The 71205-nt window shown below is 39.9% G+C and overlaps 7 protein-coding genes across 13 annotated transcripts; 3 read left to right on the plus strand and 4 right to left on the minus strand.

Moving 5' to 3' along the window:
- Window positions 1-7272: 7272 nt before the first annotated feature.
- On the minus strand, window positions 7273-8115 carry LOC108954362. The gene is made up of 2 exons (XM_018860225.2): window positions 7998-8115; window positions 7273-7884 (listed from the first exon to the last, which is right to left on the minus strand). Exons 1-2 carry the CDS (start codon window positions 8040-8042, stop codon window positions 7312-7314), a joined length of 618 nt encoding a protein of 205 aa, XP_018715770.2. The 5' UTR covers window positions 8043-8115; the 3' UTR covers window positions 7273-7311.
- Window positions 8116-11803: 3688 nt separating this feature from the next.
- Window positions 11804-14389, plus strand: LOC104456891 (polygalacturonase At1g48100). Its single transcript, XM_010071776.3, has 6 exons — window positions 11804-12586; window positions 12690-12857; window positions 12990-13034; window positions 13128-13335; window positions 13441-13522; window positions 13829-14389. The coding sequence occupies exons 1-6, from the start codon at window positions 12191-12193 to the stop codon at window positions 14328-14330; spliced, it is 1401 nt and encodes a 466-aa protein (XP_010070078.1). The 5' UTR covers window positions 11804-12190; the 3' UTR covers window positions 14331-14389.
- Window positions 14390-18407: 4018 nt separating this feature from the next.
- Window positions 18408-22532, minus strand: LOC104456889 (pyrrolidone-carboxylate peptidase 1). Its single transcript, XM_010071774.3, is given in 6 exon segments — window positions 18408-18912; window positions 20819-20866; window positions 20977-21081; window positions 21274-21362; window positions 21365-21607; window positions 22376-22532. Coding segments are annotated over 5 exon segments (657 nt in total). The 5' UTR covers window positions 21540-21607; window positions 22376-22532; the 3' UTR covers window positions 18408-18672.
- A 3043-nt stretch (window positions 22533-25575) lies between these two features.
- LOC104456888 (inactive glucose-6-phosphate 1-dehydrogenase 4, chloroplastic) lies at window positions 25576-30486 on the plus strand. Its single transcript, XM_010071772.3, is given in 13 exon segments — window positions 25576-25906; window positions 26635-26887; window positions 27053-27259; window positions 27262-27314; window positions 27798-27892; window positions 28323-28437; window positions 28553-28758; window positions 28871-28979; window positions 29068-29105; window positions 29173-29293; window positions 29371-29573; window positions 29751-29951; window positions 30039-30486. Coding segments are annotated over 13 exon segments (1929 nt in total). The 5' UTR covers window positions 25576-25816; the 3' UTR covers window positions 30277-30486.
- A 4202-nt stretch (window positions 30487-34688) lies between these two features.
- Window positions 34689-38500, minus strand: LOC104456887 (pentatricopeptide repeat-containing protein At1g56690, mitochondrial). Of its 7 annotated transcripts, none has more exons than XM_010071769.3 (4): window positions 35802-38500; window positions 35411-35495; window positions 35048-35179; window positions 34689-34965 (listed from the first exon to the last, which is right to left on the minus strand). In XM_010071769.3, exon 1 carries the CDS (start codon window positions 38058-38060, stop codon window positions 35943-35945), a length of 2118 nt encoding a protein of 705 aa, XP_010070071.2. In that variant the 5' UTR covers window positions 38061-38500; the 3' UTR covers window positions 34689-34965; window positions 35048-35179; window positions 35411-35495; window positions 35802-35942. The 7 variants fall into 7 exon arrangements, with proteins under 7 accessions (XP_010070071.2, XP_010070073.2, XP_039170885.1 ...); XM_010071771.3 differs by having other exon boundaries at window positions 35756-38500; XM_039314951.1 differs by having other exon boundaries at window positions 35650-38500.
- An 840-nt stretch (window positions 38501-39340) lies between these two features.
- On the minus strand, window positions 39341-42945 carry LOC104456886 (GDSL esterase/lipase At1g09390). Its single transcript, XM_010071768.3, has 5 exons — window positions 42622-42945; window positions 41072-41260; window positions 40714-40874; window positions 40190-40454; window positions 39341-39997 (listed from the first exon to the last, which is right to left on the minus strand). The coding sequence occupies exons 1-5, from the start codon at window positions 42878-42880 to the stop codon at window positions 39672-39674; spliced, it is 1200 nt and encodes a 399-aa protein (XP_010070070.2). The 5' UTR covers window positions 42881-42945; the 3' UTR covers window positions 39341-39671.
- A 3462-nt stretch (window positions 42946-46407) lies between these two features.
- LOC104416489 (WAT1-related protein At1g09380) lies at window positions 46408-50423 on the plus strand. The gene is made up of 7 exons (XM_018860224.2): window positions 46408-46741; window positions 48718-48780; window positions 49048-49164; window positions 49250-49499; window positions 49641-49799; window positions 49925-50076; window positions 50221-50423. Exons 1-7 carry the CDS (start codon window positions 46563-46565, stop codon window positions 50402-50404), a joined length of 1104 nt encoding a protein of 367 aa, XP_018715769.2. The 5' UTR covers window positions 46408-46562; the 3' UTR covers window positions 50405-50423.
- Window positions 50424-71205: the final 20782 nt, after the last annotated feature.

Below are 71205 nucleotides of genomic sequence, written 5' to 3' on the forward strand. Positions count from 1 at the left end.
TTGCAATTTCCCAAAGATACAATACATATCATTTGCCTCCCGGCGAAAATCCCGGACTGCTGCACGAACCTCTTGGAGAACAATCCGCGCACTAATTCAGCGGATGTTCCTTTGCTTTCGCTCATCTCGATCGAATTGACCATGAGCGAGGCGGATCTCATTTACCAAAATTATGCTCGAGTTCGTGACGGGACCGCGGATCTATCGGTGCGAAAAGGCTGTGAGATCTGCCTTTCCATGTACCAGAAGATCAAGGACGACTTGAACAAGTGCCATCAATATTTCGACAGAGAGAGATTACGAGGAAATAAATCGGGCAAAGCCTAAGGTCGTGGATGTGCTCGAATGCAACGGCGCATTCGATCCCAGCTTCGCCGCAATTTCAGAGGACATGCCTAACACTAGAGTTGTGCAAAACACCCGGGAACCGCCCGGGCCGCCCGGAATCGGACCGGAACAGCCTGGAACCGGCAGTTCTTGAGGGAACCGGTCCGGTTCCTGGTTCTATGGGCAGATCCGCCCACCCGGACCGGATCGAAACCTTTTTAATATTAAAAAAAAAAATTACTAAAAGATACCATAGATTAGATCTCATCTCCTCACTCCCTTTGTCTTCGGTTCTCTCTTTCTTTGTCTCTTCCTCGGTTCCTCATAATCCTATCGCCATTTCGATTCCTCCCCGAGCGTTGATGTTGCCACCGCTGCTCCTCCGCCGCTGCTGTTTGCCCCATCACGTTGGCCGCCACCCACCACAGCCGCAGAAAATTGTTTCGCAACCGTTCTATGTTGAAAATCCAACCATAGACCTCCTCCCCTCATTCCCAACTCATAGACCCGACCGTTCTATGTTGAAAACCAAAATTATTTCGTGTCAAGATTGGTTCCATGGATCCACCCGGGAACCGACTAGTCCGGTTCCCAGGTGGATCTCGTTTCAATTTTTCGGAACCGGTCCTTAGCAGGCGGTTCCCGGTTCTAGATCGGGAACCACCCGCCCGAACCATGCACACCCCTACCTGACACACTCGACATGGTGACCAGGGTTGCTGTTTACGTGCAAAATCATTATGGAGGATGATACATGTAGGGAATTGGTGATTTAGAGCCTTTTGAAGAAATAAATCTCCCTTGCTGATTCGGCTTCCTTTGATTCTTCATTATTTCTTCTTTTATGTGCAAAGCAGATGACTTAGGGAACAACAAGTGGTAGCGCCATGGCGTGGAAGATTTTGATTTACATATATAGAAGATCTGGAAATTAATTAGGTAGGTCTATAATGAGGGGTGTGAAGCTTTATCCTGAAATTACATATGGTGTGCATTAGAAAGGACTAATTTATTTCATTGCTGGATTGAAATTTACTTTTTCAGTAATTAATGAGGTAGTTACATATGTAACGTCACTTGCTTTGTCAACCCTAAGATGCCCTGGTATTCGCTTGTGACTATTCTCTCGTCACCTTTTGTCGTCTTCTTTTTGCCTTCTTCCAATGCGATTTCCCTGGAAACGATCTCCGCTACGATAGGCCCTGAGTTCCGCAAGACCCGCCCGCCTATGGAGCAACCCACGCGGTCGTTGTTGACCCAAGTTGCCTTACCCACGGAGAAAAGAAGCATGATCACTTGATTATCGTGGCAATCAATTCCAGACAAGCACTATTGAAGGCTAATCTAATGCAAGGTTCGATAATTGGGCCATCCAAACTTGTTTGGGACGCAAAGAAAATTGAGTCGAGTTTGATCGGTTGTTGAGGGCCTGTTTGTTAAAAAGTGCTGTTCCTCAAAAAAAAAAAAAAAAATAGAAACGTAATTGGTAAAACTTTTGTTCACGGAAACAGATTTGGAACTGAAACGAGTAGAAAAAAATTAGTTTCTTGTTTCTGGGAACAATTCCGAAAATTATTTTTTCTCTCTCTTCTTTTTTCTTCTCTTTTTTCTCCTTCTCTTTTATTTCCTTCTTCTTCCTTTTGGCTGATTGCCGGCCTCGGCCATGATTGGCGTCCGGCCGACGAGGGCTAGCAACCTCGCCAGAGCATCGCTGGCCCCTGACAAGACCAAGCCTCCCCAGTGGCGGCTGGGTGAGCTTGGCCCCGCCAAATCTAGGCCAGCTCAAGCTCGCCCAACCAAGGTGAGGTTGATCTTGCGCTACTTGTGCGAGGTAGAGCCTCGCCGGTGGTGTAGTGAGGCTTGCCCTCACCTAGATCTAGTGAGGTCAAGCCTCGCGGTGGCCTCGTGAAACTCCGGCGAGCTCATCGGACCTCGCCCAACCGGTTGCTGACTTCCGCTATGGCCAACGACCGATCACAAAGGAGGAAGAAGGAAAAAGAAAAAAAGGAAAAATATAATATATACATATATATTATATATATTGAAAAATTAAAAGAAATGACAAAAGTATACAAGTTTACCAAACACATTTATATTCCTCAAATAATTTTTTTTTGCAGTTTCATGCACGTTCTTATACTCATAAATTATTCCCGGGAACAGAAATAGAAAAAATTATTTATATTCAAAAATTGTTTCTCGGAATAGAATGGTTACTAAACGCACCCGAATGAGTCGAGCTTGAGAACCGATTCTATATTCGAAACCATCACCAGTTATGAGTAGCATATTAAGATGAAGTTGGGCACCTCATCAAAATGGCAAGCTAAGACCAATCTCTCTGCCTATCTATCAAAGACTAACGGTAAACCTCTCCATCAGCTCCTTGAAGGCTATGCATCTAGTATTTCGCAGAGAAAACTCTAATTGAAATACGAGAAATCCAGTCCGGTGACTGTCGGAAGACCGTTAAAAAGGCATGAAATCCGACAATACTATGAATGGCACCAAGGAACGCAAGACAGAGAGAAGTTGCTAAGAAAGAATTTACAACACTTGAGTCCAATGAACTCACGTCTATTTCAATCCATTAAATTATAGGGATAAGTGTTCCAGAAGTCCTACAACTTGTCACGAAAGTGCATTTCAGTCCTAAAACTTGCAAAAAGTGCATTTCAGTCCTACAACTTGTCAAAATGTTTCAAATGAGTCCTAAAATCGACGCCGTCTAATTTCTTAACGGAAAAAGCTGACGTGGCCCCCGCGTGGCTTTTTTTAATCGTTTCTCTCTCCTCCGTTGCGAATAGTTTAAAAAAAAAGCCACGCATGCAGAACGACGTCGTCTCCTCCTTTCTTCTTCACCACGACGCCGTCTCCTCCTTTCTCCTTCCCCACGACACCGTCTCCTCCTTTCTCCTTCGCCACGACGTCTCCTCCTCCCCCCCTCCGTACTTCTTCTTTCTCTATTATGAGTGTCCCCTAAGCCCCAAATCGAATTCGTCCAAACCCTAAGCTCCAAATCGATCTCGTCCGAACCCTAAACCCCAAATCGAATTCGTCCGAACCCTAAGGCCCAAATCGATCTCGTCCGAACCCTAAACCCCAAATCGAATTCGTTCGAACCCTAAGCCCCAAATCGATCTCATCCGAACCCTAAACCCCAAATCGATTTCGTCCTAACCCTAAGCCCCAAATCAAATTTGACAATCTGCAGTTATCTTGGGATTTGGGTCCTCATCGACCTCGAGTTCGACGCTCATCGTGAGTTCGTGTTCTTTCCTTCCTTTGACGATTGTGCGTTCGTGTGAAGATCTCGCTTGCGGGAGTCTCGGCATCTCAGCGGCGAAGCGATTGGCGTCGGGGACGACGACATGTGGTCAACGACGGCGATGGCGACTCCTCCTCACGCAGGTATCGCTCTCTGCATTATAGCATTTTGTTGTTTTCCATTCTCCAATACTAGTGACAAATTAGAACATTGATGCAGAAGTAAGTTATGGTTGTTTATTCATCCAGTGCATATGAAAAAAGAGATGTTTTTTGGAGATTGAAAACATCTCCTAAATCTCTCAAGTAAACACATTGCATTATGCAGAAGTTATTAATATGAAGACGTTATGAAGGAATCATAATATAGCTAATATACTTCTATTAGGTTCCTATAATACGAAGCCCACGAATGAGGGTGGCAACATACGCATCAAGTAGCATAACTCCTAATGAGGTCAACTCGAGCCAACATGTTATTGTGGCCTTCAATCGCCAATTCTTATGTCAAAGACAAAGAAAACGCAGGAAGAAGGTTCCATGGATGTGCTAAGTTTGATAGTCCAAGTTGCTGCAATTTCTTCATGTGGGTGGATCCAAAGATACCAAATCATGTGAGGGACATGATAGTTGACCTCCTTGAAAGAAATCAAACATTGTCTGAATCAAGCCAATCGAGGGGTAACGGAGTCGAGGTGAGCTCATTGCTAGCTGAAATAAAGACTCAAAAGGCGAAAAATAGACGTTTAAAGGAGGAGCTTGCACAAGTAAAGAAAGGAAAGATGCTATATCAATCAGCATTCATTTTATGCATGTGTTATATCGCTATATTGGTTATGTATAATGTGAAAGTTGGTGGGAAATTTCTAAGTCTTCCATAGTACCTTCTATCTGAGTTTGTAATTTTGAACACTAGTTGTGGATAATGGAGATGTGAATGAAATCTGATGTGAGTTTGTAGTTTGCAAGACCGGTTGCTTGCCATGCGAGAAATTACTATCGCATTGCAAATTGTTGCTTGATTTGTGTGCTTGTCAATAGCACTACATGAGCTATTGCCCACCAGAATAAATTTGGAACTTCAAAAAAATGGTGACAACTCCCTTATTATGCAATCGAGATTGTTAATTGGTGATTTTTTCATGATTTTAATAATGAGCTTGCCTCAAATGGAATGTGTAAAAATCAAGTGAAATCAAAGCAGTCGCCTACAATACCTAAGTTACCTAATCAAATCTTCCATGAATCATCCAATGCGGGCCACGAGACCACGTAGAGCAAAACCCCATCATATAAAATGAAAAATTAGCAATAAGAGGTGGTGGTATCGGTTACCATTAATGCCCCTGAGGAACTCGAGAAAAATGTATGGGAAAGAAGATGACAAAAGCATTGGAAGAATGAAAATTCTGCATGGCCAATTTCAGTAATTACCTATTAACAATCCCGAAGAGTAATCACTTTCATGCATTATCCAAACCAAAACCAAGCATCCCACATAACTTGTTGAAACACGATTCATTGACAAAGCAACATGGCTTACATTTTCAGTGCACAAAAGGTTCTGTTCAACAAAATATGCACTTTCAGTGCAGAAAAGGTTCTATGCACAAACGCTACACGTCTCATACAAAAAACCAGCTAATAATTGATATACCTAACAACACCAATTTCAGCAGACATATCAATCCAATATGATGGTCTCCGGTGGTCCAAAGAGGGTTGAGCCTTCACTTGATTCAAAATTCTGGCGCTTTTCCTTATATATGGTCTCGCAAAGCGATAGGCTTTGGAGGAGTTGTTGTAGCCTCGAGATGACCGAGCCTGACGTTGTAATAGTGGCTTTGGCTTCATCGCAACATGCTTTCGAGGAGGTAATGTTGCGCGAGATGATTGAGATTGGGAACTTGCCTTGGGTTGTGATGGTGCCTTTCGCTTTAAACCAAGATGCTTCTGAGCTATTGTAGCCTTAGATGACTGATCTTCGGAATTGGCCTAAGGTTGCGATAGTAGCTTTGGCTTCAGCGCAACATACTTTGGAGGAGGTAATGTTACATGAGATGATTGGGGTTGGGAACTTACCTCCGGGGTTGGGATGGTGCCTTTCGCTTTAAACCAAGATGCTTCTTCTGAGCTATTGTAGCTTGAGATGACTGAGCTTGAGAACTGGCTTGAGGTTGTGATAGTGTCGTTGGTTTCATTGCAACGTGCTTTGGAGGAGGTACTATTGCATGATATGACTGATGTTGTGAAGTGGCCTTGGGTTGTAATAGTGGCTTCGGCGTCACCGCAATTTGTTTTCGAGGAGCTGCTGATATATGATATGACCGAGGTTGTGCACGACTTGGGAATGCACCTTTGCTTTGTTGACGTAGCTCTTGTGACTACCCCTTTCTCCGGTAGGTTTACGATTCTTGCACCAATTGTATTAGGCTACATAAGAATGAGTATCTTTTTAGCTTAAGGAGATAAGTAATTGCTATTATAAAAATTTAAAAATATTACTCACCTTGCGAATATGAAGGTTTGTCATAGGGTTTGCATCAACACCCAACCCTATCATTTTCATCCTCTTGCCTTGTGATTCTCTCTCGTATCATGCAATTTTCAATGGTAGGTCTTTTGAACTGAAATAATAGAAAATTCATTCAACATCATAACATAGTCACAATACATGTATACTTGGGGATTGAGGTATTACTCACCGGAATCTTTTCACGTCTATGCTTAGCCATTATATTGGCCGCTGCACTGCCTTCCCCTTGATCCGAACGAACTTCACCAAAAGCATTGGCCTCACCACTACATCCTCTAACATCAGCACTAGCATGAGCAGAAGCAAAGTGGCACTACATTCTCTTACATTTGCACGAGCACTACATTCTCTTACATTTGCACGAGCACTACATTCTCTTACATCTGCACTAGCCTGAGCAGAAGCATTACCATGCCCATTATTGTCTCCTACTGAATTGGCATTTGCAGAAGCATTGGCATGGCTTTCGAATCCTCCTTCAGCTACGCTTATCGTTGCTTTAGCTTTAGCCTGAATATATATTCAAAGTTACTAAATTGGAATCTTCATATACAAAACTTACAATAATGGTTAGATGACAACTTACTTGTCTTTTTCTGAGCCTTGGACCAGTGGAATTAGCCTGAGATTGAGCATAAGCTTCAGCTGTACTTGCATTGGCATCAACACTGGATGTACATACATTGACCTGAGCATTGGATGTACGTACATTTGCAGAAGTATTGGATGTACGTACATTGGCCCCAGCATTGGCCTGAGAAGCACATATTAAGTATTGATTAACAACATGTTAAAGTGACATGCCCAGCATTAAGATGATCAGTTAGTTAAGGAAATACCTTTTTTAAAGGACATCCCTTGCAGTTATGTCCAATTTGTTTGCAAGCAGAACAAGTCATTTGCTTACCCTCTTTAGTCATTCTATCACCTCTTACAAGCTCAATCGGTTGCTTTCTTCTACTCCTTTTTGGCCTACCAGGCATGTTCTTCATTGGTGGGGGTTGAGGAGCTTCTTTATTGGTTTTATTCCAAAATTTCTGTCCTCTCACCGTAGGCATCATGAATTGATAAGCACTTAGATACTTTTCCTTGTTGAAGCACTCGGCTAGATAGTCGGTCGGATCATTTCTCTTATGATGTATTGCACAAATGACATGGCAACATGGAATTCCACTAAGTTCTCAAGCTCTACAAGAACAAGTTTTTAAATTCAAATCAACAACATATTTGTCACCACCTTCTGTAATCTCATATCCTTCATTTCCATTCCATATCAAATGGCAATACCTACTAGCAGATGTATTCTCATGTAACTTACGCATAATCCTTGGACCGTAATTTCTAGTCCACCTAGCACATCCATCCCTTTGAGTATGCATTCTATTCATAACCATGATTCTAATATCCTCCAGCATACTCACAATGGCCTTGCACCTAGCTTCCACACACCTGCCATTGAACGCTTCACTCAGATTATTATCAACGACATCACATTTAATATCGGTGTCAAAGAAGGCTTTGCACCAATGTTTTGGCTCAATACGGAATAAGTCATCATGACCTTCCCGAGTTAGTTCCTTCAACCTCTGTCTATGCATCTCGAAATCTGACATATTATTGCTCTTGACACATCTCCAAAATTGCTTCAGCAACTGTTTTCCTTTGTATTTTTGACCCCAGTTGGAATAAATGTGCCTTGCACACATCCTATGCTCTGCATTTGGCAACAGTTCAGCTACAGATTGGACAAGACCCTGACAATTACCGGAAAAAAAGAAAATATATATGAAAACAGAAAGAAAAACATTGTAACGTCACAATCAATTTACAAATGAAAACATAAAAAGAAAAGAAAAGAAAAGCATACCTTTTGTTGATCACTTATCAACGCCCATCCGTCACCATTACACATATCAAGGTCTGACTTCAACAATTCGATAAACCAAGTCCATGTGTCCTTATTCTCGATTCTTACCACTGCCCATGCCACTTTGGATACATTTGATTGTTGCCATCCCTTCCGACGGCACATAACAACTCACCCTTGATCAAACCCCTCAAAAACATCCATCTAATCCAATGATCTTCCTACATCCAGCCAAAAAACCTTTCTTGCAAGCATCAAAGCAAATGTAAACCCTATCAAATACCGGTAGAGAATTTGGCCATGGCCTTTCAACTTTCAATTTAAAATTGCTTGATGGGCTTGCAGTGTAAAGCTCTCCCAAGTAGTCGTGCATCTGTGCATATTCCTTCTTGTAATTGCCTTGCAATTCCTTAAATACTTTCAGCTTTGTTCTCCTACACTGACTGAAAGTAACATTTACTCCAAGTTGTTCTCTAACTAATTTCTTTAACTCAGGTGCTTTGATTTTAGGCATTGCAGAAATGAGAATCTTGAAGTGCTTAGCTAAATAAGTGCTAGACACTCTCTTATTCTCGAAAGTGATACTGCATATATGCTGATTTACATACCTTCTCAAATGAAATGACCCAGTTTTTCTATCAAGAGCACCATAGATCATCCAGTTACAATTGTTCTGGCCACACCTGGCTCTTACAACACTTTTTGTGTTCTTAGTGTATTTGATTGCTCTTTGCTCGGCCACAGAATACTTCAAAATTGCATTCTTAAACTCAGTTGCATCATCAAATGTCATGCCAATAATAAATTCTGGATTTGTACCACTTTGATCATATGATGGGAACCTACTTCTCCTCCTTGAAATAACATCAACCTCTTCACCACCCTCATCATTTAAAATTGATTGAAGACTGTCTTCCTCATCTGAATCAGCATACTTTTTTCGTACCCTTAATCATCTAACGATTGAGTCTCATCCACAGTCGGTGGTTGGGAAGTACTAGTTGCCTCTCTATAATTTAAAATTTGGAGCCTATGTCTTGCTGAAAATTCAATTAATTTTTTCCTTGCTTCAACCAGTTCAAAGTCATCATCATCACTCGCCTCTTCCATATCCACCAAATTATGTGCATCATCATCCTCTTCCTCATCTAGATCCCTATTGGCAACTCCAGCCCGATTCTCGTCATCATCAGTATTTCTAATCACATTAGACATACCTCCAGTTTCCATCTCAACACCCCCCATCTCAGCTCCTGCCTTTTCATTATCAACATGCTCAACATATAGTGTAATATTTTCAGAGCACAGATGATGATAAAATAGATCCATCACATCAGCGTTATCCCATAAATACCTAAGAGTTACTCCGTCTACAAGAGTCTTATTTCCAGGAACTCTATAAAAGAGTTTCTCTACTCTACACACACCCAAAGCCTCAATAGCTTCAATTATATTAGACAGCGAAGGCTTACTTAAACTTATTTCAGCAACATCAGCCCTTCCACCTATGTATTCCAATGGTGGGCCACCTTTAAAGTTACCTCCATAGCGAACAGTGACATAAACTTTGTTCTCGGCCATTGGACCTACAAGGGAACAGAAACAAAAAAGCAGAGCACTTTCAATCATCAAATTATTGAAGCAATGTTCAAGTTCTAAATTGAAAATATTTTTATAAAAGACTAACAATCAATATAGAAACAACAAATTAGCATAATCCGTTTTACAACCACAATGCAACTACATGATCAATACTGAGAGCAATGTTCTAATTTGCTGCAATGTTATAATTTATCGCAAGAATTGAAAAATGCAAAACAACTATAACGCAGATAGTAAAATGCCGCTATAATGTAGAGAGTAAAACACCTTTACAAAACAAAACAAAAAAAATGGTAATATTACTATGACATACCCAAATACTATAATGTAGAGAGTGATACCTGCATGAGGAGTCACCATCGCCGTCCCTGATGCCGCTCGCTCCGCCGTTGAGACGCCGAGATGCCCACAAGACATATCTTTGCATGAACTCGCAATCATCAAAGAAGAGAACATAAAGTTGATGTGTGTCAAACTCGAGCTCTCTGAACTCCAAATAATGAAGAACTGAGGATGCTAACTGACATCGTTTTACATAATGCAGAGATTAAAGCACTTTTGCAAAACAAAAAAACTCGTAGCATTATCAGGAGATACCCAAATGTTATAATGCAGAGAGTGATACCTGCGTGAGGAGGACTCGCCATCGTCATCGCTGACCCTGTCGTCATCCCCGACGCTAATCGCTTCACCGCTGAGATTTCCAGACTCCCACAAAGAGGTCTTCACACAACTTACAATCGTCAAATGAAGGAAAGAACACGAACTCACGACGAGTGTCGAACTCGAGGTCGATGAGGACCCAAATTGCAAGAGAACTGCAGATCATCAAATTTGAGGCTTAGGTTCGGACGAATTCGATTTAGGACTTACGGTACGGAGGAATTCGATTTGGGGCTTAGGGTTCGGACGAGTTCGATTTGGGGCTTAGGGTTCGGACGAGTTCGATTTGGGGCTTAGGGGATACTTGGAAAGCGAAAGAATACGTAGAGATGGAGAGGGGAGGGAGAACACGACAGTGAAGAAGACGTACAGACGGAGGGGGAGACGATGTCGTGGTGAAGGAGAAAGGAGGAGACGACGTCGTGGTGAAGGAGACAGGAGGAGACGGCGTCGTGGTGAAGAAGAAAGGAGGCGACGGCGTCGTTCTGCATGCGTGGCTTTTTTTTTTTAAACTATTCGCAACGGAGGAGAGAGAAACGATTAAAAAAAGCCACGCAGGGGCCACGTCAGCTTTTTCCGTTAAAAAATTAGACGGCGTCAATTTTAGGACTCATTTGAAACATTTTGACAAGTTGTAGGACTGAAATGCACTTTTTGCAAGTTTTAGGACTGAAATGCACTTTCGTGACAAGTTGTAGGACTTCTGAAACACTTATCCCTAAATTATAACACATACATTCCAACGCTTGGAGAGTTTGAGGTTCCGCTTTCGGCTTTAATTTTCTAAACATACTATTATGTGGCATTAAGAAAGGCCTGTCACTTTTACGTTGAGAGCACTCGGGCACGAAATGAAAGGCCACATCATATCCTTCGTTTTGTCGGTTATTGTTATTCCTTCTTTAACATACCTAACATAGCTGGTCGCGTGAAATATCCAACCAACGAGATTGCGAAAACTATAATACTGTGAACCTGCCATCTAAGGCCACTCTTGGTTAGGAACTGCCATGGAAGCTTTTTGGGTAGTGGGTGGGTGGATCATGATGGAACTGCCCCAAAAAATTGCGAGTGTCCCTCGGCCCCTCACTTAGAAGTGAAAAAGAACACATCCTCCTTTTTGGGGTGACTGATTTTGGAACCCTCTGCCTCATCTTGAAATGCCTCACCTAATCTTTTGTTCTTATTTTGGCCCAACAGGTGGGAATGAAGCTGAAACTGTCTCTCTGCAAGAAAAGCTTGGCCTTCCCAATGCAATTCTCCCACAACCCACATCTGACAAGCTCTAAATATTCTCCGCCAGGCTTTACTCTCTCTCTTTGTCATGCATGCCCAAGTGCTATGTGCACCCTCCACTATTCCCAGCCACCAACGAAAGCCAATCCTATATTGGAACTGGTCGGTCTTGTGTCATTATTATAATCCTCCCACAAGGACCGACCCTCCCAAAAAGTAACCTCCCACTAACCAACTCTTTTCCTAGTATAAAAACGGCCCGGAACTCCGCCAGCCTCTCACACATCATCCTCCAAACTCTCGAAACTGGCCACTCTGTCTGTGTGTGTTTGAAAGAACAGCCTCGCAACTTGTTCCGGTGCCTCAACGCAAAGTGGTCACCACTTTCGCAGGCTCAGGATAGCTCCACACAACTTGGTTTTCCAGTACTTCCCCAGAACGTGGGTTCATTTTTCTTTTGCCTCTTTGCTCACTTCAGAAAAGAACAGCCCTGTCATAATCTGAGTCAGGTTCCTTGAATCCCAGGAATAATTGAGCGTGAACTCGAATTACGGCTACGCGCCACACCCTAGCGGAGAAAGGAGCCTATCATTCTAGGATAGTGATAGTTTGGGTGACTTCTTTAAATATCTACACATTGCTCCCATCACCTTAGTCACTCATCTTTCCCCAAGTTTGCAAATCTCTTCACCATGACACGCTCGCTACTTTCTCTTGCCGTGCTCACTTTCTTGTCACTCTTCGTGTTGCTTCCTCCAACTGATGGGAGGACTCACAGTCACCACACGAGGAAGAAGGATTTGCCTGCTGTGTCTCATATCTCAGTGCCGCCCTCACCAGCGCCCGAGCCAGCTAATGCTGCTAGCCCCAGTTACAGTGGCGGTGATGCAGAACCCATTTCCCCATTCGATGTGCGAAAATTTGGTGCCAAAGGTGATGGAGTCACCAACGATACAGATGCGTTCAAGATGGCCTGGGATGCAGCTTGCGATGCCGAGTCAGCCACTCTGCTCGTTCCTCGTGGCTATTCCTTTATGATACAATCTACGATTTTCACAGGGCCTTGCAAAGCCAACCTTGTTTTCCAGGTAATTGTTGATGACGTCCTCTATCAAGAAATTGATGCCGCATTTGGCCGCGAGTACTCAAGTTTTTCGACATTGGCCATGAATTTGAATTCACACTTCACAGATTGATGGAACTATAATGCCACCGGACGGGCCTGACTCATGGCCACAGGGAGTAAGCAAGAGGCAGTGGCTGGTCTTTTACAGGATCAATGGAATGTCAATGCAAGGAGGCGGGTTGATAGATGGGAGAGGAGAGAAATGGTGGAATCTTCCTTGTAAGCCACACAAAGTAAGCTAAACCACATACATATAGACAACACTCGGCAGTGCCTTCAGAAGCTAGCAGGATCTCTATTTTTTTCAGTGCTTATAAATTAATTTAATAGTACTTATCACTCTTATTATATGCATATTGGAACAGGGAATAAATGGAACAACCATGCCTGGTCCTTGTGACAGCCCAGTTGTAAGTCAGAAACGCTGCAATTTTTCTGGATAAGATTCATCAAATTGTCAAGGAAAAAATTATTAAGTTATCATCGACCTTTATGTAATGCAGGCCATAAGGTTCTTCATGAGCTCTAACTTGACAGTTCGGGGACTCAGAGTCATGAACAGCCCTCAATTCCATTTCCGATTCGATGGCTGTCGCAACGTCCTCATTGAATCGCTCTCCATCAAGGCGCCATCTCAGAGTCCAAACACGGATGGAATTCATATAGAAAATTCGAATAACGTGGGAATATACAATTCAATGATCTCTAATGGTAACATGCTCGACCATAAGTTTCTGAACAATGGCTTATGCCGTCACAGTATCACTGCTTTGATTTTAATACAAGCAGTTTCATTGATCTGACTGGCCTTTGTAGGTGACGACTGCGTATCCATTGGAGCCAGTACCTATGACGTCGATATAAGAAACATAACTTGCGGTCCTAGTCATGGAATAAGGTACAGCAAGTGATGATAAAACAAAAATTTGCATCTGAATAGTGCTTCAAGCTTTATGAAAAAAGAAAGAATTAACACTTAAAAGGTGTGAGTAATAGACAGACAAAAGGTACTGATTAGTGGTGATTTAAAATCTTGAACCGCCTTTTTCCTTTACAGCATAGTTTTCTGCCTCCATCTAACTCCTAGCCACTATTGTTGAACATAAATCCATATAACATATGACTTGTGGGCTTCAATGTATGTATGTCCCACTGCTTTTTAACTTACTTTCCTCCAATGATCACTTTCCTTCCACTCGTGCAGCATCGGCAGTCTCGGCGTTCGCAACTCCCACGCCTGTGTCTCAAACATCACCGTGACAGATTCCGTGATCAAACACTCGGACAACGGGGTCCGAATCAAGACATGGCAGGGCGGTTCGGGCGCCGTCTCTCACGTGACCTTCAACAACATCCACATGGACACGGTCCGGAACCCAATCATCATCGACCAATACTACTGCCTCGCCAAGAATTGCGCCAATCAAACCTCGGCGGTCTACGTTTCCGACATCTTGTACTCCAACATCAAGGGCACCTATGATGCCCGCAGCCCACCAATGCATTTCGGGTGCAGCGACGCGATCCCATGCACCAACTTGACACTCTCGGACATCGAGCTGCTTCCGGCGCAAGGGCAATTTGTCTTGAACCCATTTTGCTGGAACGCTTATGGAATCATGGAGACACTCACAATCCCACCAGCTATGTGCTTGGTGGAGGGAATGCCAGAGAAGATAATACAGACTGATGTTGATCATTGTTGATCTATGTGGGGTTAATATATATATTATTGTTTAGACTAAATCAGTGTACCCCAGAATATGTAGAGTCTATTGGATATCAAATAAGAAAGATAATAGTTTTTATTGATATTTTGCTCTTGATCAAATTTGTAAATCAATATAGCACGTCAGAAGTTTTGGACTGAAGTATAACTCGCATGCTTATTGCCTAGGTCAATTGCCAAGGCATGGATTGAACGGTGCAATATGGGAGGAATTTTCAGGGATATGTTTCGCATGCGTCCTATAACGAGGTCTAGGGTCAGATACCTATAGGAAAATGACACTGCAACCTTAGCATGCAACTATCCCATGCTGAAAGAGAAATTTCCCATGATCTTGTGGGCAACATTCAGCCTATACCAAATGGCTATAATAGTTGGGTCCTAACAAAAATATAGAGTTTGGTTTGAACTTGACATAATTTACTAACTCGACCGAATTTCATAGATTATCCATGTTAATTCGTAAACCATCACACAATTCGGTCATGTTTCAACATTAAACCGACCGTGGATTGATATATTATAAAACAAGTCTCTAAAGTGACATAATTACATGAAATTCCATAATTTGTAGTCGAATAATTTTGTGTGGTACCTATAACTTGTCCAACATACATGAATTGATGAGAACACCGGTGATACGTCATTTTCAACTTACATATGTCTAATCGATCTTAACCTAAGTACTTGTCCGGGTGATCATATTCATACTTAACTAGAAAGGTGCTTCAGCTTGCAGAAAAAGAGGATAGAGACGTGGATCGACCACTAGAAGAGAATTTGTGCAAGGAGATCAATAACTTGCATGCGGGATTGGCTTTATATGTTGAGGGCGGAAGGTGGGGCATATTTGATTGGGGGGCCAAGTGCGAGAGATAATTGCATACATTGACAAAAACAAAATGAAGAATGGACCAATGTGGACTCTTATTTGGGGAAAAAAAATTGATTTGGGGACCATGAAGATCCACCCTTTTTCGGAATCGAAAAGAAAAGTAAATCGAATCATTCCTAAATAGCAGTTGGCCGTAGAGCCATGCCAGATGATGCCATGACCCTAATTCTAGCTGTTGAGGACTGGTGAATGGCCAATTGGGGAAAGAAAATATCAAATAAACAACTGATTAATTAATTGAAGAGAAAAAAGGTAGCAGGAGAGGTTGTGGGTTCTTGACACTCGGGAGGTGACAAACTTCGGCATGTGAAGTCCACTTTAGTTGGTCTCTAATTGCTACACCAAAAATGATGTGACTAGACCTCTCCTAGCGAGGTAATTCGATCTGTGACTCCCAATCATTCGATATGCCTAACAAACCGATATCGATATCAGTTAGGGGTGTGTAACCGGAACTGCTCAAATCAGGAATTACCCAGACTAGACTGAATCGGCCAGTTGTGGGCGATTCCCAAAGAGGACGGCCCAATTCTCGGTTCCCATTCTTGGAAGCAGTGACCAGGACTAATTGGACAAGACCGATTGATATTAAAAAAAAAAAAAAAAAAAACTGAGAAAATCCCTCTGCCCATTTTGGGTTTTGTTTCCCCTCCTTCCCTTTTTGCTTTCTGCTTTATTTTCCCTTTTTGCTTTCCGCTGTACCTCGAGTCCAATCCCATTCGAGTCGTCCATCGTCCAGATTGTCAGCCGCACCGACCACGCCGTCTTCATTTCTTCACTGCACGATCGTTGCAGTTCAGATTTGTGTCGCCTCTGCAACAAGAAACCTCGACGATGCCACTCGTGTTTTGGGTCGCACTTGGCAGATTGATTTCTTCCATGTGTATGGACTAATGAAGAGATCGGAACTTCCCAAAACGTTCCCAAGGCCCTCAAAGCAGTCAATATGAAAGAGAGCGAGTCGGGGAACAAGAAAATATGAATCATTACCCAAACAACAAATTATTTTTGCCCTCAAATAACAAATTACTGGTTCCACTGGACCAGACTAGACCGGTCGATTAGTCTGGTTCCTAGTCCTAGAATTTGGGAACTGGTCCTCCCGGTCCGGTTCCTAGTTTCACGTCGGAGTCAAATTGGAATGGAACCAATGGTTTCTGGAGAAGGGCAAGGTTGAGCTTGACGAGCCCAAATCCCCCCGCCCCCTCCCCTGGCCATCATCATGTCAATGTGCTGCGTCGCCGGTAGTAATGACGGTCCCAACGCTATAAGTACTATATTATGTCTCAACAGTAACGACAGTCCCCATGCTAATTAATGTAACCGGTTACTTTTTATTTGGTAAGGCGGGGGAGTGTCTGACGGAACTATCATTTGCTCGGTTTCTATGCGAGTCAACTGAATTTTCAGTTTTTCACTTCATCATTGGTAACTCGAGATGCTGTGCAAACCATACAGATGTAACCACAAGAAGCTATGGCCCATAACAGGAGTGGGAATAATCTTTAAAAAAAAAAAAAAAAAAAAAGACGAAAGTTCTGGACTACATATGAAGGTGAAATGAGAGTACGTTAAAAGGTGAGAGAGGTGTCATACACGATCAAAAGAGAGAAACACCACTTAGTCCACCCACGATTTTGAGGCATGGAGGAGCTTAAAGTGCACAGGGACGGCTTGTGCTTTTGTGGGCGTCTAGCAGAACTTGAGGCTCAGATTCTCTCTCTCTCTCTCTCTCTCATGTATACACGCAAAAAGCAAAGCAAAGCCAAAGGCTATAGGCAAGCATGCGCATTCTTGCTATTACGATGGCCTAAGGCCAAGAAAAGGGTCGGTCGGTCGGTGCACGAGAGGGAGCTTAGTTTATGTCAAAACCAACAGCCCACTCACAGCCACAGCCATCCATCCAGAAGACAACTCTTAACTTATTATAACTTCAACTTGGTAATATACTCAGACATTGTTTAAGGTATCGAATCTCATCTCGGTACTAACAGAATCTTTAATAAAAGAAATCAAGAACAAGGAGACAAAGGAGGGAAGGACGGGACCGGACGTCGCCTTCGCCGTAGTTAGTGCCCAGATCTCCAAAAGTGCGCAGCTTTGTCAGAATATTCTTACCACATCAGACACCGCACTAGATGATGATCCCAATCACGCTCCTTTTCATGTCGACCCGAGTGTTTCTTGATTGTACTTCAAGCTTCTACACCGTTGAGTGCCTGGAGAACCACTCGCGTCTGCCGTTTTTATTTAAGCACCCTTGGTTTCTATATTCCATTTTGTACTTGTAAGATTATTTATGCAATTCTCATGTAAGCTACGAGTGAGATTTCGTGTTCCTCTCTGCGTGTTCGACAATTTATTGTTTATTCTGTGTTAAGGCAAGTCGAGCCAACCAATTTTGGCAGGTCTGTGATGGGACCTAACGCTGCGAAAATAACCCAGAGTCAGGGTTAGGGTGGTTTCGGACTTACTTGGCAACTTCTTGTGGTTCAGTCCACCTAACTAGATGCGATGATTACCATTTTCCCCGCAATAGTAATCTCGAAGGCATAGAAGCGCCATTGTTCGGGAAAAAGGGTGTCTGGTTAAATGCTGAACTGTTTTAGACCAGAAAGACGGTGACAGCATCGAAGCAAACCGATGGTTACCACAAACTGCTTCCATTGGGAATGCAGTGAACCCACGGTCATCTCACTACCATTCCCATCACAAGATCGATGCACTTCTCCATCAAAGTTAAACACAAACCTCACAAAATGGCCTTCAATCCTTCATCCTATGCTGGAAACTTGGCACATGATACTGTGACATAGCCTGCAGAACAGCACTTAATTACCTTCAGATGATATTAAGAATGAACTAGAATCTTTCCCAGTTAAACTACTCCGGAACAAGCCGTTACATGAGACCAAGCAGAGTTCCATCACAGATCCCTCAACTATCCAAGAAGGGGAAGCAAATACAGAACGTGGTAATTATGTGCCCTGGCTCTTTCCAGTCAATTCTGTGCCTCAAGTGCAACAATGCCTCATAGTTTAAGCAAGACTGACGATAGCCTGTATGCAAGAACAATTCGGTATATCTAAAGTCTTGACAACACATTCTGCTATGACAATAGTATTGACCTACAATAAAGAAAAATCAGGCAATGATGACTTCAGTTGAACGAATTCGTTCAGATGCAAGCAAATCAGGCCTTTATTGACATCTCCACACAAAGATCACTTACATTTGGAAGTGATCAAAACCCTTCTGACAAACATCAAGGCAAATATACAAGATCAGCGTCCCACAATAACTTTTTTTTTGGTTTTTCCATTCTGCATGAACTTACAATGCATAAACATTCCTTCTTTACACCCATCCACCTTCACATTGACAGCGAACCAAAATAAAATGGGTGGATGTTCCAAAGCAACCGCTAACCAAAAGCAGCAAGGGCCTCCAGCAAGGAGGCAGCAAATTGCATTTGGGTCTCCTCATCTATAGTGAAGAAGAGAGGCACATGGACAAAGAGGGATTTGATCCCATTTTCCTCTGCAAAACGAAGGGAATGATAATAGACATAGTTGCACACAAATCTACCAGCATCATCAGAAACCATGACATCAAAGCCCTTCTTTGACAAGGCCTTTGCTATCTCCTGAATGGGTAGAGAGGTCTGCATGAAGTAGAACAGTACAAAAGCATCCCATGTCAAATACATAATATTAAATGATCCAAGTATTCACACAGCAGGATCAATGAAGCGAAATTTCTCAGCTTTAGAGAGTAGATACTGTAGCAGTGTGAGTAGAAAAATGAAAGAGAATACTAGAAAAGAAACATTGCAAGGTCCAAATGATCCACAATCATTAGCAGTACGTCTGACAAGAAGAATTGCTCTCCATTCAACGGAGAACTGCCATTCAAACTTCAGGGCAAGTTCTGTTGAACGCAGGCAAGTTAAGTATGAATAAGTGCGAACATCTAGTTTATTGTAAACGAGAATGCTTCACTCGATATGCACCACAAGGAAAAAGAAGATAGAACAAGAAATGGGGATAACCAAGAAAAAGTGGGCATTGCACTAGCTAAGGACATTTGTTTTAGTTGGTTGGATACATGAAAAGACGACCTTCAGATGCTCCTAAGAAGAGGCAACTTTATGACAAGGACATGGGTTAGACATAAAGGAAAATTTCAAACACACAAGGCCAAGGAACTTAGGGGAAGATCTTTAGTGTTTGATTCTCATTGAAGACAATCCACCTAAATCAAGAGCAACTATGCAAGAAAATCTATGCAGTGGACCCACTCAGCAGGAAAACACTTGTTACTGTTGTAATTCAATTGAGAATCAACATATGAAAGGGAACTTTCAATTAAACATGAGGGTGTATCCAAGAACACCAACAGCCATTAGTCAATTTACACCATTTGCTAGCATTGTTTGCATTTTTTTTCCATATGAAGAAACTCTTTCCTGAACTTTTTTGTTTATTCATATCTCATAGAGGATTAACCAAACTAAATGTTCACCAAATTGCCTTTTGAATTTTCAGTCAATGTAATATCTTGCTATTGGAACTCAATTTTAGTGATTTTATGTCCATTAACTTCAAATGTCCATACACTTTAAACCTGCCAAAAGTTAACATATACCGAACTTGATTTCTTCAATTACTGACTGCAGAGTAACAGACCCAGAAGAAACAGGAAGAGATATAATATTATCTTCTTAATGGCTAAGCAAAATGATTAGTCTGAGACTTCTTCGAAACCTTAGTCTGAATAAATGTTGAAAAGATACAGTTCAGTTGAGTCACTTCAGTGAACAGCTCACACTATGCTCGGTAAATGACAGCATAAAGAGTTCCCATCTGTGAGAAGCTCGCATAACTCTTGAACAAGAAATAATCTAAAGCAAGAAACATAGGATCGCGAGACCCCTAAAAATTTTCGTTTCTTTTGTATTATTCCTCCATCGTGTGTGAGTGCTATAAAGATATCATGGAAAATCATAACAGTTAGAATTAGGCAAGCTCCCAAGGAAGTACACACCACCCTGCCAAACTTTCTAAAGGTTTCTTCAAGATGAAACTAATATGGATGATTCATAATTAGGAAAACACAGAGGACTACAAAAATCCATTATGGACTCCTTAAGTACAAAATTGACAAGATTAGTTGATTGTCAGAAGAACATTACAACTATGCAGAGATTTGACAACAAATGCAGGTTGTTAGGACTTGGATTGTTAATTCTTTCAAAGAGAACCAAAATGACCCAATGAGGTATTTCAGGTGAATATCATAGATTTGGCAATGAACAGTATGCGAATATATGCTCCATTTGTTTCACTCACAAAAACACATCCTACTACTGAGCCATAAATTACATGCATCTTCTTTATACAGATGGACACTTGTTAACATACATAATAGAAGAACTAAGCACACACATCAACACCAAAAAGCACCAAAATTGCAGCTCACTAATTCCAGTCCAAAATAAACATAAGGAAGAAGGAACCTCCCCATCCCCCCAAAAAAAAGAAAAAGAATAAGCAGAAAATTAGCTCTACCTCGCGTGTTTGAGAAATCGCACCATCTGCATTGATAATGGGGACTTTCTGCAAATTTTAAAGAATTAAAGGGTGTGGGACAAACAATATAACTTATGAAGGATGAGCTGATAAAAAAAATGTAGGTACAAAAGTAGGAAAGTGTGATAAGTATACACCTGAGGCTTCCATCCCATCTCATCCGGACAGCGAAAAGTAGCTTCATTGACAGCTTGATGCTCAATAGCAAATTTGGTGGCACCACTATTGACCCCAAAATGTACCTGAAGTTTGATTACAGAGAATGTATGTTGGTAACACAGAGTCATTTACGTTCTGAAGAATCCACTAATACGACTCAACAAAGGATAACTTTGGGACGGGATGTGTTGTGAAATGGTGTCATTGATATATGATCGGGGAAGACCAAAGAGAAATTAAAACAGACTAGGTACTTCATGGGTGAAGCAACTCACCCAGATAACTCCTCCCGAATTTGTTAATTCGGAATCATTTTCCTCTAAGGCCGATTGTAAAGTCTTATAGAGAGAAGCCACTGCCCCTGTCCGGCTGTCTCGAGAATGCTGCAACTTCCAAGAGTCAATCCTTTTGGCAAACCCCTTTTATTCATATATTCTCTTAGATTGCTCACAATTGTCTCGGTTGGGTTCTCGGGAACTCCATGGAACTTCTTAAAACCGGTTATATGAATTGTCACGGCTGGAGGCCCTTCCGAACCCATTTTCTTGCAACCGAATTATAAATTAACAATTCGTTATCGATTCGAGATGGAAGCTCACCTTCAAGCACCTGTTTTGGATGGTTGAAATAAAAGATACGATTAGTAGGCTATCACTTCAGCATATACAATCTCAGATAGAAAATGAGGCTAAATACATGCTCCATCCTAAACTTTTGCCTGATTTGTTTAGACTACAATGAAGCACCAGTCAAGCACTTCCTTGAAAAGTAGCTGGTCGCAAATTCAAGCCACGCAAAGATCTCGCAATAATCCGGTCTCAAACTCACGCAAGATGAGACTACAGCATAGCTGCAAGACATGACACGCCAACTCTAAGTCGCGCTGCATAATCTATCCATTAACGGGCAAAGTCAATGATGGTGTTCAATCTAGCACCATCACAATAAAGTCAACTAAAAAAGCTGCTGATACACAGATTCAGCAACTGTCATCAGCAGGAAACCCAGAAAATGCACGAGACCAACAAGCCCAACCATCACCACAATACCATAAAAAGAGAAGACCCATTTGGAGCATCAATTGATTAAACCGACGGACCACGTCCGAAACAGAGGACGGACCATCAAAAAAGCAATCTTTCTCTCTCCCACCCAGCATGGACAAACCAAGACCCATCGGCCAAATCAGAGCCCCGACGGATCGAAACCCAATTGAGCGTCGGCCCTTCTCCGACGACCCAGATGATCGGGCGAGCTCAAAACCCGCGAGACCCACCTCAGAAATTTCGAACCTCGAGACGCCTATCCTATCCTACGGATTGGAAAAAGTAAAGAGGCAGCAAAAGGAGGAGGAGGAGAAGAGCAGCGGAGGAGAACCTGCGACCTTCAGGCGGAGGAGAGAGAGAGAGAGAGAGAGAAGGATGACTGAATTGGAAAGGCGGGCCTCTATCTTATCAGAAAGCGAAGTTGGTTTTCAACTCTTAAGAAAACTCGTATAGAGAGAGGAGAGAGAGTGACGATTCAGCGCAAGAAATAAAGGAGGGAGGGAGATGGATGATGGATAATACCTTAATACAAGGAACGTGCTAGTGGCGGGTCGCTGTCAAGGATTAAGAACGAGGGGGTGTCTGGTTTTTTCGAATAAGCAGATTAGAAGTTCTAAAATTATTATATAAATATAATTAAAATTCAAAATTTTCAAAATGTATAATAAAATCTTCAAAATTTTTAAAAATATAGCCATATCCTAAAATTTATCACGAAAGTATAATTAAATTATAAAATTTTAAAAAATATTATGATTAAATTATTTGATTCGATTAATTTGTCAAGTTTTGGAGTTAGATTGCACTTTTTAAAATTTTTGACTAAATTACATTTTCGTGATAAATATTAAGATTTTAAATGCATTTATCCCGTTTTTTGGATATGAAATGGATTCCCCTGTTCACTCACTTTTTTATGAAAAGACAACTCTGTTTATCCGTCAAATTGTTGTTTTATCGCTGTATTCTTCTTCCATTATGTCTCTTTTCACGTGGTGTTTTAAATGCTCCCGTTTGGAAGAATTATTAGATGACTATCAAGAAAATGGTGAGCATAAAGAAGTCGCACTGTAATTTTCAGAGTTGCGTAGCAAATTATGAGCGGGTATTTGAGTGAAATGAATCGTTTTCGAGCGCCCAAAGAGAGTCCGATTCTATCCTAATCGCTTTGACAATCAATTCTTTTAGCAGGCTTGGTTTCTTTATGTTGTCTTAAATTATAGGGGTGTGTAACGACCAGCTATACCTGGGAATCGGACCGGTCCACCCGAAAAATAGAGTCGGGAACCGGTTCCTATTGAAATGGTCGGGGAACCTATTCCCAAAATTTGAAACCGGTTTAAATCAATTTGAGAATCAGTTCTTGGACCGGTTTTGAAACCAGTTTGGGAATTGGTTTTGTAAGTTGAGATCCAAAACCCTATTTTTTTAACCTTGATTTCTATTCTTACTCCCACAATCACATGGCATTACACGCACGGCACTCCTCCTTCATCATTCTTCTTCTTCACTTGCTTCCTTCCCTCACCAGCTCCCTCTCGCATCATCCGACGGACAGACGTTATTTGTCATTGCCAAATTCTTATGTACCATGTGGATTGACTCACATAATTTTTCTTTTGTATAAACAGTTATATTTGCATAAATGAGTAATTTCATGTAGTAATTATGGGAATAAAACTAATATTATACCCATGTTTGTTACTAATTCTTTGCGTTATAATTTTATTTATTATAATTAACCCTGTGGATCATTAATTTTTCGTTTAGTCAAAAAGTTTATGTATTTATTTATTACAAGTTTTTAATGTTTCAATACAAATTAGGAAGATTACATTATTTTCTCGTGTATTAATATAAAATTTGAAATTTAATAGGATATATGGAGATTACAAAATAAGTTTTAGTGGAAACAATGTTGACCTTGGAACCAAATCGAAAAAATAGAGTGGGTTGGGTATACGATCCAATACAAACAGGGTCGGGTACAAAGTCCAATACAAACAGGATCAGGTACAGAATCCAAAAAAAGAGAACCGATTATAATATGGTGGAGTATATGGTCCAAGTCTAAACCCTACCTGATCACCCTTGTTAGATTAGGAAGTTGTGATTTTTAATGTGGCAATTATGGAGATGAGGAGACATTTGTGTGATGCACGGTTGGCGTGCCATCATTTCGATAAAGAAATTTAGCAAACAGGAATTAGAACCGTCTTCAACTTTTCCTCTCCCTTTTTTTTTCCTTTTTCTGGATCGAACAGCCTTTTGATAAGATGCATGAATCCACCTAACGTGATTATTGATGAACCGACTTTTGTTAGGTGAATTTTCAGAGAATCCATTGAGCCCCTTCTTTTAGACTAGTGCACTGTTGCCTTTTTTTTTTTTTAGAGGTTTTTGTTTTCATAAGAATCTTCAAATATGATGTGATTGTTTAGTAGAAAGTCCATTGAAAAAGGTATGAACGCTAACGACATAGCTTAAGAGAACTCAGCACACAATTGCCAAAAAAGGGTGCCTAACGTTGGAATTTCTTGCACCCTGACAGACCCGGCTTTTAGATGTATTTGCTGAAGTTGAAACGAGGTGGCATCCTTATCTCCTGCAGTGAGCTAGATTGCTAAGAACACTGAAAGGAAAATACAAGCCAATTTTTTTAAGATTGGCGAAATTTCTACGATCAATGTTTGCCATCCTGCTATGATTTTGGGATAAATGTGAGGTGATTTTGTTGTATTTATATGTGAACTAAGTTGGGGGTAAAGTGGGATAAAACTCACCTATAGAAGTCGAGTTTGATTCAAGAAAACTTGGGCTTAATAGATTTAGGGAAAAATCTAAATAAGAGCTTGAAATACTTTCATTTTCTTAGAGTTTAAAGTAAATTTTTTTTTTCAAATAAAGACTCGAAGTCTCTTTATTTTTTTAAAGAAAAATTCAAAGTGGAACTTATTTTTAATAATGGTCTAAAATGGCTTATATTAGTCTCAAAAAATTCTTTAAAGTTGAAAAGCATTTTGTTTTTTACATTTTAATTTTTTTTCCTTTTTTTTTAATTTTAAAATTTTTCCTTCTTCCCTCTATCAACCATGGTGTAAGTTCTCTTGGATCGGGTGAGGATTGCCTTCACCCACCCAGCCCAAGTGAGCTAGCTTAGGTAGGGGCGATGGTAACCCTTGTCCAATAACCACCAACCATCAATGAGGCACGGTGATGGCCGAGGAGGAAAGAGGAAAAATAAAAAGAAAAATAAAGAATAAAGAAACTAATAAAATGTACTTTTGATTTTTAAAATACACATTCTCAATGACTGAAATAATCATTGATGGGCCAAAAGTCTTCATTTGAGACAAATTAGCTATATTAAGCTCTTATTTGAAAACAATATCTTAGAGATCTTAATTTAGAAAATAATGGCACTTGATACCCTTATTCGAAATTTTATCCTAGGTTTATGTTTTTTTTTTTTGTTTTTGGTCGTCGAATCCTAGGTTAGGTTTATGTTAATAAACAAACGAGGAATTCAACACCTCCATCCAAAAGCCAGTATCCATTGCGCCACGACCCGCAGGAACACACGCAGTCAGGCCCGACCCACGGGTTCCTGCCTCCACTTCGAGATGCTTTGAGCCAATCTGCGTGCTACGCTACCCGACAGCCAAAAACGGGGTGACGAGGCCTTCGTTTCTTGAAAATAATTCATCGAGTTTCCTTTGTCCGAAAAGCATTCATGACGGGAAGGCTCGAGCTTTAGTCGGACCACCATCTGATGTCGATGTCGATGTCGTTTTCGCTCCGCTCGGAATCTTCGATCCCGGGACCGATCGTTTCACGCCCGACCCTGAGTTCTCTGTCTCGGGTACACGTTTTTCCCGATGTCTACTTTATGCAAACCGTAGCTCCGCGATAAAGATGGGAAATTTTACAAGTTGGGTCGCTTCTTGTCTGTGATGCTCAAATGGGTTTGCTTTGGTATCGATAACAAGTGACTGCAAGGGAGTGAATCTTGATAGAAGAGGGTGGGTTTGTAGTTCGGCTTTTTGGAACTTTGAGCGGGTTCAGAGAAGAACCCACATAAGCAAATCGAATGATGGGCATGAGCTTGCCACTACATGTAGAGATTTTGAGCAATTTGAGATGGGATTTCAGTCTTAAGTAGTGCTAGTGAATGTATTATTTCATATGCGTTGGTCTGCCATAAAAATTCTCCAGTTTTCGAAAAGAGATGGAACTGTGTGTTACTGGGTACTAACAATGGATTAAACCGGACAGGATCAATTGAGTTAATGTTGACATTTAATGGCTTTACTGTGTAGGTGTCATCGTATCTGTATCAAGTAGACAACTAATTTTTTATGTTTGATGGAACTCCAGGCTGTACAAAGCTGATAAACCTAATGAATTTGCTTAGGACAAAGAACATATCGTGTCACTAACTAGGAAGATGCTTCTAAAGAAATGAATTTACACTCGGCTAGCAAGTTTGTACGGTTTTCACTACAAGTTGATTTGTCAAGATATTGGAAAAATATAGCTGAGGAATTTTCTCTAACATGTGAACTGAGTATCTATTCACGGTGCTTTTAGGTTCCAAAAAATTTTCCTGCATGCAATTTTCATCAGCATCATATTATATATGGAGATGCCACAAGTCTCTGCAAAAGATTTTGTGGTCTGAAACTGTGGATACTCCAGAGGTTAAACCTTCAGCCAGGACCTGCAAAAATTGGTACAGTTAACAAATTCGGAGGTATAAAAAATAAAGAAAAATATCGAGGTGCAGATCCTTCTCAATCAGCCTTGACGCCCAAAGAAGCATCAACATTAAAATTGCATGATGGTAAGCCCTAATGCTGCAAATTCCTATTTTTCCATCATATTGATTGATTGGATGAATTATGACTAGAACTATGGTCAGCATTTTTCTCTTTTTGTGATTTGAACTTCTGCATCGTAGTTGAACTTCTTGTGTTACCTTTTAAGATGTTGTGTATGCAACTCACAGATTTCACTGGAGGAGCAGCTCAGTACAGCTTACAGCCCAAGGGAACTTATTTACAATATGTTCAGCCTCCTCCTGATGAGAGCATGGCCGGTTTGGCAAAATCCATTTCATCCCCGCGACAAGTGCCTTCCTGCACTTTCTCTGTAAATGGTGATGGAAAATCATCGCTCTGCATTGCAGTTATAGGAGCTACAGGCGAGTTGGCAAAGAAAAGATTTTCCCAGCTCTGTTTGCTTTATACTATAGTGGCTTCCTTCCTGAGGTAAACCGCTGTTTAAGAGATTGGTGCACTTAAGTCAGTATCTATCATGGGGAAAATCCATATGGCTTTTGTTGGAGATAGTCTGATATGTATCCTGTCAACTCTTCTTAGTGTGAAGAGCTTTGCTTTTGTCCTCTTTGTCTGTTCATTTTGTTTGCATCAGTAACAACTGGAACTTTTTTTTTTGGTAAGGGTAACAACTGGATCTTTGTTCATTCACTAGTTATTCTACTTGTTTCATATCTCTGATTTTGTTTTTCATTTATTCTTCAGCTATTTATTACATATTGGCTGACACACAAAAGATGAATCACAAAGATATTCTTGGTGATGAAATGAAAGTGAGATCCCTCTATCTGTCGAGATAGATTGTTGCCTGCTTTAACTAGGCCACCTCATCGAATAGGAGGGGATCATAAGAATCTTTTGTGAGCAGAGTTGGATGAATTTGTAACTAAAGTTCTTTTGTTTTTGTGCATACAGAACGCCTATATTGTTGGTTATTCAAGAAAGAATTTGACAGATGAAGACCTGAGATTAATGATATCGTCGACTTTGACTTGCCGAATTGATCATCAGTATGGAACTCTAATACATTGCACATCAAATTTTTGCTTCTTCTTCCTGTTAAGAAAGTATGTTTATAGTATGACATTCTTGACAAAAATATAATTAGTAGGCATAAATTTTCTGTGTGCTGATCGCTTGATTAGAGCTTGCTAAGATTATTTAGGAGGCTCATTGTTCACAGGTTTCAAACTGCCTGATAGTTTCTTGAGCCACCATCAGAAATTCAGAATCCTCTGATACTACACAAGAAATTCGACTTTTTTTAAAAGAGATACAGGAAACTTTGTTTTTCTATCTTAATTGAGGCTGCAAATCCATTGATAGCTTAGAAAAGATTAGGTTTCTCTTACCATGGTTGTTACATTTCAGTTTTTCCTTGGAAGCTATCGTGGTCTGAATCATTCACTGACCGGCATTGCATTATGCATACTGTTCTAGGCAAAACTGTACAGAGAAGATGGAAAATTTCCTTAGAAAAACATTTTACCTCTATGGGGGATATGACAACAAAGAAGGGATGTCAAAACTTGATGCCAGGATGGAGCTGCTTGAGGTAAAGTTGGATAATGCAGTAGTTTGGACATCTTCACAATCTTATAGACCACATTCTACTTTGGTTATATAAATTCAGTCTCTTTGACATTTATTTAACAGCTTATGTACCTCAGGGGAAGTCTGAAGCAAACAGGATATTTTATCTATCCGTGCCACAAGAAGCACTTGTAGATGTCACCTCAACCCTTGCTCACTACACCCAAACCCAGAAAGGCTGGAATCGCGTAATAATTGAAAAGCCATTTGGTTTTGATGCACCATCTTCTAATCAGCTGTCACAGTTTCTTCTTTCTAAGTTTGAGGAGAATCAAATATACAGGTACTAGTTACATTCATCTTTATTGCATATATATGTGCATGTATTCCTTAGAGTGAGAATGCAAGGAAAAGGTTTTGCTATTATGAACTTTAATCTGTCTATGTTGCTTTAGGATTGATCATCTCTTAGGAAGGAACTTAATTGAGAATCTTACGGTTTTAAGGTTCTCCAATCTAGTTTTTGAGCCGCTTTGGAGCCGAAAATACATACGTCATGTACAGGTAATGTATAGTTTTTTCTGCCCTTGCTTCAGACATTGAAATTTAACATGCACTAGGAGTAGTCATATGCCATTGAATGACTTTGCAGGTCATCTTATCTGAAGATTCAGTTGAGGCAGCGGGAAAGTATGTAATGGTCGTCGTACATTAGACTGGGATAAGTAGTTCCCTAATAACTATCACCCTTATGCAGGTACTTTGAGGGTTATGGGATCGTCCGCGACATTGTACACAGTCATATCCTTCAGACAATAGCATTGTTTGCCATGGAACCCCCAGTAAGTCTTGATGGTGAGGATATACGAAATGAAAAGGTACATTGACAGATTCACATGCTATCCACCCTATAGGAGGTATCTGTACATGCTGATTTAGGATTTTCTTTGTCCAGGTTAAGGTTCTGCGATCAATAAGGAGCTTGGAGCCTAATGATGTGATTCTTGGTCAATATAAAGCTACTTCTGGGAACAATGTTGATCTATATCTGAATGATTTGACACCAACGTTCTTTGCTGCCGCACTTTTTATTGATAATTCAAGATGGGATGGTGTGCCCTTCATGGTCAGGACTGGCATGGGAATGATCAAGCACAGGTCAGACTAATTCATAATTGCTTTGTAATGATTGACATCTCTTTCTGCGCTGTAAAGTTAGACAAGACCCTTCATTGCTTTAAGGTTTGCGAACTATGCTTCTTTTGTATTTCTGTGATGAAGTCCATCATTCTACACCTCAGTGATGTATTTGCTTCAATGATCCATGTTATGCAGGGTGGAGATACGCATACAGTTCCATAATGTTGCTGGAAACATCTATCGGGAATGTCTGGGGCATAATGTAGACCTTGCTACTAATGAGCTGATTCTACGCGACTTACCTGACGAAGCCATTCTACTCAAAGTGAACAATAAGATGCCTGGGCTGGGATTGCACTTAGATGCATCTGAACTCAACTTATTATACAAGGACAAGTAAGTCCCGGATAAAAGATCCCTCCACATCGATGCCATTCTAATTCACTTCAAGACATGATGGTTTTGGCATGGATTTTGTGTTAGGTATAATGCGGAGGTGCCCGATTCATATGAGCATCTCCTCCTTGACGTCATAGACGGAGACAACCATCTGTTCATGAGGAGCGACGAGCTCGCGGCCGCATGGAACATACTAAATCCCGTTCTACAAGAGATCGACAACAATAATATCGAGCTGGAGGTGTACGAATTGGGCGGCCGAGGTCCTACCGGAGCTTACTATCTTTGGGCCAAACACGGGGTCTGGTGGGCCGACGACTAGCGGGCTTTATCCGTCCCAGAACTGCCCAACAACAGAAGAGGATAGAACGAAGAGAAAACGATGTTCTCTTGTTGATGCATATGAGCAGTAATTGTAAATGTTTGAACGGTGGCGTGTAGAACACGGCAAATGAATTGGAAATTGGAATGGTGGATGAGTCCTGTGGAATTTCGACCATTTAAAAACTCTTTTCTGCCCTCATTTAGTTCATGGTCGACCGTATTTCTAAATTCAACAACCCTGTCAGACCACACCAGTCGACCAAGAAAGAAAACAAGAGAACGAGAACAAACGTGAAACCTGCATTGGATGCTGCTTTTGGTAAAAAAATGAGAAGGCGCCCGCCCACGTTGGCGTAGGTGCGAGGAAATGAGAAGCAGGTTTTACCCGAAGCGGACGGAGGAAAGCGTAAGTGGGGCAGGCCAAAGCGGCCAGCTAAGTCAACGGTACGACTGTGTATGTGTCAGGTGGTGACGTCACGTTATTGCAGGGCTGCGTACGTTATACGGGCACCAACCGAGTGTTCGTTCTTTTCTTGCCTTTGCCATGCGCAGTGCGCATTTACCATGAAGCCCTCGGTTTTTATTAGCCGGCAGCAAACTTTACCGTGGTCATCTTCGTCCTTTCGCAGATCTGGACCCAACCCGCATGGCCTCGTAGCCACTATATTAAGGAGTCAAGCTCTCGCCCTACGCATTTCACAGCTGCATTGCAGTGGGAGAAAGGAGGATCGATGGATGATGGGGAGAGAAAGAGGAGGAAGGTCGGGAGGAGGGAAGAGGGAGGTCGGGACGGGGGCGGTGACGGCGCGGATGAGGAGGTAGAGGAGGAGCAGATCGAGAGGTTCTTCGCCCTGATACGGAGCACGAGGGACGTGCTCCAGAGCGCCACGAGAGAGTCCCGGGAGAGGGCGAGGATGGACGAGGAAGAGCGGGCGAGGAAGGAGGCGGCAGCCTGGACTCCGAGGTTCCGGCCGGAAGATTTCGAGGGGGACGGCAAGTTTCTTCTGAGCGGGAGCGTTCCTGGGGTTCAAGCAGGGCCTTCCAACTCCCAAAAAGAAGGAGAGGAAGAAGAAGATGGGAAAGCAGAACGAGAGAAGCAAAAAAAAGACAATGACTTAGATCTCAAGCTTTCCCTCTAGTCAAATTCAGTGAGACTTGCTTTGAGATCACAGCTTGGTATTTTGAACAAGTTCAAATCTTTGCTTATAAAATCCCGGTATTGTAAGGCTCATTCATTGATCGATTTAATGTAATGTGAACGAATATAGTCAATATCGACTCGATTTTCATATGCTCTGGTTCTTGTTTCTGTGTTCGATTCACTTCTTTTTTATGTAACCCGCGTCAATAATAGTAACAACAATTGAAGATGGTGAAAGTGATATCAATCCTCTACTGAGAATGGCGAAACTGAAACAAGGCCTAAGGCAAGAGGATAGGAAGAGGTATATTTTGATTTGGCCTCTGTATATTAGAGAAATTTTTGGGTCCATTGAGGCATTTCTTAGTTTCTTTGGCTGTATTTGACTTATCAAGCATGTGGGGTCGGATTTGGATGAATTGTACAAGTGCATTCAATTAAATTCCCCAATGTAACTCATATTGATCTATTTTTATATAAAATAATTTTAACGATCCATACCAATCCATGACTCAAATCCAACTCAGCTGGGGCTCCATCAATTTTTCCTCTTAAACACGGAAGATGGCATACTCACAACCAGATATCGTCTGACTAGTTTCCACGTAACAATTTGACTAAAAGAAAAGTTTTCGTCAAGATTAGGAGAATCTGGAAAATTTGTATCCCCCTTCTTGAGGACCATATCTTTATCACTTTATTACTTATCCACCTTTTGCGTTCAGTTTTGATTAAAAATATATATATACAAAAAAACTTTTGCGTTAAGTCAGGTAGTGTTGGCAGTAACTTTCATATGATACATAATTTATTTGTATTACATCCAAACAATATCTTCTTTCTTAAGTTCTCACGATATCAATCTTTTGTGAAAATAAAAGTACATAGACCTTATATATGCAAATCGATGGAATCTTTGGTAGACCCCACATGAGACCTATAAATTTCATCATTTGAGCAAAGATACAGGCATGCTACATTTCTAGCTTGTTTTAGAGCCCTGAAATATAAAGATCACAAAAAGGACTTTACTGCTGTTGCACAAACTTGGAGTTTTATTTTCTTAGGCAGATTGTTACTTTTACTTACGAAAATAGAAAAGAAAACTTTCATGTTAGTAGATTATCTTTTGAAAGCTTTCAGGTGTATTATATTTAACCAAAATTACACCATCAAAGCTGCAAGATTCAAATAATAATAATGATGATGATAATAATCATAATAATAATAATAATAATAATAATAATAATAATAATAATAATAATAATAATAATAAAATAATAATAATAATAATAATAATAATCATAATAATCATAATAATCAAAGTAAAAGACTCCACTGATTAGACTCCACTGCGCCCATATTGCGTCATACTCAATTTAGATGGATTGATTAGGAAAAAAAGTAGAAATTTAGATAATTATAAAGACGAGAAAAGACATGATTTGAAAGCATTAATTTATTCAGATGTTCGAACACTCAGGGAAAAGAAAGGGTAAGAATTCAATCCGACATAAGTACCTTCCAAGATAATGTAAATAGATGCAGTGTAAAGAAATGATATATAAGTGAGGAAGAAGTTGCTAAAGTGATAAATAATCCTTCTATGGAGATTTAAAGTGCCAATGCCTATCAATCTTTTCTGAAAGTAAAAGTACATAGACCTTATATATGCAAATTGATCCAATCTTTGGTAGACCCCACATGAGACCTATAAATTTCATCATTTGAGCAAAGATACAGGCATGCTACATTTCTAGCTTGTTCCTAGAGCCCTGAAATATAAAGGTCACAAAAAGGACTTTATTGCTGTTGCACAAACTTGGAGTTTTTTTTTTCTTAGGCAGATTGTTACTTTTACTTACGAAAATAGAAAAGAAAACTTTCATGTTAGTTGATTATCTTTCGAAAGCTTTCAGGTGTATTATATTTAACCAAAATTACACCATCAAAACTGCAAGATTCAAATAATAATAATAATAATAATAATCATAATAATCATAATAATCAAAGTAAAAGACATTCGGAACAGATTGATTAGACTCCATTGCCCCCACATTGCGTCATACTCAATTTAGATGGAATTGATTAGGAAAAATAAAGTATAAATTTAGATATTATAAGAGACGAGAAAAGACACGATTTGAAAGCATTAATTTATATGGATGTTCGGACAATGGTCAGAGAAAAGAAAGGGTAAGAATTCAATCCGACATAAGTACCTTCCAAGATATTGTAAATAGATGCAGTGTAAAGAAACGGTATATAAGTGAGGAAGAAGTTACTAAAGTGATAAAAAAAAATCCCTCTATGGAGATTTAAAGTTCCAATGCCTCGTTATCTATCATTTTCCCTTTCCAATCATCTCACTCGGTCTGTTCCCCGCCTTCCAAACACGATTGTGCCTTTACAACCCCATTTCTTTCCCCTCCTAATCCCTTACCTAATGCCGATGATTCAAGAAGCCCTGGATGAGTGTACGCCACTGCTTTATCCAAATCACGCACAGTGTCACGCCTCAAAATATCTTCTTAATGATAATGGTAGTAATGGAGAGAGATATTATGTCAAAAGGGGGAGGACAGCATTACCGCCCAAAAGGGGACAGGGAAGGAGAAAAAACACCAACTGAGACCCGATGCAGAAGTAGGACTGTCAGAAATGACGCACGCGTTCATGACATCAGAAGGGCCAACCACCATTGATGCTGCAGTGATAACGCAGAACAGACCCATATTAGTTGTTTCACGTCAACACATTGCCAGGGGACACGGTTTGGACACGACACCCAGAAAGAGGGGTTCCACTTAGATATTTTTTAATCCTGAATGTGGTTGGAGGTGCATTTGGCTTCTGTAGAGGGAGGGCGAAATCATGAGAGGGACTCGTTTTATCGCCGAAGTGTGAATAGAACCAATCGTACTGCACGAAATAGGCAATGCCCGTAACTCGGTTTCTGGAGTCCTGTGGGGATAGGTATTGTCATTATTATTAGCCCAGTCCATGAAATGAGTCCATGCAACGTCATCCCATGTGTTCAGGACTATGCGATAAACTAACCGACGTAAAAGACAAATACCATGCAACAGAAGGCATTATAAACAATGAGATAAGTTTTCACCACAATGTCTGTTTCTCAGATACCCTGAGAAAAAATAGAAGATATAAACACTTCTTTAGCCAGTAGTTCTAGGTTTAACCATCGACATCGCATTAAAAAAAAAAAAATTCCTAAATTAAGGTCGATGATGAAGTTGCACCTACCGAAATTATCTTGAGCATCCAACGTTTTGCATTGCTTTTAAAGTACCATTGTTATAAACAAATAGTGATATAGCAAATGCGGTAGAAGTTCTAGCCAACTAATAGAAAAAACTCAACAACTCTCGACATTAAGAAACGGATATATTGGTAAATTCTTCAGCAATTTGATCACTCCAAAGTGAGACTGAAACAAAGATCTGGAAGGTCAGAGTCCACTCACTGCAGTGGCAGAAGATACGACGGCGTCTTCCAAGAACATCAAGGTCGAATTGGTAGCATCACCTAGAAAAGAAGGAAAGTTAATTTTGGCGAAAAAGGAAAAAGGAATGAAGTTGATCAGTCGCATATGTTAGAACAAACGCACAATGCCAAATGATATGGCATGAACACCGCTTGATCTCCAAGACTCCATAAGGCAAACCAACCAACTTTTGAGCGGCTACTTTCTGATATTTCAAAGATTGTTGCAACTGATACTTCCATGACATCCCGGTGGCTGGTGCATCAGCAAGTGTAATAAGATAAGAGTAGTAAGACTTAAAGACTAGAAAGATGTGGGAGGTGTTGATGTTAGGTTTCTGGAACAAAACCACCAATGCCAAAGTTGCACCAGAGTAGACAGTGCAAACTCTAGCTTTCCCAATTTGAATAACCTTTGCTGGCGATAAAGTTCATTTGCTTAAAGCTTAAACACCAAATAAGAGACCTTGACTCCACAGTTGTTCACCTTTTTTCCTTCTGTTGGTTGAGGCCAGTATAGGTCTCCAATCAATTCATGCATCTAGCCAATTCATCTTCAAATTTTCATGTCACTGCAAGGAAGCAGTTCACAGTGAACAGAGGATATATAGATGGTATAATTTCCACTATATATGTATCATTAAGCATAATTATGCAATGATTCGTGCATTTCTAGGTAAGATGTGAAATAAAAGGATTTGCACACACTAGGCAAGATTCCCCTACCACAAAAACTGCCTCAGAAATCGTGTGAAAAGGGAAGTTGGTACAGGTCCAATTTATATTCCAACTTCTTTTTTAGAGAGTCCATAAAAAAAGTTCAATTTCTTACCCATCCAAGTCATATGATTCTGCCAATAGGGTATAGACACACATACCCAGAATTTGGCACCTCACATGCTCAAATTTTGGAGCAAAGAAGGATTGCCTCATCTCATCTTCAGTTGAATGAGCCAGGATACCTAGAAAACTTTAGATTGGGTATGATTCTCTCCTAGCAGCATCAACATTTAGAGTCATCACCAATAGTCCCTGCAGGAACAGGAGCCATCCTTGAAATGGTGGAATCTGTTAGCATCCCGCAAGATTATCTCTCTTCCGGTGACTTTTGCAATTAATTTGATTGCAGAATGACAGTCACCACAAACCCGAAGATTCTTCATTACTCGGATAGGCATGCCTTCTGGTATCTTTAAAAGCCCAAAAGCTACAGCAAGTTTTTCACTGTGATACCTTAAGCTATGCAATTTTTCTTCCTCATCAATGTCATGAAGCACAAAGCTACCATCTGGAGAATACCCCGCTTGTCTCAACAACACACCCAATTTCTCCAGCATTCTCAAGATACCAACATGTTCGGGATGGCTCCTACTGTCGCCTCCAGTAAACATATGTACTTTCTTTTCTACTTCAATCCAGCTACAGCCAGGGGACTTGCTTACACTCCTTGACCTCATTTTTCTCCTTAAATCCGCAACATCAGTCCACTTACCTTTTGATGCATAAAGATTTGATAACAAGATGTAAGGTCCAGCATTCTCAGGCTCCAATTCTAAAAGTTTCTTTGCTGCAACTTCTGCCAAATCCAAGTTCATATATGTCCTGCATGCCCCTAGCAAAGCACCCCAAACTACAGCATCAGCTTCCACTGGCATCCCCTTTATTAGATCCATGGCCTCATTTAACCTGCCAGCCCGGCCAAGCAAATCAACCATGCAGGCATAATGTTCAGTCTGGGGCTCCACTAGATATTTGCTCTTCATTGAATCAAAAATCTCTCGCCCTTCATTTACCTTCCCAGTGTAGCTACATGCTGAGAGTACTCCGACAAAGGTAACTTCATCTGGTAGAGTCATTGAAGAGCACATCTCTTGAAATACTCTCAAAGCCTCTTCTCCTAAACCATGTTGTGCATAACCTGTAATGATAGAATTCCACATGACCACATCCTTAACACCAAACCGATCAAACACCACTTTTGCTTTTACAAGGTTTCCGCACTTAATATACATTGTGATGAGAACTGAGGTAACATACACATCAAAGTCAAAGTGGGACCTGATCAACTGGGCATGAACCTCTCTGCCTTGATCAAGACATGCCAAGCTGGCACAAACAGATAGGATACTAATTAAGGAAGGAAAGCTGGGTCTGAATCCCTCTCTCTGCATCATAGCAAACAGGTCCAACGCTTCCAGCTCAAAACCTTTCCTCTCATAAACCTTAATCATTGCACTCCATGTTCCATCATCCTTCTCTCTCATCATATCAAATACCTGCCTTGATTTGACTACCTCCCCCCTCTGGCCAAATCCAAGGATCATTGCATTACAGGCAACAACTGACTTCACTGGCATCACATCGAAAATTTCTGAGGCCTCCTCTATCCGCCCACACTGGGTATAGCCCATCAGCATAGCTGTCCAGGACACCTCGTTCTTTTCTGGCATCACTTCGAAAAGCTTCCTAGCAATGTCCACCCGATCATTCTGTGCATACCCTGTGATCATGGCCGTCCAGCAGACTACATTTCTATGCGGCATCTCATCAAAAATTTCCCTCGCTTCATCGAGTCGCCCTTCCTGACAGTACCCTCCCATCATATTAGTCCTAGCAACAACATCCTTGACCGGCATCATATCAAAGAGCCGACGGGCCTCATCAATCCTACCATCTTGAATCAAGCCCCCCAACATCACAGTCCACGACACAACATTCTTCTCAGGCATTTGCCAAAAGAGCACTTCCGCCGCGGATACCATCCCCTCCCGCACATACCCCCTCACCATCGCCGTCCACGAGACGACATTGCGCTCGGGCATTACATCAAATGCTTTTCGGGCTTCCTCGATCATCCCATTCCTAACGTAACCAGAAACCAACCCATTCCACGAAACCGTATTCCTCTCAGGCATTCTGTCAAACATCTCCCGCGCTTCGTGGGGCCTGCTGTTCTGGAAGTACCCGGAAACGACCGCGTTCCAGGACGCGATGGGCTTGTGAAGCATTTGGTCGAACACCCTCCGCGCATTGTCAATCTGTCCTAGGCGGGCGAGGCGGGCGATGTGGGAAGTGCCGGAGATCGCTGCGTGGGTGCAGAAAGCACGACGCGGGACCGCTACGAGCTTCGTCCGCATATGAAATCCACAAGACGAAGTTCCGAGACCGTTAAAAGGTCGGAACTTTTTCTTTTTTTTTTCTCTCTTTCGGCTGATGCGTGGTTTTTTTTCCACTTACCTAAGCATCGATCGCCTTAAATTTCAGGTTTTGGTCCGAAATAATCTTTGAATTCGGGCAATTGCAGAGGTCTGTTCCGTACGAGTGCTTCATGAGATCATCAAGCCCCGTCCAGGCTCCGAAGGAAAGAACAGAACATGGGCCGATCTTTTGATGGAGAGGACTTTTGAGGGTTGATTAGGCACGAAATGGCTTTTTGCTAGATGAACTTTCTTGAATTTGGAACGCTCTCGTAGGGGTGATTAGTTCCGGGATAGACCGGTGCCATCCCCGAACTAGTTGATCCAATTCTCGGGTTGAATTGGTTCGATTTAGGATTTTGGTAATTTCCCTTTCTTTACTCTTTAAAAGAATTTAGAATTGGAAAAACTTGTGCTTTTGGTGTCGTCTACTTCCTATAGAAAAACCTCTACTCTCCGCTAGTGGAAATATTATACTTCCTTATGATGGAGAAAAAGAAAAGTCATAAAGCTCCATTTGATTCGTGGAAAATGATTGCTAATGAATGAAAAATACTTATGCCATCAACTAAAATATCTAGATATAAATTATAGGTAATTATGAAAACATTTTTTTAGTGATTAATAATTTCAAATGATATAAATGATCATTTTTATGAAAATATTTTTTTTTCTTGAAACAAAAATAAACACATTCATTGAGTGCCATAAATTTTTAAAAAAAGTTCACCGCAATGTTGGAAAATTTGATGTGTCATGGGACACTTGTGATGAACATTTTCAATATCACTTAAGTGAACACTCGTGGAAAATGATTGATTGGAAGTTTGGCATTCAAATAAATGATCTTTTAGAATTCATAACATTTAAGTGAACGTTTTAGTTTTATATTCATCGCATGGTCCTCAATTTATCAAACCAAAAAAGGATTGTAGCAATCAAATGAATGTCCTACTAAAGTTACAACACTGTGATATATCTCATCCCCTCACGACGCAAGTCTCCAAAGGATTATGCCAACAGAAATGAACGTGAGACCTCGTATTGTTTAGGGAGCTAAATCGCAAGTCGCTAATCGGATAAGTGAGGAACTGAAATGCATCTTCGACCCGTACATGTGAATGTAATGGCTCTCCTCGATGTTCAGTCAGGCCTGTGAAGCCTGTTGCTCTTGATGTCGAGGTACGCAGCTTCCTCTAAAATTAATGTCATGTGTTCCATTGAACAAACGCGAAGCTGATTCCATAAGAGACATTCGATTCAAAACAGTACAAAATCACAACACCCATTTCTGAGACAGCAAAAACCATGGACAAGCACAACATAAGAACCCTGCAGGACAATAGCAGACTCTCAATGACATTCGTTTGGCCATGAATCTTAATTATCCACACGCTGTCCCATGCTCCGACTCCTTCCAGTTCGCCACTCGACAGATGGTTTGCCACCCGGTTTAGCAGCTTTAGCAAAGGAACTAAATCTGTCTTATCACTGATCAGCCATGTGATCATCTTAATTCCTCCTTTTAATGTTGTTACAGGCGTCGTGAGTTTACCACCTTCTCATAGCTATAAGGTGAAAAAATGCTACAATAAAGCACATGGATGCGTGGTGTGCACTCAAATGCACTTCACCCGAGCATGTCGTCCTCGAAAAAAAAAAATTTAATGGAGTCCGTGGCGTTGAATAAGCTGTGGACAATATTTTTGAGGCTATGATGGAGTTAGCAGCTTCTGTGTAGTGAATGCCATCCCAACTGATGTGTTGAGATCCATTACTGCAGGCCTCACAGCCAGGTGTACCACAGGTGACCCTGATATTGTAGTTATATGGAGGTCCTCCATTACCACAGCATGTCATTAGCGGACTCGAGAAACCTGCAGGGTGATATAAGTGGTCATTGCTTCCTGAAAATGATTGCTAGACTCACATTCAAAATGCCTTGCTAGACTCTAAATATGGTAAGCTTGTCATTGTGCTAATATACTGCTTTTAAAATTTTCAGAAAACTCTCAATAGCTTTTCAAATGATTCAATGGAAAAGAGATGGGCGACACTAACAAGCTTACCATATTTAGAGGCGTTAGCAATAAGATCATATTTGATGGCATAGATGTCAACGTGTGTGATAGTAGCATCAGCCAGCTCAGATCTCATCTCTTGGCATAATTTGAGTAGTCCTTCATTGAAAATTCTGGCAGCAGAATTATAACTTGAAAGACACCCATTTTCATCCAGATCCTTCTTCTCAACTAATGAAAGCTTTTGAGGAAGACAACCCAATGGTCCAGTATTATGTACCCAAAAGTTTCTTGCACCTTGGTCATATAGAGTCTGCATAGATTGTTAAATATAGATACTGATAAAAGCCCTCTGGGCATCATTTAGCAAAAATATGGGAAAGCAAAGCTTTCAATAATTAGAAGTCCATAGATTTATCTTTGGTCCGTTAGAAGTCCATAGATGACATGTGGCCATTTGCTTTGAAAGGAAATGTGCAGGTAGCAAGAACTAAAAATTTGAGAAAAGAAACTTAAGAATATTATTCAAAAAGTTCTTAAGATTATCTGACCACTTAAGAGCATGAACTCACCTTAATAGCAGTCTTAATTTCCCCAATGATAGACGGAACCGTATTTATCACCTCTGAATAGGTAAGATTTTTGGAAAATGAATCTGCGAGGTCATTCTGCCCAATGTCAACCATGTAAAGTGCTTTGGTAAATTCATCAACACTCACAGGAACTTCTGAACCTACAGATGAATTAATCATACACTGTCAGCATTCATTTTGAACAGATATTCTTTAATTTTCTTTTCTGAACTTTTTTTATTGAGGGAGGGAGCAGCAGAGTTACTGATGCTGAAAACAAGTATCACTTTCATCTGCAAAGGTTAGCTAATCTATAGAGGGATCCATTGAATCAATGAGTGAATTCATAAATTCACACCTGCAGATGCCAGTTCAGTGATGCGTCCCTTGAAATGGAGGAACTGCATGACCTGAATGTTCAGCGAAAAAGGAACATATTTAGGGAGTGTCGACGAGCCTACAACTGCAAAGTTTGCTCCATTTGTGAACTTGGACCCCGCCAGAGAGTCAAGGTAAGGAATGAGAAAACTAGTGTTCAAACTTTGGCCTGCAAGATTAGACATATTGGCCAACAAAAAAATTTTCAACCCCAACTTTATTGGCATGAAAGTTATACACAACAAGAATAAAAATAATTCCACATGACTTTGTCCCTTATAACTTTCATCCTTTTAATTAGCTTATGCAACCTATAAAAATATACAAAGTCATTTCTTATCGAGTTATCATCCGACCAAATTTATTACTGCTTCCCTTAAAAACAAACAACTTCAATATTGGGAAAGCTAAAAGTTAAAATGGCGAGCTAGGAACCATGATAAGCAAACTCTCACGATGTCAATCTCTAAACACGCTCTCTTCTCTATTCCCTGACCCCTTTCTGTCAAGACTATCTCCAAACCATTTCTGATGGATATGTGATCTCCATGCTAGGAGAATCCATGACTAAAGCCCCTACATTCATTTCCTTTTAAAAGTGTATCAAAATGAAACCTGAGGAGCACCATTTGTCAAAACTGAGATGATATGGATTGCCTACGCACAGGGTGCTCTGGTTCATCAGCCATCTTGAAGGTGATCGCTTTTCAATACGTCAAAAACAAAAGGAAATTCAAAGCAGTGCCAGCACTTAAAATCTCAAAAAAATAGCTATTTAATGGAAATAAAAACAATGGAAAAAAAAAGAAGAAGACAAAAGATAGAGGTCAGAACAAATTGACAGATGAATCCCTGGTACCATTATTCACATAATAATACCTTTTATAAATAGAATCTTATTCACAAACAACCACGCACCGGCTACCTGTCTTTACAAATTCTCGCTCATAAGAAAGACCCAGAATTTTAGATTTGTTACTTACTAGATTTGAATGCAGCTCATGATGATTTCATCAACTAATTATCCATAATAGCGTCTAACACGCAGCGATTAGAAAGTTTTGCTCATGCCCAAAAGAGGCATCGTCATCAGCAATTGCAATGGTGGGCCCCCCGCTTACCCCTGTCGCCACTGTCTGACTAGTAAAATAGTACAATGCCGACAAAAATCTCCCTCTCAAGATCCCCAATTGAATAAAGAAAAACGACATCTTCCCCGGTCAATATTATACGATATCACCAGATTCCCACGTTAATCATTCACAAGCGTGATCCTTACTCCTTTCGCTCCACCAAAAGAGAACGACAACATCACCAGATTCACGATCCCGGAGGCAAACGCCGGACTCGCTACTTCTAATCCAGAACACGGGCTCGAGCAGCGAGATTTCCGGCGTACCGCACGGCCTCACGAGCTCCTAACCGCTGGAATTCCAGCTAAAGACAATCGAACTACCGAGAGGCAAGGTGACTACCCAGTGATCCCCGCGAAAGGGAGAAAAGGCTTTAAGAGATGCAGGGGGCGCTTACAGAGGAAGTCGATCACCAGCCGCCCGTCGCACAGCCTGCCGGTCGACCGGCCGAAGAAGGAGCGGCCGTTCGGGGGGTTGACCGGGAAGCCGAGGCCGGCGGCGAGCCCGCCGGTGTCGGAGTTGGAGTCGCCGAAGTTGAAGACGACCGGCCGGCGGCCGCCGCCGCCGCAGCCGGAGGCGGCGGAGCGCGGCGGAGCGAGTGAAACGACGGAGAAGAGGAGGAGGAGGCGGAGGAGAGAGAGAAGCGAAGCGGACATAGTGAGAAACGACGAGAACGCGAAGCGATCGAGATGGACTAGCTTTGTAGTTGTGAGTTTTACGGGGGGTGTTTGGGTACGAGCAGGAGTTGGTTCGGGATACGGATAGTGCTATCCCAAGGAGCGGAAACGTGTGTCCCCTCGTTGCAAATGTCGGTGTGACCAGGCGGACAGGACTGACCCCTCCCTCCCTCTCGGTCGATGCAAACGCCGACCAGCGATCAAATGCCAACGTACTAATTTTTAATAATTCTTTTTTGAACTTTTTCGAACTTTTTTTTTTCTTTTCTTCGTTTTTCTTTTCTCCATTCTTTCTCCTCGGTTCGCTTGCGAGCCTCGAGCCTCGAGCCTCCTGTGGCCCTCGCCAGCCACCGAGAGGACAATCTAAGGAGTAAAAAAGGGAGGAAAAAAAAAGGAAAAAATATTAATAAAAGATTCAAAAAATAAAAAAAAATCATTTAAAAATTATTACGTCAGCATTGGGTTACTTGTTGGCATTTACGTTCGGTGCTTTCTTTTTTTTTTTTTTTTTTTTTTGGTTGCACTATGAGGGATAACCGCCCCGGTTGAAAAAGACGAATCTCCGTTTTCCAAAAAGAAAAATACCGAACATATTGATACTGAGTGGTGGGAATCTATCAAAACGCAGCTAACAAGCAACGAGCACCCAAAATGGACAGAGAAGTAAGACCGACCGCAAAAATCTCACTCGGGCATTTCATCGAACGGTTAATATACGTAAACCGAGGGGTGAGCAACGGGGATGACCGAACCCAAGCTCGAGCCAGGATTCGAAGTAATCGACACACAAGAGCACGCACACAAATAAGGCCGCAAACTCGCACGAACCGGACAACACAGCCCGGTCCGGCGAGTCCGAAACAGAGCACCGAAGGCATACGAAGGCAAAAACAGGGGCGGTCGGTGGGTGCTCCCTGCCTGGCTCGCGACGTCGGACTATGGACGACCTCGAAGATCGGGGCGAACCGGAACCCACCGAGGCTTGGCGCGGGGAGAAGGGCGATGCCCGTGGGATGTTGGCCGCGATGCAGGCACGGTGGTCGCCGCATTCCTTCTCTGTTCTCTCTCCCTCGGTCTCTCTCCCTCTCTCACCCGATTTTTCCACACCCCAGGCCTCACTCTCTCCCCGCTATTTTATGGGGTCGGACAACCCATCCGCCCGTACTCGGGGCAGGTGGGCCTGCTGCAGGCTGCTCCCATAAGTCGCCGACCTGCTCCTCTGCTCCGCTCCTGCTCTGCCCTTGCTCCTGCTCCGCTCTGTTGTCCTCGTTTTCGTGAGCTGCAGAGGAAGAAGGATGGCGGAAGGAGGGGCCGGGCCTGGTCGGGGGAAAGAAATAGAGGGGATGGGCCGGCCCGGACAGAAGAGAAGCGTGAAAAGGGAATCCAGCGACCCGAGCCCTCGCGGGATTCCCTTTTCCCAAAAAATTTAATTTTTTAAAATTAATTTTCTATTTATTTGAAATGAAGTAAAATAAAGGAACATGAAATAGAAATGAAATAAAACTTAATTGATGCAAATAGTATTAATACCTACATGATGTGCTATTTAATGAAAATTCTTTTGTAGGCTAAGTTGATTCCTAATTTTTTTATGCGTCGTTGAAATTTAAGTGTTAACAAAGGTTGAGAACTTACAACCTTAAGGGAATGAGAACCAGCTAGGAGTCATATGGGGGAAATGAGAGTGACGGAGTTCGATATAAGTGAGAGGGTGAACGCGAGAGTGAGAGAGGAAAGGGTACCAAGAGTGTGGTGAGGGAGTGAGTGCCAAGTGTGTGCGCGTGTGAGAGAATGAAAAATCGTCAAACTGTTTAGAATAAATTAGTTGAATTGAAACTTTCAGAATGGAATTAACCACCGGAATTAACCGCCGTACAATGAGTTAAGACTTTTTTGACAATTATCCCAACTATATAATGTCATTCCTAACATAACCAGAAACCAACCCATTCCACGAAACCGTGTTCCTCTCAGGCATTCTGTCAAACATCTCCCGCGCTTCGTGGGGCCTGCTGTTCTGGAAGTACCCGGCAACGACCGCGTTCCAGGACGCGATGGGCTTGTGAAGCATTTGGTCGATCACCCTCCGCGCATTGTCGATCTGTCCTAGGCGCGCGAGGCGGGCGATGTGGGAAGTGCCGGAGATCGCTGCGTGGGTGCAGAAAGCACGACGCGGGACCGTTACGAGCTTCGTCCGCATATGAAATCCGCAAGACGAAGTTCCGAGACCGTTCAAAGGTCGGAACTTTTTTTTTCTCTCTTTCGGCTGATGCTTGGTTTTTTTCCACTTAACTAAGCATCGATCGCCTTAAATTTCAGGTCGTCGGTCCGAAATAATCTTTGAATTCGGGCAATTGCAGTGGTCTGTTCAGTACGAGAGCTTCGTGAGATCATCAAGCCCCGTCCAGGCTCCGAAGGAAAGAACAGAACATGGGCCGATCTTTTGATGGAGAGGACTTTTGAGGGTTGATTAGGCACGAAATGGCCTTTTTGCTAGATGAACTTTCTTGAATTTTGAACGCTCTAGTAGGGGTGATTAGTTCCTAAATCAGCATGTACATTTAAGAGAGGAAGGGGTACCGAGAGTGAGGTGAGAGACGAGTGTTGAGTGTGTGTACATGTGAGAATGGAAAATCATCAAATCATTTAGGGCTGAATTGGTTAAATTAAAACTTTTAGAATTAAATTAGCTACCATACAATAGGTGAGGACTTTTTAAAAATTTATTCTAACTATACAATGTCAATCCCTTGATTTTTAGTCATTCCATGTGCCCCTTGAATAATTCTTAAATGTTCAATTCAGTTCATAAACTTTTTAATTTATTCAATCTAATCCCTCAATTTATGAAATTAGTTATTTGGTACTATTCACAAGCTTAATAAGTACACTACTAGTCATTATACAATCGGATTTTGAAAAATCTGTTCACATTTTCCGAAATTTGTCTTGGACAGAAGAGAATCGCTTGGAATCACATCGAAGGCGAAAGTGATCAGGATCCGTGTTTGTTTGAGCGGAGCCATGCCACTCTTAGTTTATAATGGACGCGACACGGGAATCGGTAACTTTGGCATTCATTGGACGCATGCAAAGAAAATGACAGACAAACACCCCCACCGACAAAAAGCAACCTTTTTCTTGAGAACTTTACTATGCTAGCTCTGCTGCCCGGGCTCTGCGTTTCATCTTCCAAGCGACGCATTCATTTCCAATGCAATTAAGGGTCTCACCCCTTTTGCCAAATTAGCAAAGCCGTTTGGTGGCTTGAATGCTTCTGGAAGCAAATGCAAGGCACAGAGAGCAAGATGAAGAAGAAGCCAAAACCAAAGAAAAGCTCATAACTGAAAGCCGTGCTATCACTTAATTTTCAGAATCTGGCAACCTCGTCCCATGCATGCCGACAGGTGTTGCGGTGCATCCCTCTTTCCGTCTCTCTCCGTCTGACAGTCATTTATTGTGGAACCATCACTTTCGTTGTTCATAAACCGCAGGAGCTACGTTTCTGTTGCATTTTGCATATCTGTCCCTCTCTCTCTTCTTCGTGTTGAAGGTCTTTCTCACGTCTCTCTTTCCATCTCTCTCTCGCTGATCTCTGGAATCAGTCCAGGGAAGATCGATAGAGTTCGTGAGAGAGACACAGAGAGATTATATAAAAGAAATGGCGAATTTTGATGTGATGTCATTCTTGGCCATGGTGATTGTGCAAGTGGGATTCACAGGAATGAGCTTCATATCGAAGCTGGCCATGGACGACGGAATAAACCCTTTTGTGCTCATCGCCTATCGCCAGATCATCGCCACCGTCGCCATCACACCTTTCGCTCTTTTCTTGGAGAGGTATGCAGTTAAAATTACCAAGCAACTCCATCCTGATGATCTTCAACGCAAGTAGCATCCCCACGGGGAAGAAAAAAAGCACTCGGGTTTGAGTGAAAAATGATGTTCTTTTTATTCCTTTTGACATGACTGCGTGTTGCACTGCTTTTCGGGTGATGATGGTGAGTCGACTTTGGTTATTACGATTAGTGTTCATTCGTCATTCATGCTTCTTCGTTCGTAAGATCTATCGTGGGATGTGAGACTAGGCATGCTCTCTGGATGGTGTTTTCATTTCTGCTCAAACTAGATCAAAGCATGGATGACAGTTTCGAGTGAGGTCAAAACCCTAAGCAAAGGGAAGTTAGAGGCTATAGTATGAGGCCTTCTTAGGCAGCAGTGAAGAAGTTCCTGACTCAGTTTTTAATTTCGTTTGGCCAAGATTAGTGACTAGTTGAAACGGCTAATTAAGGTGCCATGCATCGGTGCCGCGTCAAATCGCACTTTAGGGGAGAAGTTGGTGTGGACTCGAACCCTAAAAAACGTGGGACAAAAACAATTATGATGCAAAAAAGAAAAAAAGAAAAAGAACTCTCTTTTTTTTATGTCTAATAAAAAAAAGACATATTGATTTCTTATGCTTGAGAACCAATAATCTGAATCAAATGTTCATAGATTTCCTAGATTTGGCAATAATCTGAATCAAATGTTCATAGATTTCCTAGATTTGGCAACTAATATACCAATTGAAGCCATCTAACCTTGTGAAAATTTTGCTTACCACTTATGCATAAGCGGTTTGTCTTGGCCAATTGGACAAACTTACTCAAACCAAATCTCTAACTTTTCGGCTTTCTTCTGGTTTTTTTTTTTTTTTTTTTTTTAAGGAAAATTGCCCACAAAGTCCTAAACCTATTGCAGTTTTATCAATTCAATTATAAATCTTTCAATTTTGCCAATTGAATCCTAAATCGTTTCAATTTTAACAATTGAGTCTATCCGATCAATTTTAATTGAATTTCACCGACGTAAATGCTAGCCGTCCTATATGGTATGATCGATATTGATGTGGACAATTTTTTTTTATTTTTTAAATACTTTCTTGGAATTTTTATAATTTTTTTCTCCTCTCTCCTCTTCCTTTGATGATTGTTTAGTCTCTAGCAACCAGCTAGAAGTTGTGACCGGAGAGGCTTGACCTCATCGGCCTCAAGCAAGTCGGCCTCAAGCAAGTCGCCCTAGGAATTGGCAAGGGTGACCTCACTAGCCTCACGCAAGGTTGCCTTTGCTGAGCTTTGGTGAGGGACAACCTCGTAGACCTTGGCAAGGGCAAGCCTCGATTGCAGTCAGTGAGGCTGACCCTCGTTTGCTTTGAGTGAGGGTGAGGGTGAGCGATGGCCTCGCTGATCTCGAGTGAGGCTTGCCCTCGTTAGATCCTGGTGAGGGCGACCTCACGTGAGGTCGGTGAAGTCGCCCCTTGCTAGTACCCAACAAGAGCGACCTCGCTTGAGGCTAACGAGGCCGACCCTTGCTAGTTGTCGAAGGTTGGGTGACCGACATAGAAAGAAGAGAGAGGAGAAAAAAAGAAAAAAAATATAAAAAGTTTGAAAAAAATATTTAAAAAATAATAAACTTGTCCACATCAGCATTGCCCGTGCCACATAGGACTCCCGATGTCTATGTTAGAGAATTCCAACTAAGATTGATCAGATGGACTCAATTAGCAAAAAGTGAAAATGTTTAGAATTAAGGAATTTCTCGTGAACTAGATGCTTGTGTATATTTTAAGGTTCCATCCTTAAGCAAAAGAGAAATGAAAGTAGCAATATGGCTTTGCCGTAGAATTAGTGCTATCAGGAGAGAACTATTTAGGTTTTTTCAATACGAAGTTTCTCTTCTTTGGCAAATTGAATACATGAGAACCCTTATACTAATTATCATACCATAGTCGAATGTTCTCGAGGCTACTTATTATTCCTGATTATTGTCCATCGCAGGAAGACAAGACCCAAGATTACAGTGCCAATCTTGTTCTATATTTTTTTAAGTTCCATTACTGGGTAAGCAAGCTTCCATCTCTTGATCTTGCATTGATTTGGAATTAATTATGTTATTGCCTTTCTATTCTCAGTCGTGTGCTAGGAGTCACTAGTTGGACCTCATCTGTCCTCATCTGTCAATTCTAATATCATCAGAAACACACATGCAAATCCAAAAAAAGTAATTGTTTTGATGCATATAAAATTATGCTCTTCTCCGCACCTTAAGAGTCAAATGGAAAAAAGGAAAGATTTTCATGGATTTGAAAGTTCAACCAAACTGTGCAGGGCTTCCGTGAACCAAGTTTTCTTTTTTATGGGCCTGAACAATTCGAGTCCCATGATCGCCGGAGCAATGACCAATACCCTCCCAGTCTTGACATTTGTATTCGCCCTGATCTTCAAGTATTGTATACTTTCATCCTTAATCTATTTGTTCGAAACTATTAAGCAAAATGCAACCACATAATCAATGAATGTTTTTGGATAGACAAGAATCGTTCGGTATCAAGACAAAGACAGGACAAGCAAAAGTGATCGGAACAGTGCTATGCGTGGGTGGAGCGATGTTGCTCTCGTTTTACCACGGGCACACCATTGCAGATAGTACCTCTGGCATTCGTTGGAACTATGCAGAGAAAATGACAGATAAACGCTCAACCTACAAAAGCCACTCCATCTTGGGACCTTTTCTTCTCTTTTGTAGCGCTTGCAGCTGTGCACTTTGGTTCATTATCCAAGTAAGTGAAACATTTCCTTCTTTTTTTTTTCCTTTTATAATCATTTTCTATATCTCTCTTATGGGGGGGACAAACTCATATCAAAGAGAAAGTTTGAGAGTTCACTTCAATCTCTTGACGCTTGTTTCGTAACAAATTTAGGCAAAATTGAGTCCCAAATTTCCAGCTCCTTACACAGCCACAATGCTAATGTGTCTCATGGCTAGTGTTGAGTGTTCGATCATTGGTGCCGCTACTAAATGTAATGTTGCTGACTGGTCTTTGAGATCCAAGATCCGGCTCATCGCAGTTTTCTATGTGGTATGCGTCCTAGACATTGAATGAACTTCAACAAATAGTAGAGTGGCCTTATTGTGGCTCTTTATGCATCGATACTATGGAAAATGTTTTGCACAAAGATAATGCTGATGGTTTTTCAATTTTAGGGCATTGTGTGTTCTGCACTTGCGTTCTGCATTATGTCCTGGTGTGTCCATAGAAAAGGCCCGCTCTACACTTCCATCTTCAGCCCTTTGTTACTAGTCATGTCGACCATCCTGAGCTGGGCACTCCTTCGCGAGAAACTATATATCGGAACGTACGTATCCCTTTTACCATAACGTTAGGTTAAGATATATGAAATGTGAAGTTGTACACTTTTTGAAGACTATCTTCAAATTGGTAATGTTGCATTCACTGATTTTTTTTTTTTTTTTTTTTTTTGTTTCCTTTAAAATTTCAGATTGGTAGGGACCGTGCTCATCATTGTCGGGCTCTACTCCGTTCTGTGGGGCAAGGGCAAGGAAGCAGAGCAAGCGAGAATTGCTGACGAGATGGAAGCAGCAGGCAAGTACCGTGAGAAAGAAGACTCGGAGTTGCAGCTTCGTCCTCACGTAAACGACGAAAGTCAGCGAGATACAAACTGATTTTTATGTGTTGCTTAAATAACGATCCAATCCGATTCGACTTCTCGGGTCGGGTGTTCCCCAAATTCCACGCGATTGCACATCTTGACACCTCAGGAATCACAACTCCTGGCACCATTGGAGAGCAGTCCTTCACTGAAAGTCATTCGCTCGAAGGACACCCATTGAGATCTCATCTCTTTGCATAATTATTGGGGCCCGAGCATCATATAAATTTGTATTACGTTTCGTTGGTAACATGAATTGGTCTGACCCAATAAGTCAACAAGCTCGTAACAGGATAGGACCAGGTAAAAGTCTCTAAAAGACCATACAAATAACTTTGAGCCCTAATGATTGCTCTCTGTGAATCTCGATAGCGCCACATTCACTCAGTCAGAGGAAACCATTAAATCAGCGGTCACATGTTGCAACGATAGCCACCATTGTGATCATCTTAATCGTCTCTGAAATTGGGATGATGAATTTTAGGATGAATAAGTTCCGGATTACAAAAATGCAGAGAAACATGCCTTATCGGAGTAAGCTCCCCTACAAATCATCATGGAAACGGATTGGCCGGCTCCTTCAGAATCAACCCTAGATTCGGGCCTAACTTCAAGTAATATTATTGTTAATTTTGAAAGATATGTCATGTTGAACAATTCATAGCAAAATGGTTAAGGCATTGATGAGGTTTCTAGTTTTTCAGATTCGAAAACCATTTCCACCATATATGTCATTTCTTTATATAAAGAGAGAAAAGGGGAAAAAAGAAGAAGAAGCTGAACATCGGTTTTACCGAGAAGGCCAATTATTAGGAAGAACGCTTCACGACTCTACCCAAGATGTTTCTCCATGGATTTTTCTTCCTTCCTAATTGAACAATAATTTTAGTTTTATACTAGTTAAGAAATTAGAAAGATATGCAGAAAAGAGGAATTGCATATATATCAATATATCATAATGAAGATTACATCAATCCATTTATAGATTTTATGAAATGACTAAATAAGATGACATATCAAATTAGGATGCTCATAATTAAATATAGATATTCACACAATCTTGATTTTATGAAATGACTAAATAAGATGACGTATCAAATTAGGATGTGCATAATTAATATAAATATTCACACAATCTTGAAAGATACGAAAATCATCAGAATCATCCTAAATATCTTTAATAATGTTGAGCAATAAATTCAAATGTGTTTGTCCTAGACAGAGAAGCTTAATTAAGTGAATAATATATATAAAAGTATATCTAGATTTTATGAAATGTTGAGCATTTTTTCCTTTTTCGATATTTTTTTTAGTGAAAAAGTAGTAATTTTGCAAAAATATTGGCTGTGTTCTGAGCAGTCACTCCCTCGCCATTTCCTGGGCTAAGTTATACTTTACACGCTTCTTTACTTGCTAAACCAATCCCAATTTAATTGACTATATTTTCTTCATTTTTTTTCCTTTTTCGCTAAGACAAGTATCAATATAACTTCGCACACAAATTCCAACGAATCAACAACCGAAATGGCCTCGCCTTCTTTTCCACCTCCTGTAACTGTTCTTGCATCATCTCTCTTCTTCTTCTTCTTCACTACCTGCTTCCATTACAATTTCTCTGGATGTAACACCTGGAATTTTTAACGAGACAAAAGATTCTGGATTCTGCACGATGCTTTCCTTGAGTGATCCGCACATTAAATCGGCAGACAATCCTTTTCTTTCGCTTATTTCCATTGAATTGACAATGAAAGAGGCCGATGCTGTTTACTGCTCAAATTTACAATGACGCCGAAACCTGCTTTTCCAAGTACCAGCAAATTAAAGACGGTTCGAGCAAGTGCCACCAATTGTCGAAGGATAAAGATTACAAGGAAATAGTATAGGTAATGCTTAATGTCACAGATGTGTATGACTACTACAACGCGCTCAATCCTCACTTCAATTTTGGCAGACATGCCTAACTTCCTCGATATGTTAATGAAAAAAATGCTTATCACAATGATGATTTAGGTGAACAACTCATCATATGAGTTACTTTCCAATGATAATAAGTATTTTTTCGAATCTTACTAACTATTTTAGAGAAATTACATATCACAATTATTAAGAGTGGTTAACTGGTTACCAACATTTCTCTAATTAAAGTACTACATACTTTGTGTTACCAACTCTTATTTGAGTTAGCTACCAATTCTAATTTAGTTTTTTTTCCTCAAATTACCATCTTCTCTTATCTCAAACAAAATCAAACTTATTATGAACCTCCTTTTGTTTATCTCTCTTTTTTTTTTTTTTTATACTAACAGATTAAATCAGCCAACCAATATATGGAATTACGAACTTTTATTTGTGTAACTTATCAACTATTGTACAATTAGGATACCTACTATAGTTTTGGGTGACCAATTCTTATTTGAGTTGCTTACTTATATTTATTTATTTATTAACTCTACTAACATTTCTTTGGAGTTCCTACTTTTATTTGTATTACTTGCCAATTGTTAAATTTACCAACCCTTCTTAGAAAATACCAATCTCAATTAGAGTGGTTATGAACTTTTGTCAGTTAAGTTCCTAAGTACTTTGGAGTTAGGAACTCTCGTTTTAGTTACTTACGGACGTTAATATTTCATTCCTTAAATTATCAGCTTCTTTTATCGCTGACTGAAAAACAATTCTCCTATTTTTTACCAACTTTAATATATCTTCTTATTAACGGCTTAAATAATCGGTTAGTGTCATCAATTGCATATATGCTTGTTAAGTGTGCCTTATTTTATATATATATATATATATATATAATATATATATATATATATATATCTCTTTAACACATCAATACCCTGAGAAGATATCCATCAACTATTTTAATTTCACCTAAAGAAGGAGCATACTGAGTCTTATTCATAGGCAAATATCAAATCGTTAAAAACTGAACTAAGACCAAATTTCTCTGGAAATTTCTAGGATTTCCATTTTTCGCACATTGTCCTCTCAAGACACGGACCAGTAGGTTGTACAAACCACTGGCACTTGTCATAACATCGCTTATCATCTCTTTTCTCCTCATATATATCAAAATTGTGAAATTGACCAGGCCATTGAAAACTGCAAGAGAAGAGGGCAGAACGAGGCCTAAAATGAAATTCCCACATGCCACCAGGAGGAATCTGTTGAGCGCCAAGATCCTGTCCGCGATCCTTGCCCTTTATGGCTTTGCAGTGAACCGTTAGTGTTACTCCTCCGGGTAAGCTGTTGTAGATTTGGACACGGGTTTCTCCGGAGCAAGCGTGTAGAAGGGCAGCAATGATCATGAACACCGCAAAAAGTCTAATGGAGGAATTCATATTTGCAACCTTCTTTTTTCTTTTGAAATATGAATACAGAGATACGGTGGACCACTTTATATAAGGGGGAACACGGTGGCTTTATTTGATAAGATGGCTATAACACGTATGAGGTTAGCTATTCAAGCGCAAAGATGACAATTGTGAAGGTTAGCTATTCGAGCGCTAAGATGAGACTGCCTACCGGTCCGTGTCTTATTCATAGGCAAATATCAAATCATTACAAACTAAAATAAGCATAATGTCTCTGGAAATTTCTAGGAGTTCCATTTTTAACACATTGTCCTCTCAAGACACAAACCAATAGGTAGTACAAACCACTGACACTTGTCAAAACATTGCTCATCATCATATCTCTCTCTCTCTCTCTCTCTCTCTCTCATCTTTAAATGCTGAGATCCTTGCCGCGATCCTTGCCCTTTATGGATTTGCAATGAACCGTCAGCATTACTCCTCCAGGTAAGCTGTTGTAGATTTGGACATTGATTTTCATAACTCTATAATAATAAAGTTATTTTACCTATTTTAGGCAATAAATAATGCAATCTCTCATCTTTAAATGCTGAGATCCTTGCCGCGATCCTTGCCCTTTATGGATTTGCAATGAACCGTTGGCGTTAGGTAAGCCATTGTAGATTTGGACATTGGTTTTCATAACTCTATAATAATAAAGTTATTTTACCTATTTTAGGCAATACATATGGTACTTTATAATGCAATATTTGTTAGAAAATATTTGGATTGCCTTCTATTTACCAAAATCTTTCTTATTTATGTAGACTAATGAGATATGGATAAAATAAAAAAAAAGAACGAAAAAAAAAAAAATTATGTGATTCAGAAATTCAAATCAAAGGATACCAAATAAAAGATTCTACGATTTATTCTCAGATTTTATACGGACAAAAATAAGCAAATCCCCACCTTTAGAATTCTTGGTATCCGAAATGGGAACGATTTAGTTTCAAAAGTGAGTTTTGACTTCCACGCCTTGCAAGGAGGCAGGGTACAATCTAAGAATGAGAGTTAGCGTAGGTAAAAAGTATGATCGACAAAAAAGAATGTATCATATGAATATGATAACATTTTTGTTGGATTGCTATGGCTGTTTCACATGTTCATCGGGTTTCTTCTTTACTATTTTGATTCTTGTCCAATCTTATGCAAAATTTGACTGGGTGAATTTTGGTTTTCCTACAAGTCTAGAAACGTTAAGAGTCTTCAAGTTTAGGGCATGCATGATAAAATTTCTACTTCTCTATATCTCTGTTTTTTCTATTCTCCGAACGGGTACTAACTATTTTAGGAAATTACATATCACAATTATTAAGAGTGGTTACCAACATTTCTCCAATTAAAGTACTACATATTTTGTGTTACCAACTCTTATTTGAGTTAGCTACCAATTCTAATTTAGTTTTTTTTTCCTCAAATTACCATCTTCTCTCATCTCAAACAAAATCAAACTTATTATGAACCTCCTTTGGTTTATCTTTTTTTTTTTTTATTAACAGATTAAATCAGCCAATCAATATATGGAATTACAAACTTTTATTTGTGTAACTTATCAACTATTGTACAATTAGGATACCAACTATAGTTTTGGGTAACCAATTTGCTTACTTATATTCATTTATTTATTAACTCTACTAACATTTCTATGGAGTTCCTACTTTTATTTGTATTACTTGCCAATTGTTAAATTTACCAACCCTTCTCAGAAAATACCAATCTCAATTAGAGTGGTTATGAACTTTTGTCAGTTAAGTTCCTAAGTACTTTGGAGTAAGGAACTCTTGTTTTAGTTACTTACGGATGTTAATATGTCATTCCTTAAATTATCAACTTTTATCTCCGACCAAATAACAATTATCGTATTTTTTACCAACTTTAATCTATCTTCCTATTAACGGCTTAAATAGTCGGTTAGTGTCATCAATTGCATATATGCTTGTTAAGTCTTAACAAGTGAAGGCACAAAAAAACAAAAACAAAAAAAACAAAAAAAATCTTTTTCAATTCATAGACGTGGATCTCGGACCTATGAATGGGGGTATTCCCGAAACTCACAAAGAAAAAAGGAAGTGAGTTAGACAAAAAAAGAAGAAACTTGGACAAAAAGAGAAGTAACTTGGACAAAACGAAACGAAGTGACTTAGACAAATCTTTTTTGTCGATAACCTCAGACCAATCAATCGAATATTGATTAATACGTAATCGATCGAAGATTACTTGAAAACGGCTCTTCTGCTCAGAAACGAAATGTTCCAAATGTTCTTGGAAATTCTTGCTCCCATTGGACCATTTGTATCTATGTGCATTAGGATCCCGATTCATGGATCTCTCGGTTCGAGAAATAAAAATAAGAGGATTGAACCATTTCTTTTGACTCTTTTTCAAATTCGATAAATGTTGGTTGATCGTATATTTCATTATCATTCTATGATTCAACATATCATTTCCTATTTGATCCCTTTGAATTCCATATTCGAAGTTGCGATCGGATCTAACAAATTCTAACTTACTGAAATTACTTTAGTTTTTTATTAGTTGGTCAAATTCAAAAGAAAAGAACGAGTACACATTTTTTTGATTTCTAAATTTGAATTAAACTAGTAGTTAATCAAAGAATACATGATTTTCTAAAAGTTATCTTAGTAATTTCGTCTTTTCTTTTAATTCTATTTCTTCTCCCTGGTATTGAAAGAAAAGTGTGGGATATTCTAGCGTTTCTCCAATATCTTTTTCTTGGTTTGAGAAAAGTGATCCAAGATTCGCTTGATTTTGTGCATCTGATTCAAGATTATCTCAAATTGCGGATTCTTTTTCTTCTTGATTTTGATTCTCTAATTCAATCGATTTTTTTTTTCATTCGAAAATAGAAAAAGATCCATTTTGTTCTTTCTAGTGATGTTTTTATTTTCACTAACATTCTCATAAAAATTGAAAAGAAGTAGTTGGATTGGTATGATCCACGGTTTCATAATATATGTATTATAAAGGATCACAAATTTTGGAAAGAACCAAAGGTTTAGATTTGATATGGGACGACTTAGTATTTCTTCATTCATTGCCATCCAACTCAGTGAGTCCTTTCTTCCATGATTCACTTTTGGCACTAGTCCTACATTTTGTTTATGTGGACCAAGGAGAAAGGGGGCTAAGCGGGAAGAGGATTGTGAGAAGCAAGGAGATCAACCTCTTTCTTTCAAATATAAATATACAAGATGGATTCTGACAATGAGTTGGACTCTCTTGTTGATACGAATGAATCATCCTTTCCGCGGAGGTAAATCTTTGCCTACTAGGCAAGAGGATAGCAAGTTACAAATTCTGTTTCAGTAGGACATGTATTTCTATTACTAAGAAATTCATAAATGAAGTAGTTAATGGGGGTTACCATTATCCCTTTTGTAGTGACGAATATTGTATGTGTTCCTAAGAAAAGAAAAGGAATTTGTCCATTTTTCGGGGTCTCAAAGGCTTGCGGAAACACATAAGAACTCTTGAATGGAAATGGAAAAGAGATGTAACTCCAGTTTCTTCGGAAATGGTAAGACCTTTGGCGCAAGAAGAAGGGGTTGACTCGTATCATTGTGACTTGGTTTTGATTTCTCTATTTTTTTTAAGAATACCGCTTTTCCTACCCGTATTACTCAATTTCAAGTGAGTAAACAGAATTCCATACTTGATCTCATGGATACATATCAAATTTTGTGGAAAGCCGTATTCGATGAAAGTCATATGTATAGCTTGGAGGGAGATCTTTCTTTCATATCTTTCGAGATCCACCCTACACTATGGGGTAAAAAAGCCAAAATAAATGATTTTAGCCCTTATAAAAAGAAAACTGATTCTTGAATCCCTTTGACGCTCATGTCACGTCGAGGTACTGCAGAAGAAAAATAACACATCAATACCCTGAGAAGATATCCATCAACTGTTTTAATTTCACCCAAAGAAGGAGCCTACCGTGTCTTATTCATAGGCAATATCAAATCGTTGCAAACTGAAATAAGCCCAAATTTCTCTGGAAATTTCTAGGAGCTCCATTTTTCGCACATTGTCCTCTCAAGACACGGACCAGTAGGTTGTACAAACCACTGGCACTTGTCATAACATCGTTCATCATCTCTTTTCTCCTCATATATATCAAAATTGTAAAACTGACCAGGCCATTGAAAGCTGCAAGAGAAGAGGGCGGAACGAGGCCTAAAATGAAATTCCCACATGCCGCTAGGAGTAACCTGTTGAGCGCCAAGATCCTGTCCGCGATCCATGCCCTCTATGGCTTTGCAATGAACCGTTAGTGTTACTCCTCCGGGTAAGCTGTTGTAGATTTGGACACGGGTTTCTCCGGAGCAAGAGTGTAGAAGGGCAGCAATGATCATGAACGCCGCAAAAAGTCTAATGGAGGAATTCATATTCGTAACCTTCTTTTTTCTTTTGAAATATGAAAACAGAGATACGGTGGACCACTTTATTTAAGGGGGAACACAGTGGCTTTATTTGGTAAGAAGGCTAAAACAAGAATGAGGATATACTGTAGCTATTCAAGCGCTGAGATGACTAACTGTGAAGGCTACTTAAAATGGCAACACAGAACTACATGGAGAAGAGATATACATCTATACCTTGTATTGGTAGTACAAACCACCAACACTTGTCAAAACATTGCTCGTCATATCTCTCTCTCTCTCTCTCTCTCTCTCTCTCTCTCTCTCTCTATATATATATATATATATATATATATATATATATATATTAATATATCAAAATAATGAAATTGACTAGGTCATTGGAAGCTACAAGAGAAGAGGGCGGAACGAGACTTAAAATGAAATTCCCACATGCACTAGGAATAATCTTTAAACGCCGAGATCCTTGCTGCGATCCTTGCTCTTTATAAATTTGCAATGAACCGTCAGCGTTACTCCTCCTGGTAAGCCGTTGTAGATTTGGACATTGGTTTTCATAACTCTATAATAATAAAGTTTTTTTTTACCTATTTTAAGCAACAAATATGGTATTTTATAATGCAATATTCATTAGAAAATATTTGGATTGCCTTCTATCTACCAGAATCTTTCTTATTTATGCAGAATAATGAGATATGGATAAAATAAGATGGCAAAAAGAACGAAAAGAAAATTATGTGATTCAGAAATTTAAATTAAATGATACCAAATCAAAGATTTTGCAATTTATTCCCAGATTTTATACAGACAAAAATAAGCAATTGCCTTGTGTTAGGATTCTTGAATGTATCCTATGAATGTGATAACATTTTGGTTGGATTGCTATGGCTGTTTAACATGTTCATCGGGTTTCTTCTTTATTGTTTTGATTCTTGTCCAATCTTATGCAAAATTCGATGGGGCGAATTTTGGTTTTCCTATAGGTCTAGAAACGTTAAGAGTCTTCAAACTTAGTTATTTGATTTCTTGCAATTCTCGTTCGGCGCCTATATTTTAACTTTTTCTACATTTTTTAGGGTGACACTATTTCGAAACCCTATATGACTAAATCCACTCAATTTACACTAAAAAAACAACATAGCTCTCAATCATTCAAATGTATAGTGATGGCCCCATTCCTTCTTTTTTCTTTTTCTTATTTCTTTATAGGATCTAGTTGCCATAATTAAGCATTTTACATTTTTTTTATAATGTATTAAAATTTTGGGAAAATTTCAAATAAGGACCCAAAGTGCCATTCTTTTATTAAAAGAGGACCCGAAGTGAAGTTTGTCTCAAATAAGGACCCAAAGTGCCTTCATTTTCTCAAAAGAGGACCTGGAGTGGAGTTTGTCTCAAATAATGACTCAAAGTGATCATTTAGTCTCAAAGAAGGATCTCATTTGCCGGCCGGTGAATAGATACATCTCCGATGCATATTCCGGTAGCCTGGTTAGGGGTATTTTTGTCCAATTTTTTTTTATAAAATTTTCAGTTGTCTTGTTCTTTATTATTATTTTTTTTTTGGGTCAATGGTGGCACTATTTATCATCTTCTTTGTCTCCTATTCATCTTATTTTCAAGAACATCGGACTTAGGAAGGGTTGGTGAGCGCTGGCCGTTGGTGAGGGCCGGCGAGGGTTGGACGCCCATCGCCGGCAGTAGGCGACGGCCACTAAGCCCTCGCCGGCCGTGGGCAAGGGCTTGCAGGCCAGCGAGGGTCGTCGAGCCCTTGTTGGCTATGGGCAAGGGCTTGCAAGCCCTCGCCGGCCCTTATCGTGGCCGGTGAGGTGGGCGAGCCCTCGCCCAAGGCCGACGAGGGGCGACCTCACTGATGGCCGTGAGGGGCGACCTCCCCCACCTCCGTCCATTGCTCCACCGACAACCTCGTCTTCTACTAGGACTATGACTAGGATGCTCGCATCGCTTTATTTATCCCTTCCTCCCACCATCGCTCCTAGATTGACGACTTTTTCAACTACCCCTTTTGCCCTCGAGGACCTTCTTATAGGGCCTCGATTTGGATGGCCCCCCTCCCCCATGGCCAGCGAGGGCTCAATGGCCCTCGCCCGCTGTCAGCGATGGGCGTCGAGCCCTCGCTCACTGTTGGTGATGGGCGTCGAGCCCTCGTCGGCCCTTACTAGCAATCGGTGCTCGCTAGCCTTTCCCCAAGTCCGGTGTTCTTGATTTGGGCAAGAAGAAGTGGGGATGAAGAAGACGATGAACAGGGCAACCAAAAAAGAAAAGAAAAGAAAAGAAGAAGATGAAAATACCATAATCAAGCCACCAGAATATACATCGGAGATGCATCTATTCACCGGCCGACAAGTGAGATCCTTCTTTGAGATTAAATGACTACTTTGGGTCATTCTTTAAGACAAACTTCACTTCAGGTCCTCTTTTGAGAAAATGATGGCACTTTAAGTTCTTATTTGAGACAAACTTTACTTCAAGTTCTATTTTGAGAAAATGGTAGCACTTTGGGTCCTTATTTGAAATTTTCACTAAAATTTTTAAATTTATTCTTATATATTCCTATAACATTTTACATGCTCCATGTATAAGTATCTCATCTACAGTAAGGAAAAAAGACAAACTTTTTAACTATATTAGAAGTCTCTTTTTCATCATTACTATTATAATAGCTTATCTATTCTTTGTCTCTTTGATCTCGAGCTCACTTTCTTAGCGAATTCTTTTTATATTTTAATTTCATTAGTCTAAAATATATATCAAGTCTCTTTATTAATTATGTTAAAGAGTTTATCTTTTTCCTTACTATTGATGAGATATTTTTGTACAAAGTGCATGCAAGATGTTACAGGAATATCTAGTTATAAACTAAAATTATTATGCACAACAAGACATATTGATATCTTTTCATAAACACTTTGTAGATGATATTAATTTTTGTTCATCCAAAATAATGAGATTGCACTAACATTTAAAATTTTTTATCAATCTATTCAATTTATTTATTTGATTAAATTTTATCTTTAAAATTTCATGTTGGAGAATGTAATTGTGATTTTATTTTGTGAACTCTTCTGAGAATTTTTATTTTTTGCTTTATCAAATCATCCCATTATACATACATACATACATACATACATACATACATACATACATACATACATATATATATATATATATATATATATATAAACAAATGATTACACTAAAAAAAACGTCTATATTAAATTACTTCTAGATTTTGCTTTAAAATTTATCCATAAAATTTGATTGACAACATAGAAAAGAACCAAATCAGAAAAACTAAAAAGAAAAAGGGAAAGAAAATAATTTGGAGCCACCAAGTTAAATTGCAATGGAATGATTAAGGGCAATTTTATCCTTTTTTTTGGTAAAAATTGGGGTGGATTTAGTTATATAAGAAGTGGAGATAGCCCTGTCCAATCTTATTAAATGAAGCCACCTTATTACTCCTTAAATTGATTGGTCCACGATGCCTCTATACTCATATTTCAAAAGAAAAATTAGGTTTTTTTTTGTCCGATTTACTTTACTTCTACTCTAACTTTCATCAGACTTTTATATTGTCTCATTGCAAGGTGTAGAAATCAAAACCCATACCTAAAACTAAATTGACCACATCCCAACCCTTGAGAAGGTGAAAATTTGAATCCCCCACCTCTCCTTTTCCATGAGAGAAGAGTGGCCATTGAGGTTGTGATTCAAAAGAAAAACAAAAGTTACAAGTATGAACTCATCGATTGGACTTTTTGTGGTGTTCATGATCATTCCTGCCCTCCAACAACCTTGTTCCGATAAAACCCATCTCCAAATCTTCAGCATCTTACTTGGAGGAGTAACGCTCACCATTTTTAGCAAATACTAGGTGATGATCTCGATGTTCAGCGGATCCCTCCCAATTGCACGTGGGAATTTCATTACCGGCCCAGTTGGTGGGCTACAACCCTTTTCTTTTGCAACATGCAATAACTTAGTCAATTTCACCAATTGAATGATGTAATGATATGTGTCATTGGTTTGTGCAGCCTAATCACATTTATTGTGAAAATGGAACTCCAAAATTTCCTACGGAAATTTGTGCTTATATTTGTCTGTACTGGTATGATATTTGGCTATGAGTAACATTCTGTAAGCTCCTCCTTTGAATGAAATTAATTTAGTTCGTGGATATCTTTTCATGGCATTCATGCGTGAAGATGTCCTTTGCGTCTTCACTTTTTAACACTAGTTAACAACTTAACAAGTATAGTTGACACTTGAATTTTCACCGACAAGTTCAATAAAGGTAGAAACTTGAGACTTGACTTTGATTGCGACGACCCGTTTCTCCGCCAAAAAGAGTCATTTTAGTATCTTTCAAGTTTCATTTTATTGCATGCTTGTGTCTATGTGATAGAAGTCCCTCTTTGCTTCATCAATTGTAAATATATTTCTCTTAGTTTGTAGATTTTTTACAATTTCACTTGAATTTTCATTATGTGCTTTCCTATTGTAATACGTGATAATCAGTTAAAATACCTTCTTTGATCCAGATACAGTGTAACGATCGGACCTTCAAATCATCTACATCCCCAAGAAAGCGCTTTTCATGTGACAAAGGGGGAAATGGGCTTAGGCATGTATTGAAGACACTCATTTGTTCCTAGTAAACAAACAGCTTAACCTGAAGTAACATTGGTTCTATTGGATTTAGATCAAGTCATAGAAAAACTTTATACATCATGTTTCATATTTTTCAAATGTAGTTTGATTATATAGGTTTTTGTTGAGGATAAGTGTTTTGACCATAAAATGATCAAACTTGTTATTAAAGGAATATCGCTTACCTTTTCATGAGTAAAGGTGATTGATTAATTACCATGTATTACCCCTTCGATATTGTTTCCTTTTATGAATGAATTTTGGCAATAGCCTAATTCTACGAGGCTAGGCTCTTAGAAGGATCCCCTTGTCTCTATTTCATTATAAGAGACAATACAATTGTGGGAAAAGCACCAAAAAAGTTATAAACCTATTACATTGATATCAATTCAATTCTAAAATTTTCAATTAAACCAATTCAATCCTAAACTTTTTCATATTGGTATCAGTTGAATTCACCTGACCAATTTATACCAGAAATTATTGACATGGATGTCGATCGTCTTACGTACCATAACTAGTCTGGATGTGGATATTTTTATATAATTTTTAATTATTTTTTCGATTTTTTAATTAATTTATTCCTTTTTTTTTTCTCTTTCTTTTTATTTTTCTTTCTTCCTCATCTTCCTCCACCCACCTTCAGCTAGTGGTGGTTGCTGACTGTTAGTGAGGGCGAGGGCTGGGATGCCCTACTAGCCTTTGGTGGTGGTTAGCGAAGGCTTGGTGAGGTCGCCCCTCACCATATTCCACAAAGAGGACCCTTGCCCAGCCTTCGCCAAAGGTTGGCGAGGGCCTGCCTCACTTGGATGAGGCCCCTCGCCATTCGGGCAAGGTTGCCCATGCCATAGGGTCCCCTTGCCAGCCTCTGGTGCTGGCAAGGGGCCTTGTCTAGGCAAGGCCGGTGAGGGCTTCCCAACACTCGTCGGCCCTCACCAGAGGTTGGTGAGGGCTAGGGGAGGGTCCCCTTGCTGGATTTGGCTAGTGGAGACCTTGTCCAACCCTCGCTTGTCCAATCCGAAGTTCGGCAAGGGCCGTCTCGCATGTGGTGGTAAGGCCATCTCGATCTTTGCCCTTGTTGGTAGCTGGTGACCTCGCCACTGGAGGTGGGTGGAGGAAGATGAGGAAGAAAGGAAAAAGAAAAGGAAAAATAAATGAAAGAAATGAGAAGGAAAAAAAAAAAGAAAACAAAAAAAGAAAAAAATTCAAAAAAATTCAAAAAATAATTACAAATTATATAAAAATATCTACGTCAACACTGTTCGTGCTACGTAGGACGGCCAACGTCTATGTTAGCAATTTTCGGCATAAATTGGCCGGATGACTCAATTGGTACTAATATGAAAATGTTTACGACTAGATTGGTTCAATTGAAAAGTTTAAAATTAAATTGATATTAATGTAATAGGTTTAGGAATTTTTAGTACTTTTCCCATATAATTGAAGGGATGGATTTCTTTCCTTTCATCATGCTAATATTACTTCGTTTTGTTTTTCATTCTCTTCAAAATTGACAGAGTGACCTATGGAGTGATACTTCAAAATGGTAAAATTGTAATCATTCCGATCAGAAGGTCTCTCATTGAAATTAACTTTTTCGTCCATCCTTTTTGTAATCAGGACAAGAAGAGTGAATTTTGGACAATCCCCTGAAGGACATCGACCTATTTTGGAGTTACACCATCTCTGCGGAAATAAAAGGGTGTGTTAATTCCAAGTTAAAGTAACTTAATTATAAACTAAGACGTTCATTCGTCCTTGCATATGGTAACCAAAGGTAGCCATCGCGAAGAAACAAACATGCCTCTATCTAAATGAAAAGGGTGTATCCCGTTTCTACAACTTTTGTATTTCCAGTATCGCTGTCATCTCTTCCAGAAGTCCTGTACATCAATGATGTCAATCTGCATCATTCGAACAGCACAATGACTAAGAGATTGCTATCATGGCATGGCAGCATCTGTGAAGCTTCCCTTTTAGCAAGATTCTGCTCATCATCAGCTCCTCCGATCGTCAAAATATCTGAAGTTGCTGGTTCTTCGTTTTCCAGCAATTCTGAAGATCACGGCAATGGATTGAAGCTAACTGCTCCTCTTCTTTCCTCTGGTTTTGGCCACGAATCTGTATATATTCTTCACTGATTTCTCCGTATCTTCTGTTGAAAACAGCTTCATGACAGCATAAATTATCAATGAAACCTGTTGGATATATTGAACAGTTTGAAGGTCAGTCGAATTTACTTGAACTTCATTAAACTTGCTCAATTTTCGCTTAAGTTTGCCAGATTCATAACTAATGTGTATATGACTTGTCGGAATATGTTAGAACTTGCCGATTGTTGAAATTCCTTACTGGCCGTGAGCTTATGAACACTTGTTGATCAGTAGAAGACATGCTAGGAAGTTCTTCAATTTCGGCATCCTCTAAGTCAAAGAGTTTAATTAGTCAATTAAACGTAGTTAATGACCTAATCTAGAAAAGTGATGAATTAAAAAAAAAATACACCTCACAACCTAAGCTAGGTCATCAGCCAAAATTGAAAATAATTTATTAGGCCAAACTCATTTCGAAATCTAGGACAGAATATGGAAAATTGGAGTCGATTTTTGGAAAATTGTAACTCGATAAGACCTCACAGTGTTCTTCAATTTTTCAAAAAAATCTAAAATGAATATGGAAAACTTGTCTATGTAAGATTTGTATTAGATAATTGGTTGGGCATTCCCAAGGGGCTTTGGGCCCCCAAAGCCCCTTGGGGAAAATTTTTGGTGTTTGGCAAATTTTTTGAAAGCTCCTTTGCCCAAATATGAGTATTCCGAATGCTCAATGCTGAAAGCTGGGGAGGGGCAACATTGAGCATTCGGCATTTAGGAAATGCCACGCCTACTGTTCATCTTTCTTCTTCCCCGTGTCTTCTTCTTCTTCCCGGCCATCGGGCTTCTCCAGCAACCACCGCCGCTACCGCTTGAGGGTCGCGCGTCGCCGATGACCATCGTCTGGGGGTGGCATGACATGCAACCCGCCCAGGCGGCGTCGCCTGGTTCCGAGCGCACCGGGCGATGCCGCCCGGGTCCGCGTGACCTCAGGCCGCCATATTTGGCCTCTACGACCTTAGTCGCTTGAGGTTGCGCCTCTAGGCGGCGATGGCGTCGCCTGAGGTCGCGCCGCCTTGGTTCGCGTGACCTCAAGCCACCGAATCTAGCAGTCCGGAGGCCAAATATGGCCACCGGACGGCCAGATCGGCCTCTGTGCCTCCGGGCGCCGAGGTCGCGACCTCGGGCGGCTGGCTAGCTGGCCGTCCGGCACTGCCGGCCACCGGATTTGATTTTTAGATTTTTCTTTTAAAAAAATTAAAAGCAAAAGCCCATTTGTAATAAGTTTTGCCAAACGGTATTTTTACATATGCCACTTTCCAATGCGTAATTTGTCAAACATTCGAGCATTCCCGAAAACCCCTTTACCCTAAAGATAATGCATTTGGCCAAAGGCATTTCCCCAAAATCAAACTAAACGGGCCCAAAATCTGATAAGACTTATTTGAAATTTGATAAGATCCTCACTAGGGTCGGTGAGGACTCACCGTCCCTAAGAGATAGTCGATGAGGCTTCAATTTAGGTGCCGACCTACATCTAGGTGACACAAGCTAATCACTTGGGGCCGGCGAGGGCCAGCCTTCTTGGCCTAGGGCTGACAAATTCTGTTGTCTCCTTCTGCAATTGGTGGCAGTAGCAATAGCACCCACCAGCGAGGCCTTGCCATGCCTTTAAAAAAACAAAATTTACTTTTTTTAGTGCTATAATCTAATTTAAATAAGATTTGAAAAAGAAAAAAATTAAAAATTCCATGTGAGAAAGAGAAACTAATTAAAAGTTTTTACATTAGCACTTTTCATTAGATAAATTAACAGCATTAATGAAAAACTTAATTACATTAATTTCATAAGTTTAAGGACTTAATCACAATTTTTGCAAGTTTTAAGACTGAATTGTACTTTTATGACATGTTTTTGGATTTCTAGTGAAGTTATCCCTATTATTATTATTATTGTTATGAAATACATGAATATGATAGAATACATGAATGAATATTCATTATATTCATCTTATCCAATGTACTTATTATGGTACATTTGTATCAAATGTTCTAAGTACATCTCCTATACAATGAACGTTCGCCTCCCTTATCCTGTACATGTATCATTCGATACATTGATATTAATGATAAGTACATTCTTGTTCTCCTATAAATAGGAGTTTAGTTTTGATGTACAATACACAATCACATAGAAACACGACAGTGAGATACTAGAAATAAAGCTCTCTTATCTTGCTACTATCTCTAGTATTCACTTGCTTTCTCTTCTTTAATCTCTTCTCTATTATATATTCGCCACGCGATATTTTACAACACGTTATCAAGCACGAGAATCTACCGATTGAGTAAATAACTTTTGCAAGCACGAAGATCTACTGATTGAGTAAGTAAATTTTGCAAGGTGGGTATTATTTTTATTAATCAACTTATACTTCATCTTCTTCTATCAATTCTTCATTTTTATTTTTCTTGACCCGAAGCCAAAATTCAAATCTAAAAGTATCCTTCTGCTCCTGAAGTAGCGGTGGATATTTGGAAATCCTTTTAATTAATTTAAGGATTTATTTTTGCAAGGATTATGGCAAATATTGAAAAGCCCAAATTCCACATCCTGGAAGTGAGTGGAAATAATTATCTATTCTGGCGCCTTGACATGGAAATGCACCTCCAAGGGCAAGATCTCGCTAATACAATTACAGAGGATGGAATCTCAAATGAAAAGGATAAAGCAAATGCGCTGATTTTTATTCGTCGTCATTTGCATGAGAGCCTGTAGACTCAATATTTATCCGTTCGAGACCCGCATATCTTGTGGACGAGGTTGAAGAATAGGTATGATCATACAAAAACCGTTATCCTCCCTCAAGCACAATATGATTGGCAAAATCTCAGACTGCAAGATTTTAAATCAGTGTCTCGACTATAATTCTGCTTTATTTGATATCGTTTCTCGACTTGAGTTATGCGGTATCAAACTCACTGATGCAGAATTGCTTGAGAAAACTTTTTCCACCTTTCATGCTTCGAATATTGTATTGCAACAGCAATACCGGCAACGTCAATTTGCCACATATTATGAATTAATTTCTGTGCTTTTTACTGCCGAGCAAACTAATGAATTGCTGCTCAAAAATCATGATCTTAGACCTGCTGGCTCAAAAGCATTGCCTGAAGCACATGCTAACTTTGAGAAAAATACTAGCCATTTTAAGGACTATAAGCGTAGGCAAGAACATAATCCTAGAAGGGATGGCAAGAAATTTAACCGCCCTAGGAAATCAAACTTTGGCCTGAATCATGGCAAAGAAAAGAAACAAAAGAAGGTGATTAATGAAAGTATTTGTCATCGCTGTGGCATGACCGGGCACGGGTCACGCACTGTCGTACGCCAAAACATTTTGTTGACCTATACCAGGCATCTTTAAAGAATACGGGCAAGCGTAGTGAATCTCATGCCATTGAAATCAATCCTACTGCCATAACCACTGTTGAGGCCAATAATATCTCCGTTGGTGGGACTCCTCTTGCTCCTGAAGTAGCAAATGCATCATTGGATGTCTCTGATTTCTTTGAGGACCTATGATTACTTTGATAAATTAGATTGGTGGATAATAATTTGAACTTTGAAATTTATGTTGTTTTGCTTTAAATGTATTACTCTTTTTTTTATTGTTCTTTATGAAATACTTATGAACCTTACCTTATATTTATCTTTGAAATTTTATTCGACTATATAACTAATATGCAATTTTTATGATACTTGACACCTGAAGTTGTCAATATAAATGCAAATGGAAAATACCGAGAAAAAGGAAGATGTTTGTTTGCTTGATAGTGCAACAACACATACTATATTTTGTAGTAGACACTTTTTCTCGAGTATGACATTGCGTAAGGCACAAATCCATACAATATCAGGTCCTGTTCCGATTATTGATGGTTTTGGGAATGCTGCAATTATTTTGCCAAATGGCACAATCCTGCATATTGAGAATGCGTTTCTAAGCATTCAATCAAAAAGGAATCTGCTCAGTTTCAAATATGTACGCCGTAATGGGTACCATATTGAGACTATTTATGAGCAAGATAAGGAATACATTGGCATTTCCTCTTATAAGATGGGCCTGAAGACCATTCATGAGAAGCTAGAAGCTTCTTCTATGGGTTTGTATTGTGTCATGATCAAAGCTGTTGAAACCTACGCTACCATATCCTGGAGATTGGTAAGCCCTGATCAGTTTGGACTATGGCATGATCGCCTTGGTCATCCTGGCGCTTCAATGATGTGTAGGATAATTCAAAATACAAAATGGTACCCTTTAAAGGATATAAATGTATTGTTGTCCAAAGATTATAATTGTGAAGCTTGCTCACAAAGAAAGCTCATTATCAAACCTTCTATAACAAAAGGTTAATCTTGAATCTCCTTTATTCTTGCAAAGAATTCAGGGTGATATTTGTGGACCAATACAACCACCAAGTGGATCATTTCGATATTTTATGGTATTAGTGGACGCATCCTGTAGATGGTTCCATGTTTGCCTATTATCTACGCGCAATGTCACATTTGCACGTTTACTTGCGCACTTGAAGTGTGGTATACTGATAGGATCAAAAGTTATCATTCCTCGAAAACGAAAGGGAAAGAATCAGGAATCCGCTCCAGAAGAGCCTAGCGTTGTGCTTGCTCCCAAAGAGCTTAATGCCCCTGAAGAGGCGCAAACCCATGAAAGGAGCACTAGCCCCGGGAATACTAAGAATTCCATTACATATTGTAATGAAATTTGGGATCGAAATGAAATCATCATTGATGATGCTTTTGCATTCTCAGTTGCTCATCAAATTATGGATGATGATTGTGAACCACAATCTATTAATGAATGTCGTCAAAGGTAAGATTGGCATAAGTGGGAGGAAGCAATTAAAGCTGAATTAGCTTCCCTAACTAAACGAGAGGTTTTTGGACCTGTAACTCGTATCCCCAATAATGTAAAGCCCGTTGGATATAAATGGGTATTTATCCGAAAACGAAATGAGAAAAACGAGGTTGTCAGGTATAAAGCCCGACTCGTTGCCCAAGGATTCTCCCGAGACATGGGATTGATTATAATGAGACATATTCACCTGTGATGGATATGATTACATTTCGTTTTCTCATTAGCCTAGCAATCTTTGAAAGATTGGAAATGCGTCTTATGGACGTTGTGACGGCATATCTATATGGCTCATTAGACTCTGATATTTATATGAAAATTCTTGAGGGATTCAAAATGCTGAAGCATGCACTCCCGCAATTTATTCTCAATAAAATTGCAAAGATCCTTGTACGGGTTAAAGCAATCCGGTCGCATGTGGTATCAACGCCTAAGTGAGTACCTAATTAAGGAAAGGTACAAAAATGATCCTATCTGCCCATGCATATTTATTAAGAAATCAGAAACTGGGTTTGCTATTATAGCAGTTTATGTCGACGATATAAATTTAATTGGAACTCTAGAAGAGTTAGCTGAAACTGCTGAATATTTGAAAATGGAGTTTGAAGTTAAAGATTTGGGTAAAACCAAACTTTGTCTTGGTCTAGAGCTTGAGCATAAAGCAAATGGAATAATCGTCCATCAATCAGCATATGTTGAAAGATTGCTTAAACGTTTCAACATGGACAAAGCTCACCCATTGAGCACCCCTATGGTTGTAAGATCTCTAGATCTCCAAAAGGACCCATTTCGTCCTAAAGAATCGATGAAGAGATACTTGGTCTGAAGTACCATATCTCAATGCAATTGGGGTTTTGATGTACTTGGCATAATGTACGAGACCAGATATCGCTTTTGCGGTAAATTTATTGGCACGTTTTAGTTCTGAGCCAACTCGGAGACATTGGAATGGAGTTAAACATATTTTCCATTATCTCCGAGGAACCATAGATTTGGAATTATATTATTCCAAGGATTCCACTAACTCTGGTTTAGTTGGATATGCTGATGCTGGATATAGATCCGATCCACATAAGGCTCGCTCTCAAACCGGGTATTTATTTTGTTATAACGGCACCGCTATTTCTTGGCGTTCTACGAAGCAATCGCTAGTAGCTACATCTTCTAACCACTCTGAGATTATTGCTTTATATGAAGCTGGAAGAGAGTGTGTTTGGTTAAGATCCGTTATAACACATATTCATAATTCTTGTTGCTTAATACCGGTTATAAATTATCCCACTATAATTTATGAAGATAATGCTGCTTGTGTTGCACAAGTCAGGGGAGGATATATCAAAGGTGAT

The sequence above is a fragment of the Eucalyptus grandis genome, chromosome 6 (assembly GCF_016545825.1).
Source record: "Eucalyptus grandis isolate ANBG69807.140 chromosome 6, ASM1654582v1, whole genome shotgun sequence".
Lineage (NCBI taxonomy): Eukaryota > Viridiplantae > Streptophyta > Magnoliopsida > Myrtales > Myrtaceae > Eucalyptus > Eucalyptus grandis.

Coding starts and splice junctions, on each gene's coding strand:
- LOC104456891 (XM_010071776.3), top strand. CDS start 12,191: ATGACACGCTCGCTACTTTCTCTTGCCGTGCTCACTTTCTTGTCACTC. Junction 13,336..13,440: donor CAATTCAATGATCTCTAATG/GTAACATGCTCG, acceptor TGGCCTTTGTAG/GTGACGACTGCGTATCCATT. Junction 13,523..13,828: donor GGTCCTAGTCATGGAATAAG/GTACAGCAAGTG, acceptor CCACTCGTGCAG/CATCGGCAGTCTCGGCGTTC.
- LOC104456887 (XM_039314952.1), bottom strand. CDS start 38,060: ATGCGGACGAAGCTCGTAGCGGTCCCGCGTCGTGCTTTCTGCACCCAC.
- LOC104456886 (XM_010071768.3), bottom strand. CDS start 42,880: ATGTCCGCTTCGCTTCTCTCTCTCCTCCGCCTCCTCCTCCTCTTCTCC. Junction 40,875..41,071: donor CACTGAACTGGCATCTGCAG/GTGTGAATTTAT, acceptor ATTCATCTGTAG/GTTCAGAAGTTCCTGTGAGT. Junction 40,455..40,713: donor AAATTAAGACTGCTATTAAG/GTGAGTTCATGC, acceptor CAATCTATGCAG/ACTCTATATGACCAAGGTGC.
- LOC108954362 (XM_018860225.2), bottom strand. CDS start 8,042: ATGTGTAATGGTGACGGATGGGCGTTGATAAGTGATCAACAAAAG. Junction 7,885..7,997: donor TGATAAGTGATCAACAAAAG/GTATGCTTTTCT, acceptor GGTAATTGTCAG/GGTCTTGTCCAATCTGTAGC.
- LOC104416489 (XM_018860224.2), top strand. CDS start 46,563: ATGGCGAATTTTGATGTGATGTCATTCTTGGCCATGGTGATTGTGCAA. Junction 46,742..48,717: donor TTCGCTCTTTTCTTGGAGAG/GTATGCAGTTAA, acceptor TGTCCATCGCAG/GAAGACAAGACCCAAGATTA. Junction 49,800..49,924: donor TCATCGCAGTTTTCTATGTG/GTATGCGTCCTA, acceptor TTTCAATTTTAG/GGCATTGTGTGTTCTGCACT.